Source organism: Xyrauchen texanus, chromosome 25 (assembly GCF_025860055.1).
Source record: "Xyrauchen texanus isolate HMW12.3.18 chromosome 25, RBS_HiC_50CHRs, whole genome shotgun sequence".
Lineage (NCBI taxonomy): Eukaryota > Metazoa > Chordata > Actinopteri > Cypriniformes > Catostomidae > Xyrauchen > Xyrauchen texanus.
This window is the reverse complement of record NC_068300.1, coordinates 11,948,015-12,019,833: the sequence shown is the minus strand read 5'-3', so window position 1 is coordinate 12,019,833 and position 71,819 is coordinate 11,948,015. Positions and strand designations below refer to the sequence as shown.

General features: G+C 37.9%; 5 protein-coding genes across 10 annotated transcripts; 2 read left to right on the top strand and 3 right to left on the bottom strand.

The window, feature by feature from the left end:
* Positions 1-452: 452 nt before the first annotated feature.
* On the top strand, positions 453-15,155 carry LOC127618864 (testis development-related protein-like). The gene is made up of 4 exons (XM_052091523.1): positions 453-774; positions 7,741-7,788; positions 11,856-11,971; positions 14,668-15,155. The coding sequence occupies exons 1-4, from the start codon at positions 688-690 to the stop codon at positions 15,098-15,100; spliced, it is 684 nt and encodes a 227-aa protein (XP_051947483.1). The 5' UTR covers positions 453-687; the 3' UTR covers positions 15,101-15,155.
* A 3,311-nt stretch (positions 15,156-18,466) lies between these two features.
* Positions 18,467-30,860, bottom strand: LOC127618871 (F-box only protein 25-like). 3 transcript variants are annotated; one of them, XM_052091536.1, is made up of 11 exons: positions 30,767-30,860; positions 30,224-30,374; positions 27,959-28,062; positions 27,633-27,682; positions 26,148-26,240; positions 25,937-26,030; positions 25,570-25,754; positions 24,515-24,697; positions 23,080-23,223; positions 22,684-22,710; positions 18,467-19,548 (listed from the first exon to the last, which is right to left on the bottom strand). In XM_052091536.1, the coding sequence occupies exons 2-11, from the start codon at positions 30,349-30,351 to the stop codon at positions 19,459-19,461; spliced, it is 1,098 nt and encodes a 365-aa protein (XP_051947496.1). In that variant the 5' UTR covers positions 30,352-30,374; positions 30,767-30,860; the 3' UTR covers positions 18,467-19,458. The 3 variants fall into 3 exon arrangements, with proteins under 3 accessions (XP_051947496.1, XP_051947497.1, XP_051947498.1); XM_052091537.1 differs by having other exon boundaries at positions 30,224-30,361; positions 30,767-30,818; XM_052091538.1 differs by lacking the exon at positions 22,684-22,710.
* Positions 30,861-34,578: 3,718 nt separating this feature from the next.
* Positions 34,579-37,456, bottom strand: fam110c (family with sequence similarity 110 member C). Its single transcript, XM_052091950.1, has one exon. The coding sequence runs from the start codon at positions 37,334-37,336 to the stop codon at positions 36,290-36,292; it is 1,047 nt and encodes a 348-aa protein (XP_051947910.1). The 5' UTR covers positions 37,337-37,456; the 3' UTR covers positions 34,579-36,289.
* A 6,073-nt stretch (positions 37,457-43,529) lies between these two features.
* Positions 43,530-63,255, top strand: acp1 (acid phosphatase 1). Of its 2 annotated transcripts, none has more exons than XM_052091661.1 (6): positions 43,530-43,588; positions 44,170-44,243; positions 46,246-46,359; positions 49,429-49,490; positions 58,799-58,904; positions 62,836-63,255. In XM_052091661.1, the coding sequence occupies exons 1-6, from the start codon at positions 43,546-43,548 to the stop codon at positions 62,911-62,913; spliced, it is 477 nt and encodes a 158-aa protein (XP_051947621.1). In that variant the 5' UTR covers positions 43,530-43,545; the 3' UTR covers positions 62,914-63,255. The 2 variants fall into 2 exon arrangements, with proteins under 2 accessions (XP_051947621.1, XP_051947619.1); XM_052091659.1 differs by lacking the exon at positions 46,246-46,359 and adding an exon at positions 46,064-46,177.
* A 68-nt stretch (positions 63,256-63,323) lies between these two features.
* On the bottom strand, positions 63,324-70,743 carry LOC127619278 (ALK and LTK ligand 2a-like). Of its 3 annotated transcripts, none has more exons than XM_052092135.1 (6): positions 70,013-70,743; positions 68,962-69,279; positions 66,244-66,297; positions 65,927-66,007; positions 65,615-65,688; positions 63,324-64,463 (listed from the first exon to the last, which is right to left on the bottom strand). In XM_052092135.1, exons 2-5 carry the CDS (start codon positions 69,215-69,217, stop codon positions 65,624-65,626), a joined length of 456 nt encoding a protein of 151 aa, XP_051948095.1. In that variant the 5' UTR covers positions 69,218-69,279; positions 70,013-70,743; the 3' UTR covers positions 63,324-64,463; positions 65,615-65,623. The 3 variants fall into 3 exon arrangements, with proteins under 3 accessions (XP_051948095.1, XP_051948096.1, XP_051948097.1); XM_052092136.1 differs by having other exon boundaries at positions 63,324-64,460; XM_052092137.1 differs by lacking the exons at positions 63,324-64,463; positions 65,615-65,688 and adding an exon at positions 65,695-65,802.
* Between the last annotated feature and the right edge of the window lie 1,076 nt (positions 70,744-71,819).

Below are 71,819 nucleotides of genomic sequence, written 5' to 3'. Positions count from 1 at the left end.
TAAACATGTTGGGGGCCACTCCCTGCTGGAAAAACAAAACAAAACAAACAAAAATAAACTCTCATGATCATGTTCCCATCTACTCTTCTCCTTCCATACTGTCATCATGCGGTCTAGTTCTCATTTTGAACTTTATATACTTTTATATTCTCATTATCACATACGGGTCGTAGCTGGTTTAAGCTGATTTCTCACCCTGGTCAAGTTGGTGCTGGCTTTTGCTGGGAGGCTAGCTGGACCAGCTAAAAACATAATAAAAACTGATGCTGATAAATGAAAACTACTTAGTAACGAATTGACTACTTTCCTGATAAGACCTCTTTCCCAGGTGGGAGGGACTGAAAAGGAGATCGCCCCGCCCACATTGCCATGACAGCCAACTGATCAGCAGCAATCTGATCCGTGATGGGAGGAGCGGCGGTTCAGGTGCTCCAGCCAACCGTGTGCTCAGACGTTCAGAGGAAAAAGAAGATAGTGGGCCTGAGGAAAGAGTGCGTGTGGGGTATCGTGATTCCCCGGGAGTGCAGGGCAGGGCGCGCGAGCACAGTGAGTTTATTGTTCCAATCCGGTAATTTGGCATTTAACCGGTGTCTTTCCGCGATTTCTCCACAAAGAGACTTGATCCGCATCACATGGGATTGGAAATATAGTGCATTTGAAATACACTTGTAACTATCTGCGTTTATAATGTTCAAGAAGAGCAAGAGTAAATTTCTGGTGGATGAAGCGGCAGAGGAGGACGACGTGTCGTGGCATCAGGAGCACGCGAGAAAGGTGAGGAGGGGGATGTTGCCCGTGGAATTCAAACCGGTTTACTGAGTCTTACAGTGTCACATCTGCTTTTACAACAACTGCGTTGTTAGAAAAATTTACAGAGATGCTACACAAATGGAATAAGAGTTACCAAAGTATGCGAGTATGAGAGCAGGGGGAAATGTCTATACACTCATGCCTTGTGAGTCCAACCACTTTTTAATGTTTTTTCTTAAACGATTACACTTGGTCATCCCACTCCTAATAAGAGTTCAGACATTGTCAATAGACCATGAAAGTATATGGAAGTGTGAGATAAAAGGAATGAGATTTTGGGACATTAAAAAAAACATCCACAGTTTTTCTAATCAACCACAGGGCGGCACCATCATGTTTTCTTGTTCCGGTCTTCATTAAGGATGTGTAAAACTACCAATTTTCATAAAGGACTGAATCGACCCATCGTTGGTTGGTTGTTTGAACAACTAGTCGACTATTCGTTGTTAAGGTCAATGTATAATTAGGCTCCATTATATACTCATGACCCCAATCAGATACATTTCAGAGGGATATACGGATGCTAAGCGCAGCATTCCAACAAGGTAATGATCAGCAAATAAATAGGCTAAATAAATATAACATCATATTGCACAATATTATACAATAAGAGGCTCCAATACAAGCGACCAAAGTGATTTATGTTGCTCCTTGTTGCACATTCAAAAGCGCAAAACTGCAAGATATTATTGCGGGTACACGATTAGTTCATGACATTAAGTTTAAACCTTTTTACTGCAACTATGTACTGAAGCAGCGTCAGACAGAATCAGCAAAATACTTTAATGTGTCCATATCGCCTCACAAAGACAGTAACAATACTCACAGCAGAGGATTTAACATCCAACAGTGATCATCTTGAAATGTATTGTTGATTCAGCGCCTAGATTGCTGTAAGAACAGTGCATAAAAAGACTAAACCTGAAGCATTAAAGAGACAACTTCTTGCGAAAGGTTTTACTGTGCTGACTGTTATTCACTTTTAAGGACAGGAAGTTGTCATGGAAAATAAAATAGAAATAAGGATAGAAATAAAATCAACTTGGGTTGTCTTTTTAAATGTAATTTCAGAATGGCATTGCATAAAATATATATCCATATGCTCTCACTTTAACACATTGTAGGCATGTTTTATATAACAATGCGCCCTCATGAATAGCAGATTACATTTCAGATTTCTATATTTCACTGTGCTCTTTGTTCTTCTGCACATAACGTAGAGGGTTCAGGACATGAGGAATAAAATTTGCCTTGATCTTTTGTCATATAAGAGGTCATCATACTATTAAAAACATACTGTAAGTTTCAGAACTGAAAACGTCCTCCTTAATAGAAAAAGAGCATTTATTTAAACCAAGCTACAAAAATGGCTCGTTTGGAATTATTGGAACTTGTGACGTCATAAGGACCAAATACATCTGCATATGCAACGCCTATTTTTCCATCATTGCACGCTTGGCCCCGCCCACTGGTGCTCAGTCAGTCACACTGTTGAAGTGGAGAGAGATGGGCCTGTCATGGGAGATTCATCCAAAGTTGATTTATACCAGACACCTTCATGTGCCTGTCTGAATTTAACTGTTTTTCTACATAAACATGCACTAGACGAACGGCTTTGACCGTTATCATACATCTTGCGCCACTTTTAAAAAGGACTCTAAACCCTAAAAAGGATCCCCCACTGTGTTTCTTTCAGCTACACCGTCTTGCTGTTGTGCTGTTTGGAAGGCGTCCTGGACCTTTTTGAAATCTTTTGTAAACCTGTAAACAACTTTGATCATTTTAAGTGTGTCCGGTAATGTGCACTGCATATTAAGAGCGGTACAATTGCAACTTTCAAAAACGCATCTTATTCTGCTGCCGCCAATGACTAGGAGAAACATTTACATTTACATTTATGCATTTGGCAGACGCTTTTATCCAAAGCGACTTACAGTGCACTTATTACAGGGACAATCCCCCCGGAGCAACCTGGAGTTAAGTGCCTTGCTCAAGGACACAATGGTGGTGGGTGTGGGGATCGAACCAGCAACCTTCTGATTTCCAGTTCATTGCTTTAGCCCACTACACCACCACCACACCACCACTCCGAAACACATTCAGTCCTGTGTAAACAAACCTGTATTGGAAGGGCAGCATGATGTCAGCCAATCACAACAGTTGGCATTTACATTGAAGTCTTAAAGGGCCAGTCAGCTATTGCCGTGATTAATTGGTAAAACCTATATAATCAGTCGACCTATAATCCAGATGAAGAACAATAACCATTTTAACTGTTAGTTTGAGGAAAACTGAGTTCCGGCTCAACTTTTACAGCTGTTGGCTATCATAACTATGAAATCAATGTAAATAACAAAGGAAAATAGCTTAATATCATCTACCCACTCCTTAAACTTTGACAGGTGAGTCACTGCAAAAAGAAAGTCATTACGTCCTGTAAATTATCAGCACTGCGAAAAGACGGTCATTGAGACTCTGTAAAGTATCGGCACTATGGAGCTACATGCTGTTTTGGCAATTTTTACAAATGAAATATGCGAAATGTCCCATTATCATCAAGAACATACACTGAATTCCCGTTCAACACACATGTGAGTAAAAACACTGAAGTCCGGGAAATGAAAACCGGTTTCCGGTAAAAATTCAGTGTTCAGTAATAAGGTGGACGGGAGAGTGAGTGAGTGAGTGAGTGAGTGTGTGTGTGTGTGTGTGTGTGTGTGTGTGTGTGTGTGTGTGTGTGTGTGTGTGTGTGTGTGTGTGTGTGTGTGTGTGTGTGTGGTGGTCTAAACCACAGTACTGGTAAACTGATAATCAGAAGGTTGTTGGTTCGAACCCCACAGCCACCACCATTGTGTCCCTGAGCAAGGCACTTAACTCCAGGTTGCTCTGGAGTTGCTCTTGTCCCTGTAATAAGTGCACTGTAAGTCGCTTTGGATAAAAGCGTCTGCCAAATGCATAAATGTAAATGTGTGTGACTATTTTTCTTTACTGTTCAGATCGGTCATGAGCAGCCATAAGCACATATCCTTCTTCATCTAGCAAATGTGATATGTTCAGTATTTGCACTCTCTCCTGCTGTTGGGAGCTCAAGCTCTCTTTTTCTCCCCCTCCTCCTTTTTTATGGTTTATTTAGAAGCTTATTTAGAAAAGTGAAAAATGTCCTTCGAGTTCATTGGTGAATGTGACATTGTGTCACATAGACGGCCTTGACTAGGTCACAGTTACATTCTTCCCAATACAGTGTGTTCTACAAACATGTTTTTGGTCTTTTGAGATGGCTGGGACAGAGCATAGTCAAAACTCTGATATAACCAAGTTGGTAGACCAAAATGTTGGACTAATTTGTGACCAGTTGGTCTATTTCCTATACATTTAAAGGTTGCCTTTCTCTGATTTTGTCTTTTGGTGTTTTATTTCCTCACTACAGTCACCTTTGGCTTGCTCATTGGGGGAATTATGTTACAATGTTCTGTAAAGCTGCATTGCAACAATATGTAGGATTAGTAAGAACAACCAAATATGACCTAGCTGCTGGTTATAATATTAAACTGAGAATGGTTTTGCTATATGTTTATTTGACAATCCATACAATTTTGAATAATTATCACACTGTATTCATGGTGTCCAAACAAGCATGCCATGGCAAGTCCATGGCACCATGTCCAAAAAACTTCAAAGAATACCATGTTACTACCATGGTACATGTCCAAAAACATGGTATTATCATGGAACGTGTCCAAAAACGTAGAAATACCATGGTACTGAATCTTTATCATTGGTATTTCAAAGGCACTTCAAAGAACACCGTGGCACATGTCCAAAAAACTCTGTATTACCATGGTAAACTTCCCCAAAATGTATTTTATTGCCATAAAACCTTTGTAAAGTTTTTGTTTGTAAAGCTTTCTGCTCTTTTTAAAAAGATATTCTTATCCAAGCCTTTCCTGTGGTGATACTGAGACTGCATTGTGAGAAGCTCATTGGTCACTTGATGAGTGTAAGAGTGACTGAACGATTTTTTTCGGACAAGTTTGATCTGATTTTCCAGTTCTCCGAGCCATTAACTCGGCAGTGAGTCCAGACGGTCAAGGTATTAACGACCTCCCGCTGGCAGGCGCTCATTCTGAGCTCTGTCGCTTACCTACTGGCCGGCGTTTATGTAAATGAAGGTTACGCCTGAAAAATCGGCAAGTGTGACGCAGGCTTAATTGGTATTGGGGAGGAAAGAATGTTCTTATGTTGTTCAGTCTACAAAGGGATACTACCTCCTTCAAATGCTAAGGTTGTTCACCCAGAACTTGGTATGCAGAGCAGGAAGCCAACAGTTGAGGGACAGTGAACCCTGAATTTACTTACAGCTCCAAACCTCTTTAGATCCTGTCAGTTGAGGACTTCATGTTTGGTCGAGAGTTCAATTTCAGATAAATTGGCTTTCTTCAAAAAGAATGTCCTCTATGTCCAAACATTAGTTCCTGTGGTTTATAACACACTATTTTATGAGCATTGAGATTATTTTAAACCCCATCTTGTTGCCAGTAGGTAAATATAATTTTTTTTGAGGTACAGTCTTGTTGACACTGTGGTCAGTTTTCCACCATAAATCAAATAAAGGCGAACTGCAGAGTGAATAGCCTTCTACAACTCTTTCATCCCAACCTGTTTTTGGAAAACCAGGCCTGAGCTGTCCCTGATATGCCATAATGATAAGATATGACAGAGTCCAGATGGTACAGCACTTAAAATATCCAGAATATTTCTCTTGCCTTCTGAGCTTTACTCCTTCATTTTAAAATGAGCCCTCGAAAGAGTATGCGTAGTGTAATCAGGCCAAGTTGTTCGGTAAGATGGGGCGGAGGTGCGTGTCCGTGATAGAAGAAGTGAGAGGGAGGGTGATGGATGGAGGACATTGAAGAACAAAGGTCTCTCACTTTCTCTGAGTCATAGTGCAGGTAAGGCAGAAAGGAAGGGGAATAGGTCAGGCACTCGACAGGATGTTGAATGTCAGATTCATAGTGGGTTGAATCTAACTACGAAATATTCAAATGATATTTCAGCCAAAAGTAAAATTTGTAAGAAAATAAATCCTATTTTTAGGACCATTACACTTTTTTTTCCCTCACTGTGACGTTATTTTCATGACAATTGTTCTTTCACCCCTGGTTTGTGTATTTCTATAACTGCTGATCTTCTGGGATTTTCACACAACAATCTCTAGAGTTTACTCAGAATGGTCAGAGGTGGGTAGAGTAGCCAAAAACATTACTCAAGTAAAAGTACAATTACTTTAAAAATAAGTACTCATGTAGAAGTAAAAGTAATAATTTTAAAACCTTTCTTGAGTAAGAGTAAGAAAGTATCCAATAAAAAGTATACTCAAGTAGTGAGTAACTAATTTCACATATAACATAATGGATGTTTACTCCGCTATATTCCAGTGCATGATACACATTTAACATGCATTACAGAATGATTATTAATAATAATACTATTATTTATATCGTTGTTAATTATGGAAATTGTCATCATTCACCACCATGTTGTTCCAAACCCATATGCATTCTTTCTTCCATGCATAAATTAAAGGGAATGTTCACCAAAAAAATGTAATGCTCTCATTTTCTCACTCTCATGCCATCTGTTACGAGCCAAGGTAACATTGAGGTTGCGATGAACTTGCTGTGAGTAAAATGGCAAGAGACAACACGTAACGAAATAATGCGAAAGAAAAAAATATTTATTATACATAAGTGAATTAACATATACCAAAAATATGACTAATGTTAATAATAATAATAATTTGAATATAAACAAAGAAAATAATAAGCAAAATAATTAACCCAAGAGAATAAAGGGACGTAATTAGTGAAGCCAAATGAATAAAAAGAACAAAACACAACTCAGTCTGACTTGTAAATCAAACCTCTAATCTAACTAATAAACAAAAGAAAAGTAAAGACAAACCTCTTCAGCGTCAAACGCCCTCTCTAAATTACACTGACTAACAAACACAAAAACATACAAGGGTGGCATTCACTTGCTTACCTGATGTGTATATACATAGTTTTCCTAGGTGTTGTTTTGTGTAAGTCACGTGACATTTTTACCTGTCCACATTACTCTAGGTGAGCTCAAACCACACCATCAAAAGGGCAAAAGTAAGAACATAAAAGGGAACGTGTCACAATAATATTCAAAACGAGATGGCAAAGAAAATAACAGAACATAACGAACGTACAGGGCAACAAAGCAGAGCGACAAGAAAACAAGCTGTTCACGCGTTCTTGGCCGCTTCCCTTTAACTGCTCGCGGGAAACTTGAATGGCTGCAGGGGGAGGAGGTGACGTCACATCATAGATGGAAATTGACAGCTCTTCCAGCCAACAGCAGACCGGGGAGAGAGAGACAGACAGACAGACAGACAGACAGATATATCCACAGGGACGTAACACCATCCCAGATGTTTATTTCTTTCTTCTGTAAATTAAGATTTTTAAAAGAATATATCAGCTCAGTTGGTCTATACAATGCAAGTGAATGGTGACCAGATCTTTCAAGCTCCAGTAATAAATAGAAATCTTAATGAGCTAACAAATAGTCTTTATTTTCTTTGGTTACCAAACTCATAGCAGTTTGGAGTATTGATTATAAACTTTGATGACAGTTTTAATCAGGACTGATGGATAAAAATATTCATATGTGACATCTGGTACATCTTTCCATAGCTGTATTAGTATAGAATGAAACGGTCATACTACGACATTTTGTTTTACTGAAACGAAGACTATGTGACCATTTTCAAGACCTTGTTTACATTGTTGAGCTAAAAATATTCCTCACATTTTTGTGCATGTGTGTTCGTATGCATTAGTATGTGTTTAAGTGTGAGTGCATGTTCTCATTGTTTTGTACTCCTTGGCCTTTCCTTTTCAGGATGAAGACTCCGAGGGAACAAAGGAAGTTCTGAGCCCCTCAACAAAGGTAAACACATGCGCGCACACACACGCGCACACACACACTGCATTTTAGCTTCTAAACAGAATGGCTAAAAATTGTTGATCAAGTCCCAAACAATACCATAGCAACATCAATGGGATGTGATGCAATGTATTTTTGCAAATTCTTTGTGGATGGATGCAATGAAAGGCAAGATTAATAGTTTGGATAATCAATGTTGTCAGATGGATGTGTGTGCGTTGTGCTTAAGCTGTTTGACAGGAGAGAGGATCTAGTGAATTCTTTCAGAATAATCGGGACACAAAAAGAGAATTGCAAACATTCAGTGGTGTACTTTCCTTACACTGACTACTGTTAAATTCATATCATACTTTTATTATATTGTTATTTTTTTTACCCTGAGGTCCAGTTATAATGTTAGTAAAGTGCCAAAAACGGTCATAAAACGGTCCATAGTTGTCATGAAAATTTTTCAACATTGTCACAAGGGGCGCTATAGTGGAAATTTGGGTTAGTTTTTTCTTTCAAGACAGCTACTGTCTTGGCGGAGCAACAGTTGGAAGAGAATACTGCTGAGCGTGTAAGGTAAAGAGTCAATATATTTATAGCAGCCTGAAATATAACACCCACTTTAATGGCATAGACTTTTAAAAGTAACTCTATTGCCCCCTAGAGTACTCCGCTTTGGTACCGCCACCAGGGGCAGACTGGGAAGAGAAATCGGCCCTGGATTTTACATACAAACCGACCCAAAAGTTGTTGAAAGGGTTGTTTGTCCTTTTCTGCATATCGCGGACCCCTACGATATATCACGGCACCATTTTGTGGCCCTCTTTAGGCAGTCACGGCCCATTCGGCATAACGCGGTGGCCCATTACAGCTTATCGCCGCTTATTCAGCCCTGTTTCACAGCCGGCCCACCGGGAATAGCCCCGGTTCTCCCTATGGCCAGTCCGCCCCTGACCGCCACAGTAATGCTAGAATGCCTGGTAAGAATGTTCATTTGGACCATGCCTCGGCAATGTGTTGGCCACGTGCTTTCATCTGCGTACATGTTATTGTGTTAATATGTTTATTAGACCCTTCTTAGACCATAGACCCTTACAATGAAATGACCCATTTTTTGCTGCTGTGCCTTTAAGGTTTCTTTGTAAATGGCCTCTCATTACCGCATGTGAAATCCTGCACAGTTTGTGCTACGAAAGTAAATCGTACCTCAAATCATGCTGCTTTTTGAGGAGAGGTGCTGTTCCTTTAAGTGATCAGACTTATGATTTTCGTTTGGCGGACTATAAAACTGGAAATCCCATAGATTTACATTGAAGAAAGGGACCAGAATATTATATAGCAACTGTTTAGCAACGGCTTGGCTGCCAACCAGAACAAACCAAGCATTGTGGCAGTGTGTTTTGCTTGTGCAAGCACCTCCTATTTTTAGAACATTTTTAAATCTGGTTTCTCATGATATGACCCCTTTAAAGAGGCTAACAGAAAGAGAATATCACTGTTTGTCTTCCAGAGAATTCTGCTGTATCATCCAGCCATGGCAAGAGCCTCAATTTATAATGACAGTTGTTTATTTCTACTGCATGTTATACATAACTAAGCAGAGAGAGGGAGGACAGAAAGATGAAACAGAAGACCGAAGCTAAAATAGAGCACTCTATTGTGTTGTGCACCATTTTGGTCTTTACATGGGGTCAAAGAGTTCAATCCTAACATCTTTTTATCAAGAGAATGATTAATGTGCCCTAATACTCGTAATGCTCATAAATACTCATAATGTGCTGGATCTCGTAATAAGAACCCACCACAACATAACAAGCTTTTATGTTTGAGTGTGCATAATCAGATTATAGTTTTTAGCAATGCAGAGTGATAGAGCACAAAAGTCTTTGGTTTGAAACAAGGCAGGGAGGGCTTTTACCTTTTTAGTGTTTGGAACATTTGTGGTGAGTGTAATTACTCCAAACATGCAGCAACAGCTACTGAGCCATGTGAAAATCATTTCTATGAACATCTGTACAACACACAAATTAAAGGGATAGCCTAGTTAACCCAAAAATGAAAATTCTCTCATCATTTACTCACCCTCATGCCATCTCAGATGTGTACGACTTTCTTTCTACTGCTGAACACAAGTTATTTTAGAAAATATCTAGGCTCTATGGGTCCTTGCAATTCAAAGTTAATGGTGCCCAGAACTTTGAAGGCCCAAAAAGCACATAAATGCAGCATAAAATTAATCCATTAGACACCAGTTGTTTAATATATGTCTTCTGAAGCGGTGCAATCACTTAGGGTGAGAAACAGATACATATTTAAGTCCTTTTTTCCATAAATCTCCACTTTCACTTTGAGAATGTGGAAGTAAAAGTGGAGAATTATAGTAAAAAAAAAAAAAAAAAAAGGACTTAAATATTGATCTGTTTCACACCCACACCTATTATATCACATCTGAAGATATACATTTAATCCCTGGAGTCATATGGATTACTTTTTATACGGCTTTGATGTGATTTTTGGAGCTTGAAAGGTCTGTTCACCATTCGCTAGCATTGTATGGACCCACTGAGATAAAATATTTTTATATTATCATTTTTCTTTTCTAAAATACTTTATAGTGTTCTGCAGAATAAAGAAAGTCATACACATCTGGGATGGCATGAGGGTAAGTAAATGAACAGATATATATTTATTTGTTTTGTAGTGAATTATCCCTTTAATGCAGCATAACTTGTAGATTCACATATTGAAGAGAATGATTTGGGGTATTTTTGGGTCATATTTCACCCCTCAAAAAAAAAAACTGAAGAAAATAGGAAGTTATATTTTTCATGGGGAAGATTAATTTTATTTTAGGACTTTTCAGATTTTTTACATTGTGACAGTATATTCATAGACCATTATGCAAACTCCCATTTGTATTACTGTAATCTAATTCTCATTACATCCTGTATGGGCACATTCATTTATTTATATGTTTTTAAAAATGGCGTAAATGAAAAGCCACACAACAATTACTACCATAATGTAAATTTGCAAAAGTACTTAAGAATTTAAATCATGGGCTATATTTTATAATGATTATATTATGTTATATGTTTTATAATAATTGTTATTATAGTATTTATTAAAATGTTTTTAATTTGTAATTAATATATATATAATATTAATAATAATAATAATAATAATAATAATTAAACAAAAAATGTTACGTAATGAGAATTTAGATAATGAGTTTTTTCTTGAATTACTTGAGCCTACTGAGAATTTTTTGTTGAATTATTTCATTTTTATTAAAATCAGCATAAATTAAAAACATTACAACAAATACTACCATGATGTATACTTGCAAACAGTAACAGGCTATACGGTATATTTTAATAAATATTAATAAATTGAATATGTATTATAAGAATATGTGTATTTTTTTTTTAATAATAATGAATAATGAAAATTATGCACAATGCATAAAGTTTGAATTGTTCTAAAAATATGCTTCATTTTCTATTATACAAAATATAATTTGTTGTTCTTTTGAGGTAGTTGAAATATGACTCGATCATTTTTCGATTGTTTACAAAGAGATTAACCCCTTTTCTTTGTCAATCAAGCAAAGAATTGAGGGAAGGATATTCTGGTCAAGGCAGGTCAAAAGGGAAAGAACAGCTTATGAAAGGGTGCAAGAAATTGTGCTAATGGTTTCTTTCCTATATAATAAGATGCAAAGGCAGGCCGGTATTTTCAGTCCCGAGGGTCATACTGAACGCAGGCAGGAGGGAGTCTAAAGGAATGTGTCTCTGCAGCCCACTTTAAAAACCATAGACCTTTTCTGTTTTTACTGTGTGATGCCCTCTGTCTGTCAGATACAGCTCTTAGCTTTTGGATTCATGATTATTTGTTACTTTGTGATTAGTTCATTGTGCCAGGCCTAAACCTGCTATCATACATTACCATCTGTATTTCCATCTCACTGAGAAACCAAAGCTGAGCTTTTGTCGCATAAGATATTAGCATTAGTCATTGTTGTACACTGATAAATGTAAACTGTATTACTGTGGTTTGACTCTGTTTTTGACCTTTTGTAGGATTCTAAGTTAAAGAAGGTTAAATCAAAGAGAGAAAAGGGAAGCAAGAAGTTGTTTTCTTCTCAAGATGATGAACATATCTTGCTAACAGGGGTCACTGTCTCTCCCAGAAGAGGGTAAGTTGGGGTTTGTTTACTTGATCACTGAAAGCTAGTGAATGTTTCGCATACTAAAGTATTTCTATGTCTCCGTTTAAGGTGATTATAATAAGACATTACCCACAAGCACACGTGTGTTGCCAAGATGTCATTCTAATTATTGTATACAGACCTGATCTGATACAGATCTGATAAACATTTTTAAAAAGTGTGTGTTCACATACATATTAAATGTATGTTATATAAGTGTTGCGGAAATATCTTATAAATATCAAGCATTATAGCAAGTGAACAAGCCTGCAGTTTCGCGCCAAATCCGACCCGACAGCTCAAAATATGAATCGCCAATGTGGATTTACAGTAGTGAATCAGGGTAAAGCAATACAAGGTTTTCAACACTGATTTTTTTTTTCTTAATCAATGTCTCTGCAACGGATGCATATGCTCCTACAGGGAAAGTTTGCAATGACCAAGAAATACTTTTGGTCCTAAAATATTAAAAAATAATCAAAGGTAAAGTGTGTAATTTCTGCAAGATTAGCAATGGCAAATGGAATTTGGTCAAAAACAAAAATTCCATTTGGCATCAAAGCAGGTTTCCTAAACATCATTGTTCTAACTAACCCTTTGGTTGAGGCAAATGCTGACATGTCGGATGGCTCAAACAAAAAGAGCCACAGTGCTTACACCCTTTCGTGAAATGAACTTATGAATCTTTTCCTTGCAGTTGTGTCGGCACATTAAACTGGGATAGGAGAAAGTATTTTAACATCATTTAGATTTTACAGGCTTACATTTAAAATTACAGGCTTCACCTCAGAGTGCTTAGAAATGGAGATATCCATACTACATGGAACTGAGTGTGTGAGAGCAAAAGTGATAAGCATAAATGGTTTTGCATATAAACAAAATGTAACTCTAAATAAGGCACCCAACCATCAAGTGAGTTACAGAAATGGAAACCGCACCCTGTGCCCCAGCTTCTGCCCTTCCTGCTTAAGTTTGTATGGCTGCCTTGTGCCATTATGGCTTCATGCCCAACATCTTACAGACAGCAAAATGCATTTAAGGTCAAGCTGGTACTCTTTGGAAAATGCAAAATCTGAGAAAACGAAAAGAGAATAACCATCATTCCAAAAAGTATTTATTTATATTCTATTTGAGATATTTTTAAATAAGGATAAAACTTGTTTTAATATTAATAAAGTAAAATTGATAATTGTAATATAAATATTATTATAATATTACTTAAAATAACCTCCTGAGACCTGAGCGTGACTGCTGTGTGCATTTTCCATTTCCCTTTTTGATTTGTAACTAGTAGCACTTAATATACGTCAAAAAAAGAAAAAGAAAAAATGTCCACGTATGTGGACGGCAGAACTAAATTGTGAATTTTTCAATAATACTATAGAATGTTTTTTTTTAATGTTTCCAGAAGTGCTGGTTATTTATGTTTTTGATACGTTTCAGACATTGAATCAGAATGAATTATGCTAATTTCTGATGTAAAGTAATGGCCAGCATCATCCAATCACTGCCAGCCATGTTAAAATAAAATTATACATTATAAATTCTGAATCTATGTTCTGATTACCATTGTCCCATGTCTGCCAACCATGTTGATTGGTCCAAACATCATCTGCAGCCTGATACTAAAACTAAACTAAACTTTGGATTTTATTAGTGAATGCACTTAGTTGCAGAGGAAAGCTATAGGATGCTCCCTTGCTCCCTGTTTAGTGAATGACTTAACCACCAGTGTGCTGTCTGACTGCACTGGTCTCAGAAAAGTTCGAAATGCACCATAGTTTCATCGTAACTCCAAATAAAGCCTCAAAGTAAAAATGTTCAGCTTTTGGATGCATCTATTGATTCTCAATACACAGTCAAAATGCGCTAAATCATTAGTTTACACTGTGTTAGCATGACGTTTTGCGATAAATCGCTCAAATTTCAAAAATGGCATATCGGATGAAACTAGGCACTCAGACAGGTTTCAATGTAAAAACATAACAAGGTTTCTTACCAGATGCAGTTTTGTTGGTGTTTCACCGTAAGACAAACTCTGCTGTGATCGGCACCAAGTTGTTTTGTCACATGACTCGTGTGTCAAAAGTTTAACCCTTTACTGACAGCACAGAGTCTCCTGAACTGAGATCAGTCAGTTTAAATTCATTTAAATTATGCATTGTGTATAGCGAAGCCAAAATACTATGTCCACACATGTGTGCACGGGGGTCGCATGAGGATAATTATAAAAAGGATATATAATTTTTTTTTTAAATATATACTTTTATTATTTTTCTCCTTTCTCCTATTTTTAGCCTACTGTTATTATATTTTCTCCTATCTCATCTTAACATACAGAGGCGACTATAAAGATATAGGTGGTTAGGTTTGTTAGGCCATTCGTAGGTTAATTTTCCAAATAAGTGTAAGCACTATAGCCATGTTGCAAAAACAAAAGTTTCTTTGAGAATCCCAGCCGGCCTGAAACAGCAATGTTGGTGTAACCAATGGCATGAGTTTGGGGCGGGGCTGTCTGTTTTCAACCAATGGACGACATGTGAAAGTTCAGAAAACCTGTTTGACAGTCATTATTATTCCAGTTCCTTTTGTTGACGCTAGTGGCGCCAAAATTACACCCTTTAATTAGCTGCCACCTTGCCAAGAAATTGGCTTATGAATCATTCCCACTGTTTCTCTCTCAGGTCTGCTAAAAAAGGCTGGGATGACGAAAAGACTAAACCGCACTCAGAAAAAGACAAAGCGCACTGTCTGTGGGACAGCATCACCATGACGATGAAGCAAATCACACCGACGAGGAAGATCGATAAGATGGAGGGCTGGGAACCTCCCCAGCTAAACGACAGAACGGAGGAAGAAAAGAGTGAGTCGGAGAGGAAAAAGAGCAACTCCTCGCCTCTTTCCTCCCCTCTGTCTCTGTCTTTACCACATTCTCTGGCTTTGCCATCCTGGGTTGGGTTGGGTATGGAGGAGGACTTATCTCGCTATGCTAGTCTGACTGAGTCACAGACGGGGGGCCCCGCCCAGTGGGCGACTCGTGCCCGTGACAAATTGGCTGCTGTTCGTCGTCGAAATCCGGCCAACCTATCAGAGAGTTCATGGGAGGGACTTAAATGATTTGATTATGGAGCACCTCTCATTAGAAGGAAAAAGAAAGTGTTTGTGAAGATAACCCCCCATATGATAACTCTTTAATTGGACAGCCCACCTTTATGAAAAAGATGAAGAGTGGGAACCTCAGACCAAAAGTGCCTGCTTATTGATTGATTAATTTAGATTTTTACATTTGAAAGAAGCTTCTTCAGCGAAATCACTGGATGTACCACCGCCTTTGTAACATTAATGCGCAATTGCACCCTGTTGGTGACCATTGATATTGACCAGTGACCAATGTTCTTTTATAGATAATTTTTAAAGGTCACCTCTGGCCTTTGGACACATAAATCCTTATTTTATTCCAGCTGTCAATTAGCCTGATCACTGCAGTAAAATGTGATTGTTAGTGCCATTATTTTAGGCCGCACTATCCACAGACAGAGGTCACATTGTGTCTCAATCTCCCTTATCACTCCCATATGGCAAGCCGAATTGACATTTAGTCTTTCACAGGATATGAATTGTTGATGTCAACAATTCAGTTTTCACTTGTTAAAATGCTATTTGTTGATATCAGGAATGTAATTACTACAAGTGAAAATGCTAATTTTTGATATCAGTATTTACATTTGAACTAGTAAAGACGTTAAAGGTGCTGTAAGCGATTTAGCCACGCCCCTCTTTCCAAAACCCTGCACTCCAAAGATACCATATTAGATTAATTGATGCCGACATCATGCAGAAATTTTTTTTTTTTTTAAAAACAGCAGTAAAATAGAGCCCTCATCTGAACATTTTTATGAGCAACATGGTATAAAAATTGCATTAAGCCTCAATAATTCACAGCAACTACAATACTATGAAAATGTGCAAAATGATTGAAAGGTCAAAAGTGTCAGAGTCCGTGGACCACAGACACATTTTTGTTTGAGTCTATAGCTGTCACAAAGACCTGTGATATATCTCAGGATACTTATTTCATTCATATCTTTCAGGGAGTAGGAACAGTTTTTGAATACCTTTCCATGAAAAAATTGCTTACAGCACCTTTAATTCTTGATATCACAAATGACGTCATCGCTCGCAGAAATACACATTCTAATCAAAAGGTAGCATTTACACTAGTTGTAATTCAATTGTTGATATCACGAATGGATATTTGCACTAGTAACAATGTAACTATTGATATAAAAATATGAGCATTTGTACTATTAAGAAGTACATAGCTGATATGTGTATTTGGAATTTCAACTAGTAATAAATTCATTTTAGATATCTTAAATTGCATTACAGTGGATGACAGATCATTGTCAAATTTTACTTGTGAAAATGCAGTTATGGATATCAAGAATTACAGTTTGTTTTAGTAAAAATGTGTTTTCAGTGTATTCCTGTGAGCGGTAATTTTTATTTATTTAAAGAATTAACATGTTTACTAGTTCAAATGTAATTACTGATATAAAAAATGTGCATTTTCACTAGTAGTAATTATATTCCTGATTTCAAGCATTAACATTTTAACTAGTGAAAATTGAATTGTTGATATGAATGATTTAAAAGTCAGTTTGGCTTGCCATACTCCGGATGCAATATCTTTAGTTTATATGTAAAGGTTATCAGTCTGAGATTCAGTGAGGGTAATTTTTTGATGTAGTTAGTGAATGTGAAATTAGGTAGAAATGCTTCCACTATTTTAAAGGAATATACCGGGTTGAATACAAGTTAAGCACAATCAACAGCATTTGTAGCATAATGTTGAATACCACAAAAAATATATAATTTCGACTTGTCCCTCGTTTATTAAAAAAATAATTTAAATTATAGTAAGCCGCTTATAGTGGATGTGAAGTACATGCAAATACATGAAAATAGCAATAAAATACATGCTATTTTCAAAGTATAGCCACTAGACGTAAACATTACACATGTTAACATGATTATAGTGTGATCAAATACTAACAGGGTTTACCAGTGTTCCGTTGTCATGGCAATGAATTTGTAATATTGGATATAACGTTACATGGATTAGCTAAGCGAGTTTAACAATAAAATCATGTACAATATTTGAATTTTGTGACTATACTTTTGAGACAGTGTGTATTTCAGTGCTTATTGACTAGCCCCCATTCATTTTCATTGTAAACGACTTAATGTTTTTTTTTTTTGTTTTGTTTTTATATAAAAAAAGTATTTTCTTTGATTATCAACATTATGCCACAAATGCAGTCGATTGAGCTCAACTTGTATTAAACCCAGAACATTCCATTAAATGTGATCAGAGTATATCTGTGCAGTCTCTACTGCCAAGTACAATCATAATGCACTGTTATTATTATATGCAATAGTCTCCTTGCTGTAATCTCAAATGCTATATTGATTGTGCCAACAAAATAGTGATGCTTCTTTGCCACAAGGAAGATCTTATATAAAGAGGGCCATAAATAGCCTTCTGTTGATTTTAAATGCTTGAATTCAATTTCTTGCAGAGTTACAGCTTTAATCAATCATACCCGAAGCAGTTAATCATGCTTTTTGGATACATTTGTAAAGACACTTCTTTGTTGGATACATTTTGGAACTAAATTAAGGTAGATCTTTAGGGAACAAGACCCAGTTTTACCCTTTAAGCCTTCCAAAGACCAAAAGAGCTGTGCTGTTTTATCACAAATATATTTCTTTGCTGTGCCTCAATTTAGAAAATGTCTTAAATCAACCAGGAACATGTGATCATGGGGAAACTGTTGACCTAAGTCTTAATGATCAATTCTCTCAAAACACTTGCAACATAAGAAGTAAAAAATGACAATCACCATTTACAGATATTGAAATATATTGTGTAAATAAATCTTTGGCCAAATGTTATTAAAATGCATGTTGAATATTTGGTTTCATAGAAGAACATGTCTAAGTGTCTTATTGCTGATTTTAAAAGATTATTTATAATCAGATTTTGATAGAGCAACTGGGTTTGCTTATTTGTTGTTTTAGCATTATGAGTTCTTGTCCGCAAATATGTTTGATTTACACATTGTTAGTTTAGGATATTTGCTCTTTCTATTTTGGGCATTTGCGAGAGTGTTTATCGTATGTTTTGATTATATTATTGTACTACTGTTTGATTTTTCACTGTATTGAGATTTTTAGGGGTTGCAGAATAGATCCCCTTGTGAATCAGAATAAAAAGCTACACCTTATAATAAGGCCTTGATGTTCTATTCCTCCCTGCATAAATTCCACCAGACTTAAATTAAACTGAATTAGAAAGGGAGTAGGGACATTACAGGAAGCTTGAAAACAACGGACTAGTAGGGGCAAGTTGTAGGGACTCGTTTATAATACAAGAGAACAACAGAACTTAGAAAGATATTTAACAACAGTATGCTTCAGGGCAAGTTCCCTTTAAAAAAAGATTTATTGTAATAAATAACAGCTGTCATAGACAAAATGAACTCCCACAGCAATGCTTTGGCTCCTTCAAGCTATCCCTTATCCTAAAGCCATGATCTGTGCCTGCCTTTTACCAAGCCACTGAAGCATTTTACATTATTTACAAAGACACAACTTTTTTCGAAAAGTTTTAATTACTTTGGTACTCTCAAAAATTTGCAAGAATCATGATTACCTAAACACATCCAACACATCAGACATTTCAATGACATTTACATTACTGAAATAGTAAAGGAATACTATATAAAGTTCAGAAAAAGGATATAAAATACATTTGTTCATAAATAGCAAAGCTTACATTAGATTTGTCATCTGCCCTCGCAGCAGATTTGACAAGTGTATCATAAAAAGTCACATTTGTGCAGCAAATGCAATGCAAATGTAAACTTTAGTGTTATACGCACAGCACAACACAATAACACGAGGACCCAAGTAAACATTGATCTACAACAAATTTGAACATGCTTTCCATTGCTACAGAAACAAAATACATATATAAAGACAGCCTCCACTTAGGATCCCCCATACTTTTTCATTTCAACCGATCTCTCCTGAAATCAAGTTTGTTTTGGATTTTGGTCTTTTATAGATGAACAATCCTTCTTATCTCCTGGCTCTTTTGCACTTCCCATCAACTTGTGCTTGAAGAACAGTTTTATTCTTGAAGAAAACAACACCGAAACAAAAAAACTAAACAAAAAAATAGGACAACACGGGGGAAAAAAACCCCACTAACATCATGACATCTTTTCTATGAGCCCTTCATTCATTATAATGTCAAAAGTTCAAACTCTAATGCTTGGCAGAAAAGAGAGGAGATGATAGGCTTGTCTGGAGCACAGAGTGGAAGTTAGGAAAATGTATAATCAGGCTCAGTCTTGGTTAAAGGTGTTGTTTGCAGGTGTTCCCGAGATCAGAAGTTGAACTGAATTTCAGAACTTGAAGAGGTCTATAAAATGCTGTGGTGAGACCGGAGTGAGGCAGCTGTCAGGATCATTTGCTGTGCAAGGATGTCCCGAGTCCTGTGATAAAGAGAGAGAGGGAGGTCAAAACTAGATTTTTATATATTATGAACAAATTTGAGTTTCAGTGCAAAACTCGCCAATATGTTGCTACGGGATGCTCCGTTCCGTGACATTGACCCCATTCTGACAAGTTACTTACAAGTGTTATCTCCCATCATACATCTTTGCATCGATTCAGATGCATTTATATTTTCCTGCAGCAGCCACAGAGACATGGGTTCTAGTCATGTGGAAACCAGCAAGTAATCGCATTCGCATTTTCGCTCTAATATTCAATTTTTTACTCTGAAAGTTAGGTTTAAAGTTTGGGTCCCAGCATAGGATTAACAAACGAGCATTCACGTCATGTCGGAATTACTTTAATTACGAGATTCCTAGTTGCGAAAAGCATTTGCATCTTCACAGAACTCGTAAATACAAGTTGTAAACTATAAATTCTATGAGAGCTCTGACTAGACAGTCATGCGTTCCATTCAAAGTGGGATATGGGATATTCCGATTTTGATATCTCCAATCTCAGACCATAAAAGGTGTTCCAAACAAACCTGCAATGCTCCCGTTAGCTTAGCAGGTATTCAGGTGTCACCAGATGTCTCCTAGCAACCAAATTGCGATGCGTTTCAATGCTAGCATTTGTTCTACGAGTATCCTATTGTCAAAAGAGAGTATAATTTACTGTTTTACACGCCTGTCTCTGTAAACGTTGGATAAACAAGTTGTATGATCATGTTATGTAGGAACTTGGACAAACTGATGCTTTTTATTTGCTTAAAAGTGACATGATTTTGTGACATCATCGTCATGCACCCGCATCTCTGTGAAATCGGAGTAGAGGATTTCCGCACGAGTTTAAGTTGGAAGTCCAACTTCAAGTGGTGTTCAATTGCACTTTTCCAAGTAGGAAATTAGAAATTCAAACTAACAGAGTTGAATGGAACGTAGCATTAAATAAAAAAGTACCTATATGACAGCTTTGCAGCAGCCTCAACAGTTTAAGGTAGTGAACACATCTTTTTGTTTGATACGTATGCCAATTTTTTCTGCCATTGTTACCTTTTCCTTAAACATTTTGCAAGAACATATAGAGGTGCATTAATGTAGTAATACATATTTTGCAGTTATCAATAACAAAGCCACTTTGATGTTAGGAGTGTTGCCACAGAAACTATTAACTTCCGAGGTTTAAAAAGGTGAACAGCTCTAGGTAGAATCTCATAAGTACAATAAATCAGACGTGCTGTGAACGCAGCAAAAATATGAATTCCTTTTGACTGTATTACATCATTTACAATTAAAAACAACTCTCTTTTGGCGCCACTCTGTGGACATTTCACCCAGTTAATCCAGCTTCAGCAACCGGTGGCAGAAGTTTGAATTTCAGTAAGCACCGACCCATTTAAGCAGAAGAACTTTCGACATACTGTCGCAAAATTCAAAGGGAGGTCACTTTAAGGTGATTGCCAGGATGTTCTGGATGATTGCTAGGGCATTATTAGGTCATAAAGAGCACACACTGAAGTGTCTATGATATTCTGGCCCCAAGATATGGCTTGGGTTTTAACGTCTAAAAGGCGGAAATCATAAATTCGATTTCTTCGAAAAGTAATAGCACACCTATACTCAATAAGTCGATTTGAGGCATCACCACTGGCCATAGTACAAACATTGCAGCACAAATGTAATACTTAGGGTTACAGATTTGAACAAACCCCTAAACCTAAATATGAGCAACAATAATGCTTGACTTTGCAAGCAACACTAATCGTATATATGTACACAAATGTGAGAATGAGTTAAAGCAGTGTGTGGAACATTAGTTTAAGATGTAGGACAGTGGTTTCCAAACTTTTTACAGTGGTGTACCCCTTCAAACATTCAACATTCTTTCGCGTACCCCCTCTCTAACGCATAGATCAAATTCACACAAGGTCATTTGAAAATATGTCTGTTTAACACTTATCCATGTAAAACAACTCTCTTATATTAAACATGTTATATCAATCATATACATACTGAATAAATGACTTACCGATTCAGATGGAAATGCTAGATATGATTTAACTGCATAACTTGAAAACTCCCCCCTCATCACGCGTCGTGGTATGCAAGAATAGCGTTCGGTTCTGTGCCTGGAATTGCGCATAATTGCAGGTACAGCATTGCCGGCCGAAATCGAGCATTGAGGGTAAGTATCTGTGCAATTGTGCGGTCAGCTCAAGGTGCTTTTTTATGTCACATTTGACGCTGTTTAGCAAGGTTGAGCTCATTTGCTGAAAAAACATGCAACAATGTAAAAAAAGGTCTATACCGTGCGAGCAAATGTGATTAAAACATACTGCGTGTGAATATGGAAAATGATTTGGTGCTGCTGAATGTCTGGCACATGTCATCAAAGCTTATGAATTTATACCATCAGAATCAAAACTCGCTACGCATCTAACCTTCAATACAAATTGCGTTTTAACTGCGAAGAGAAACAATAAATAAAAACGTGGACGACTGACATGTGCGAACAGTGAAGTATTTTACATGCGATCACTAAGCTACATCACCAAGTACTGGGCAGGGCTGACGAAAAAAGATACTTGTGTGACGCAGGACGAATGACGCGTGAATAAATGCATTTTTTAACCACAAAATATTGGGTTATTTCATTGCATATTTTTCTGACCTTTTATGACACAACCATTTAGGTGTTTCTACACTAGAGGGCACACAAAATATTTTTTTCCAGTGAGAAATACATGAACTGGGTTTGAATGTTATTTTAGACAGTGATGAAATTGAAACAACGGTAAATCTCAGAATGTCATTCGCGTACCCCGATTGTCACTTCACGTACCCACAAGGGTATGCATACCCCAGTTTGGGAAACACTGATGTAGGAGATTATGATGTGGAACACACTGAAGACATACAATAAAGAAGGCTGATAGATACAATCAAATAATAGTACTTCAAAAATATGTGATCAAATACAAACGATTTGAGCAGACTGAATTGCAAGACATAATGAAGACAGGAACAATAGAGGAAGAGAAAAGGAAGATAAACATAGCTGATGAAATAAAACAAATGACACTATACAGAAACTAATTTAGATGGCAAGTTGATTAAAGATTTAACTTGTACCGTAAAGAGCAAAGCCAGGTGTCTATCCTTTAGGAGATAAGGGACCAGGAGGAGAACAGGAAAGGGAATCAGCAACAGAGTAAAAGGGCAAAGGTTAAAGTTAAAGGGTGCAGAGGTGGGCTGATATTACAGAGGACTCAGTCACTCAAGCAGATACAACCTTAAACTGTTGGAAATCATTTTTTAGAAGTGAATGTGTTAATGAACGTTAAGATTGAGCCTTCATAAAGATAAAGATTTAATATATGGAAGCAATAATCTAATTGGAGTGCTACATCAGAGGGCATTTTCCTCACAAAAGGCTATTTTATGGCTACAAAATACTATGAATATAGCGTACAAGTCATTAGAAATCAAGGCGAAAATGTTTGAGATCAGAAATGGAGGGTTCCATACATTCCAGAAGAGGATGCTACAGTGCTTGCAGAACTGCAGAGTGTCTCCATACTGTTCTTTCTGAGGGTAGTATTTCTGAAGTGTGAAGAACATCAGCTTCCAGTCCACATGGCCCTTCTCTGACAAACTCAAGTGCCTGCAGAACTGAATACAAACAAACAAACACAAAGGCCTTTGTGAGAGTTGCTGAGGAACAGAGGCTTCCCTCACACTCCCTGTTAACACTGTTTGGAGTCTGGCTCAGTTTATAGATCTAGAACCTCCTAAGACCTGTGCTGCCATCTTGTGATCAAATTAAGCCAATGATTCTTTGCTTTCCTAAAGATGACAAAATATTCAGCACAATTTTTCTCTAAGAAGGTTTTACATTTTCATTATGATGAGCTCATAAACGATTAAGAATCTCAAACATGGGCTTATGCACACATTCATACCTATGTCCATTTATGTGTTATTTACTTAATAAATACTTATTTCAAACTGTGCAATAAATATGTAACAATGCAATGTTGCCCTTTAGGTTGGACTTGTAAACACAGTGCTTGGGTTGAATGTCGCAACAATGATAATGTTATTTCAATTACATCCAGCAGTATGAGACAAATTCACTTTGCAACTCAAATTTAACCAGTTTGTGTTGATTGTTCGTTATTCCATCCATCCATCCATCCATCTTCAACCGCTTATCCGAAGTCGGGTCGCGGGGGCAGCTGCTCCAGCAGGGGGCCCCAAACTTCCCTATCCCTAGCCACATTAACCAACTCTGACTGGGGGACCCCGAGGCGTTCCCAGGCCAGTGTGGAGATGTAATCTCTCCACCTAGTCCTGGGTCTTCCCCAAGGCCTCCTCCCAGCTGGACGTGCCTGAAACACCTCCCTAGGGAGGCGGCCAGGGGGCATCCTTACCAGATGCCCAAACCACCTCAACTGACTCCTTTCAACGCAAAGGAGCAGCGGCTCTACTCCGAGCTCCTCACGGATGACTGAGCTCCTCACCCTATCTCTAAGGGAGAAGCCCGCCACCCTTCTGAGGAAGCCCTTTTCGGCCGCTTGTACTCGCGACCTAGTTCTTTCGGTCATGACCCAACCTTCATGACCATAGGTGAGGGTAGGAACAAAAATTGACCGGTAGATCGAGAGCATTGCCTTTCGGCTCAGCTCTCTTTTCGTGACAACGGTGCGATAGAGCGAGTGCAATACCGCCCCCGCTGCCCCGATTCTCCGGCCAACCTCCCGCTCCATTGTCCCCTCACTCGTGAACAAAAGACCCCGAGGTACTTGAACTCCTTCACTTGGGGCAAAACCTCATTCCCTACCTGGAGTACGCACTCCATCGGTTTCCTGCTGAGAACCATGGCCTCAGATTTAGAGGTGCTAATCCTCATCCCTGTTCGTTATTCATCTAAAGCAATTAAAAATTCTTGTGTCTCTCTCACCTGTTTCTCAGCAAAGTGAAACTGGCACAGTTTCTTCCACAGTTGCCGGTCCTCGCTGAGCATGTGCAATGTTGGTGTGGCTTGTCCCAGGTTAATGATATCACAGGCATCAGTAAACTTAAACAGGATGTTGCTTTGCATGTGCAGAGGGAGGTCGCTCAGTGTCATCCCATTTGAAACTTGCTGCAAAGAGACGTTTGACAGAATGATCTGGATTTAAGTTAAGCTTAATCGACAGTATTTGTGACAATGTCAATTTCCACAAAACAATAATTGACTCGTCCTCCTTTATTTTAAAGGAATATATCAGGTTGAGTATAAATTAAGCTCAAGTGACAGCATTTGTGGCTTAATGTTGTTTACCACAAGTTTTAACAGAAGAATTAATGCAAATGCTTTTATAAAATTATGAGCTTCACATTTCTGCCTTAAACCCTCCAAAAATGGTACCCATTCACTTCCATTGTAAGTACCTCAATGTAACCTCGATTTTTGCTTCTTTTTTTTTTTTTTAAAGAAAAGGAGGGACGAGTAGAAATTATTTCTGTGATTGCGGTAATAAACATTATGCCACAAATGCTGTAGATTGAGTTTATTTCGTATTGAACACAGAATATACCTTTTAATAAATCAAAAATTATAGTTACAGTAAGGCATTTATAATGGAAGTGAACGGGGCCAGCTCATAAATGTTAAAATACACACAGTTTAAAAAGTATAGCCATAAAACTTAAACATCATTCATGTTAAAATGATTTTAGTCTGATAAAATTGCCTACTAAGCTTATCTATTTAAAGTTACATCCCTTATTACAATTTTGTTGCCATAACAACAAAACTGTAATCAGTAACTTTACACAGATAAGATTAGAAAGTGATTGTATCACACTGTATTCATGTTAACATGCATAATGTTTGCATCTTGGGGCTATACTTTTGAAACGGTGTGTATTTTAGCATTCATGAGCTGGCCCTGTTCACTTCCATTATAAGTACCTTACTAAATCACCCAAAGACAAACACAAAAACCTATATAAACACACTGAAAAGGCTACCTTTGGAATGTGTAAATTGTTGAGCTGCTGCTGCCAGTTTAGGATAGTTTCTAAACGGCAAACCCAAATGTTGATGTTGCCAACCAGCACAGACTTCCCGACCTCTCGCATGAGGATGTAAAGGGTGGAGCTAAGATCGTGCAGCAAGGCCTTGATCAATCGCGGGTTCTGATGGTCATCCAAAACTGGACAATGTAAAGAAACAAACACCCAGAAAAACAAAACACTTATTAAGTGAAGCATATATATCATTACTGAAATATACAAAAATATGGCATTTTTTCTACATAGAAAACTGAAAAAATCATCCAATCAAATAGCAGAATGTTAATCTGTGAATAATGTAGAAAGATCAGCACTCGCTCACCTTTCCTCACGATCTTCTCCAGGACATTAAAATAGTTTTTCTGAGCAGCTCCACTTAAAGACGTCAACTGGGACTTGGCAATTAACTGCAGAAGCTAAGAGGGATAGAAAGAGAGGGACAAAGAGAGAGTTTGAGTCAGAGAAAGAGAAACGGGCTCCAGTATTCCTTGTGACAATAACAGTGAAGGTTCACCAAAGTTGGAACATCTTACTTTGACCACATAGTTGAATCTGCGCACATCCTGAATGGCACTGGAAAAGTCCAGTCGATTAAAGGCCTCACCCAGCGTACAGTACCCATGTCTCTACAACATCAAACACAAATTTTGTATTAGAAAACACTCTCTAAATGACAGGCCATGGAGGGGAGGGGTTGAATAACTAAGAGCGATTTGTGACATCAGTCAAAAAGGAAAGTTGGGTAACACTTTACAATAAGGTTGTATTCGTTAACATTAGTTAATTAAATCAGTTAACATTTACAATAATTTTACAGCATTGATTAATCTTGGTTACTGTTAATATCAACGTATACTAGTATATTTCGGGAATCGCTTTGTTAAAGGGATAGTTTCTTTCTTCTGCAAAACACTTTTGAAGAGTTGTAGAAAAAGATCCAGGCTCAGCAGGTCCATAGAATGGGAAAGGATGGTGATTAGATATTTGTAGGTCCAAAAAGCACAGATAGTCAGTTTAAAAGTAATCCATCCTGTCTCCAGCAGTGACATTAATGTCTTCTAAAGTGAATCGATCACTTTGTGTGCGAAAAAGAACTATGTTTAAGCACTTTTTAATTAGTCCAGTCAGCCATACACGAATGGCCGAATTTACTCAAGTGCTCCCGTGAGGCAAGCGCGTTGGCACATGAACATGCTTTTTGGACCTACAAATATCTAATCACATCCACTCCCATTCTAAGGACCTGCTGAGCTTGTATCTTTTTCTACAAATCTTCAAAAGTGTTTTGCAGAACAAAGAAAGTCATACACATCTCAGATGGAATGAGGGTGAGTAAATGATCAGATTTTAAATTTTATGGGTTAACTATCCCTTTAATGTAATATGACCTCACAATGAACAATTGTATTTTTATAAACTAACCTGCAGTTTTATCTTGCAGTTTTGCACTTTTGAATGTGCAGCAAGGATTGCCCTGAAGCACTTTGTTTACATTGAAGCACATCATTCTGCGTTCAGAATGTGCATAAGTGGTTTTGTGAGGCTTTTTGGGAGCCTTTCTAATTTCTTACTTAAATAGTTTTGTGCAATATTATGTTATAGTTATTGAGCCTATTTTTTAGCAGAATATCTGTTGGTCACCATGTTGAAATCCTGCACTTAGCGTCCGTATATCCGTCCAAAAGCCGTGTGATCACTGTCACGTTAACATAACGGAGCCTAATTATATATTATCCTTAACACCGACTAGTCGATGAATCGTTCAAACAACTGACTGACTAGTTGTGATTATGAAAACAGGTTGTTTGCACATCCCTATTTTCAAATGTTATCAAGTAGATCCTTATTGTAAAGTGTTACCGAAAGTTGTTTCAGAGGCAGACAAAATTACAATGTTTTGATGAAAATAGGGTCAGTTTTCATTTCATACTGACTTTAAGTATAATATTATATGACTGTTTTGTTACTGGCTACTCCATAAGCATATTACATTTTGATTAATATAATCCATCTCCCACCTCTCTAGTGCTCTCCTTCTGAACGTAGATCCATTTCTCCTGAAACAAAACTAAGGGGAAAAAGTAAAAAAAAAAGTTAGAGCAGTGATCACTTGTTTTATATCTTATAATTATTGGGTAATTCTCTTTAAATTAAGCACAGACACTTATTTGATAATCAGCATCATTTATCAAGCATTACTTATCAGTTAGTAACTACTGCACTGGTCTACATATATTTAGTCCATCGCTATTCAAATTTATCTGAGAAACAGTACAAGTGCTAACATGCAGCTCTAGTCCATTAATAAATCTTTGTTGTGATAATTAAGAATGGTAATTTTTACACTCTGATTTTGTGTTGTTGTTGAAAAGGTCCTTTTTTCTCTTCTTGGCAGCTAGTTCACAGACATCTCCCACATACACATTCTCCTTGTTGTCATTATCCAACCTGAAGAGAAAATAATGTAAAATTAGTTACCACTGCCCAAAAGCTTATAGGCTTTAGACAATTGACCTGTAGTTCAGCAGAAGACACACAGGTCGAGTGTTGTATATATGTTTTTCTAGTCTAAAACTATCCAGACACCTACATGCATCCTCAAAAAGCCAAAACCAGACTGCTTTGTATTTTCACATTTCCTTGTAGTCACAGCAAACCCTGACCTTAGGTCGCTTTCCATGACAGCACGGTCAGATTCGGGTGTTTTTAGCTCAGTCAGTATTTAGCATCTGAATACATAGCAAACCAGTTTGCTGTCATCTGTTCTATGCTGCTCCAGACAATAACAACCGAGGTCGACAGTGACATACACAGTTCTAAAAACAGATACCTGACTTCCCACATGCCACATACACACTTCCTTATTGTTTCTACCTCCACTGAATGCAGTATTGTTACTAGCAAAACAATATAACCAGTACTGGATAAGCTACTCTAAAAAAAGTAACTAATCACTAACTACTAATTACATCTTCTACAGTTCAATTAGATTAATGTACTAATTACTGTCTGAGAAGTAATTTCATTACTTATTACTGATTACTTAATAAAACTCTCAACCTCAACCAGATGAAAAATACAAGGATAGACATGAAATTGCTCTTTTAATTCTTTCAAATAAATCATCTAAAATCAAATAAATTATTCATGAACTAGCCAAATAATTTAAGGGGGCTTCATTAAATTAGAAAACATACATTTTAATATTAGATGTTAAATTTTGATCTTAAATTCACTTGTTTTATATAGAATTGTTTTATAGTCTATAACAAGGGTCGGCAACCTTTTTGACACGGAGTGCAATTTATTATTTTCCTGGTCAATGGCTGTGCCGACGCCCATCTTGTGAAATTGCTTTAATGAAAGAAAACCTGTCCTTTTGCACAAAACGAGTGCACACAAAATTTGATTACTGATCACAAAATTGTGTGGAATCTTACATATTTCTTATATTATGTCATATATTCTCATATGTCATAGAGGTAATCACTAGTACTCAAGCAACAGCGAGAGAGGAGAAGGCTATATTATTTATATGAAGTTTTTAGCACCTGCATTCCAATCGACATCTTGATGTAATCCTTTCTCATGATCATGCAGCGCGTTTTCATCAGCTGATATCAAGATTAAACACCATTAAAGTGTGTCGAGACTCGCACTAAGCATGAAAGCTATTCGCGCATCACAAGCCGTCAACTATTTAGCTTGTAAAATACTGAAAATGTATATCCAGGTTTAATTTATATTTTTATAGATTTTTGAACCCCACGATGTGGGTTAATATTTTCTCTTTTAATCATTTAATGTAATTTTGAGAGTGACCATGGCTTAAGGAGGGTGTGCCTGTATGCTGAGTTGAAAATCTCAAAGATTAATAGTGGTGATTTCCTTATTACATATAAGTGTTGTTCTGAAAGCAAATCGAAACACGGAATGTAGGCTGTCATCCGCGAAGTCTGACCAAAGCAAATAGAGCACATTTACACGCGTGAACAACCGAACGCGAAACGCTGCCGGCTCATGATGCACGAATGGTTTGCACGTGCTGCACGAGTCTGTTGTGTATACGGCAGTCTCGTCACATTGTAACTTTTTGTTTAGCCTCCCATTCAGCACATGAAAGCATGCTGCATGATCATGAGGAAGAATTACATCAAGATGTCGATTGGAATGCATGTGTGGCATTTCGTGTCAATAAAAAAAGGTCTACTCCTCTCTCGCCGTTGCAGGCATGCCAGCGATTACCCCTCCATGTTATTGCCATTGGTTGCTGACCCCTGGTCTATACTTTGTAAATTAAAAAGTAATTTAATTACAGTAATTAATTACTTAGTAATGCATTACACCCAACACTGCATATAACCCATGGCTGGTGTATATAGTGTAGTCTAGTGGTTAAATATCTAAGCTGGTAAACAAAAGATTGTAGGTTCGAACACCAAAAGGGTTGATCTCCTTCACTATTGTCCCCTTGATCAAGGAGCTTAAACTCGGTTACTCCAAGAGCTAGTTTAGATTAATGACTTAATAAATGACCATAAAGGTAGAATGAAGGGGACTTTCCTTAATAATATGCAACTATATTGTCATATTTAAGAGCGATTCTTACTCTTCCAGGCCAAGTTCATTGATGTTATCTCCCAAGTTGAGGCCGAAGTAGTCAAAGCGCTTCCATCCATCTTCAGTTTTGATCCAACTCCAGCCTGGTGATCTCCAGTCTTGGCCCAAGAACGGCATCTTCTTCCACCTGTTCCAGAGATCTGAATATAAGAGACTCTTATCTTATAAAAAACATTATGACACATCAAAGGCTTAACATACCTAAAACAATATCTCTATAATCAGATTAAATAACAATAATTACAGGTTTAAAATACTTCTTTAACTATTTACATTTAACATTTGATCTGTTTCAAAAACAAAAAGTGATGTATTTTTTTTCTTTGTATATTATAGATAAGCTCCATTGTAATTTGGCTTGCAAAGCAACTATAGCCAATACATTTGCTCAAAAGCAATGCCTGCTAAAAGCCTTCTCTAGCCAAACGACGGCAAAACCCTAATGACAGCATATCCCTCTACGTCTGTCTTTGATATAAAAGCATATCCATGTATTTGTACAGATAAAATACGTATATTTAACTTAACTTACAGCAGTTCCTTTGTTATGTTGATAATATTCTGCTTTTCTTAGAATATTGACGGAAGTAAACAGTCAGAATAGCGGAATGCGAGACACGCCCCCCAGTCGTTAGTGATTGGTCCTCGTGTTCATATTTATTTTGTTGCTACCCGGAATTCCATAGCTGATTGGTTCACTGACCCGTCGATCACACTCTGTTTTCTCCAGCGTTCCCTGCCGCGGCAGCTTGTTACTAGGGCTGTTCGATTCCAGAATTTTAGGAATCGACTCTGATTCAGAGTTTTGGACTCATTTTTTCGATTCTCTTTCGATTCCGAAAAAGATTACGATTTAAAAGTTAAATCTCATAATAAACAGCTTACTACTAAGCATAGTTTGCACTATTTATAATAGTATGAATTACTTTACTATTAATAGATCCATTCTAAATTTAAATCAGGGCCTATGCACATACCAAAACATTATGCTTTAATCTCATGAGATACATTTGAGACAAGATTGAGTAGATAGTTAAAAGAACTACCGCAAATAATATTGAAAGCACCATTGAAAATGTCTATTACTACTCACAAGTTCTTGTTTAGAAAGAGGTTTACATTAGAATGCCCTGGTTGCTATACTGGTTAATCTAATCAAATTATATATATATATATATATATATATATATATATATATATATATATATATATATATTATATATTATTATTATTATTATTATTATTATTATTATTATTATTATGTGTATTTCAAATTTTTGTTTTTGAATTTGTTTTTATAAAATAATTTTAACGGAATATTGTGTAAAGGGTAGGTATATATATATATATATATATATGCTAAAGGTTTTTAAACACTGTTTAAATGGCGAGTAGAGAAACTTTATATTCTCACTTTTATAAGTGCTGCTCGTTGATCATTTAAACTTCAATGTACCGATTTGTTGATGTGAGGAATCTAACTCAACTCTGCCATTTCCTTGTTGCAGGCTTGTGTTGTAACATCGGGGAAGTTGTTATTGTATGCCAATTTACTGTCACAAATTTGGCATGTTACTTGTGTAATCCAAAGGAAAATACCGGCAGACTATACAGGTCTAGAAAACCGATGTGTTGAAGGGCTTGTGTGATTGCTTCATACAGATGAACAAACGGACTCCAGCTTTGGAGTCGATTTCAACGTTTCGAGACGATTCTCGATTCCCAACGCATCTGAATCGATTCCCAGCCCTACTTGTTACACCTGACTCCGACCTTTGCGCATGTTTTCATGTGCAAAGTAGACCTAATATAGGCTTATTTATAGTCCTTTTTGTCAGTTGGTATCAGAGGCAGTGTTTAAAAAGCATGATTAAAACTCATTAAAAAAAGACTAATTCATATTATTAAAACACAAAAACAAAGAAACACTTGAAGGGATAGTTCACTCAAAAATGTAAATTCTCTCACCATTTGCTCACTTTCATGCCATCCCAGATGTGTATACAGAACACAAATGGAAATTGTTAGAAGAATATTTCAGCTCTGTAGGTCCTTTAAATGCAAGTGAATGGTGGCTAGACCTTTGAAGCTCCAATCACCACATAAAGAACTTTCAGAAGTGAAAGTGGAGATTTATAGTATAGATTTATAGTAACCACTGGGGTCATATGGATTACTTTTATGCTGCCTTTATGTGATTTTTGGAGTTTGAAAGGTCTGGTCACCATTCATTTGCATTGTCTATTTTCCTAAAAAAAAATCTTAATTTGTGTTCTGCAGAAAATAGAAAGTCATACACATCTAGGATATCATAAAATGATGAGAGAATTTTCATATTTGGGTGAACTATCCCTTTAAAACAGTGGACAGAGGCAAGAACTAAACAAAACAAATTGGAATACTAACTCTGTCCCATTATATGTCATCCAAGACAAAGTACATACTCAGTAAATATATTCTTCCTATCGAGACAAAATATGACTGTGACCCAACTGTACAAAGTTAAGTTGGGATAGGCTAGTTGACACTTTTTTTTTTACTTCAGTCAGGGAAAAAGATACAGTTACTTTAACAAATCTTTTGAGCAGAAGTGTAGTTAATACTAAATGGGGAACGTTGTCACAATAGAAAACTTCTGTTTTGACCCAGATGTGAGAAGAATAATTATTGATTGACTTACGGTATAATATCTAAAGTTAAAAATAGCATCTTCCAAAAAAGCAACACACAAAAGTATCAAACCATTATTTTAGTCAACAATTATTAATTAATTATTCAATGACATGAATAAATTACAAAATCTAAAACATGTTACAACTTATCCGATATCAATACTCTGACCTGATATTTATGAAAATTACTGTTGTCCTGAAATCCACTAGAGGAAAAAAGCATTTATTTAATTCTACTTTAGACACAAAACTCTTCCTGAGAAATTGCCCTTGTGACAACTTCCTTATGTAATAACTAACCCCAAACTCATATCTAGGTTAAACCTCACCTACAGTAGGTGAGAGGTGCAACCAAGCTGCTAGGTACAGTCAGGGATGTATTATAACTTGCAAAGGCCCTGGGGCCAATTATCTCCAAGGCCCAACTTCAAAAGATGTTTGGTGGTTGGGGGGTGGTGTGTTTTCACTTTCATGCCCAAAAGTTGTTGGGGTGGTTTTCGGTTTCATTGTTGATGGGTATTTGAGTGGGGGATCACCAAACTAGATCGCTGGGGGGGCTGGTTTCATGCACCAAAGTTGTTGAACGGGGGGTTTCGCTTTCATGCCCAAAAGTTGTTGGGGTGGGGTGGTTTTCATTTTCATTGTTGATGTGTTTTTCGAGCGGGGGATCTCTAAACTAGATTGCGCAACCATAAAATCCCAGGGCCCCACAGGCAGTCAAGGGCCCCTTGTAATCAAGGGCCCCTGGGCACTGGCCCCATTGGCCCAGTCGGTAATCCATCCTTGGTACAGTATTTGAAAATTCACAAGGAAAGGGCAACCAGTGGGACACAAACACCAAACTAGAAGACAAGTTGACACTAGTCTTAAGCACTTATTAGGTAACTTATTGCATAACTTTAATATTATTTGTATATGTGTAATTATGAAATTTCTATTTCTGCCTTGACAAACTAAATCCCTCATATAACCAATGAATTAAGAATCAGGACTTTTTTTTTTAAAGGCTTCTTGAATCGTGAATTCCTCGAAAGAGAGATTTTTTACAAGGACTTTGCTCAGAATAGCAGCTACAGTGTAACACCTTTGAACTGCATACACACATTATAATTTGTTTAATGTAGACAAAAATTCAAAAAATGCATCCATTACTTATACAGTTCTTTTGGTTTCAGGGAGGTTTTGGAAAAAAACAGTCAGTTTGAATCACCGTTTTGACTTGACAATGATATGAGGATTATTCTGACATACGCCTAATGCAGGAAAACAAATGTGCTAGAGGTACCAAATTCATTCAAAGTAGTTTAAAGGCCAGCAACCCTTTACTGCAAGATCAAACCTGCCTGACAGTCTGCAAATAGGGGCCAGAGGGGTAACTTTTTCTGTATATGTGAAACTACTGTATATGCAAGCATGCTCAAATCTGCCCATTGCCAAATCTTTAATTAAGTGCAAAATTAAGAAGCCAAATTGAAGACTGCTACCTTGGCTTAAAAAGGTTTCAAAAATAAATTATTGATAACATACAATGATGGCATGAAGCACTGGACTCTATGCACTCTGCACTGTCAATGTCAAAATGACAAAAAACTGTTTAAAAAGGATACTTTTAATTCCTTGTTAACATAAATAATCATGCATTATGGTAATTAAAGTACTGATGGACATCTGGTTTTAGAACAGTTGAGTTTTGATTATGTTTAAGAGCTGTACACACTTTACAAGAGCTATTAAAATTTACAAACCATACAACAAATACACACACACACACTTAAGTAACAGTAACAGTTTATCCAGCGCTAGAAAGGTAAGGACATATTTTTATTGACTGATATAAAAGCATTTTCATACAAAAAATTGCATCATAACATGTTACTTCAAACACCACTTGATTGTTTGAATTTGCATGGCATGAGTAGGTAGGATATGACTAGACAGCCAGTAATCAATCAGGATACAGCCACCTAATCTTTTAACTTGTGACAGTGGCACATATTATACACCCCCACACTGGGTGTGAATTTACAATGCTTTTTCTTCAACATTTCCTCTATTACGCAACAATTGACTAAACTGTTTGTTTGAGACATTGTCTTTCCCTAGCTCAAGTCCAGGTGTTATCTTCTGCATTCCATAGCTGATAGGAAAATATTATATGGGTTGAATAAACTTTAAATGTCTCTTTAAACTATCATTTATGCAGAAATTCATGTGCAAAGCCAGTTTTCACATAACACAATGGAAACGCAATGCAGTAGAAATAAAACCTGGACTTTTAATATAAAATAGTTACATCATGGAAAGCCGAATTGACTTTTAATCATTCGCTGGATAGGGTTTGTTGATATCAACAATTCAATTTTCACTAGTTAAAATGCTTATTCTTGATGTCAGGAATGTAAATACTACTTAGTAATTAGTAATTACATTTGCACTAGTAAAAACATTAATTCTTGATATAATAAATGACACGATCACTCGCTGGAATATATGTTCTATTATACATATTTTTATATCAATAATTGCATTGTTACTAGTTCAAACGTCCATTCTTGATATAAAAAAACGAATTACAGCCAGTGACAAAGCTTATTTTTATCTCAAATGTCTTTAAACACGTTAGATATCTGGAAATGAATTTTGATATAAATATATCGGAGAGCAATTAAAGATGTCTAAAAAGTTTTTTTTTTTTTTTTTTACTAGTTAAAATCACATTACAGATACCACAAATTAACATTACCACTAGTGAAAAACAAATAACTGATACATTTTTTTATTTTTAATAGTTGCAATTCAGTTGATATCAGGAATGGACATTTGAGCTGCTAACAATGTAATTATTGATATAAAAAATGTTCACCTTACTTGTAAGAAGTGCATTGCTTTTATGTGAAATTTCAAATAGTAAGAAATTAGTTTTGCATAACCGTAATTGCGTTTTGAATAGAAGTGGATGACAGATCATTGTGAAATACTAGTAGTGAAAATACAGTTACAGAAATTAAGAATTAAATTTTTTTACTAGATGAAATTCAATTGTTGATATCAAGAACGTCTATTCATGTGGGTAAGGACATCTCACTAGTGAAAATGCAATTGTTGATATTAACAATGTATATATCCTGCAAATCATTCAAACTCAATTTGGCTTGCCATACTCAGGATGTTAGAAATCCTAAACCTGCAAACTGATTTATTAACAAAGAGCGTTTCTGATTGGCTAAAAATGTGCTGGACGAATACCTCACTTTTTTTTTTTTTTCTGAGAAAGTTGAGGTCTCAGGACAACTATTTTAATGATATATATCAGGTAGTAGGCCTATGGAGCTTTTTGTGCGTGACAAATCGCTTACAACACTTTTAAAACGACTCAAGACAAGTTAATCCAGATCTCGAAGAGTCTTTCCTGACTCCGCTGCATTTCTGCAGGTGTAAAGCCACTTGATAATCCGAGCGTTGCGCTCAACAACTGACGACCCTTGACGGACCACCTCCTGCAGTTCTTCCTCCAGAAGGCCGTAGCTACCGCCGCTGCTCCTCGATAATCCATCATCTGACGTCGAAACGCTGACGCTTCGAATTTTCAAGCTGAGGTCGTCTGAGCGCGCGCAGAAGTTCTCTTTGCCCAGGGAGTCTATGACATCACCATCGAGGCCGCAGTATTTGAAGAACGCCTCGAAGTTCGCAAAGTTTTTCGAGTAGCGCGAACTGATGTCAGAGCTCGAGCGCGCAACTCCCCTACGACTCTTACTCTCATGCTCCCGCGTTTCATCGACTCTTTTGGGTTGAGGTGTTATCGTCGTCACATCTTCTGTCTCACCTGGCTGGTAAAACTTTGCTGACCCATTTGAGACAGGTAAAATGACCCGAGAGGTCTCTTTTACGCAATCTTTACGTGTGGCGCCAAGCGCGCTGTCTTTATCATTTACCTTAGAATCGAATTTGCCACCCTGCGCCTCAGAAAACGCGTTTGTCTTGTCTTTTGAGGAGAATAACACCCTTTTAATCAATTTCCTGCTTCCGACAGGCGACCCTCTCGTGAGTTCGCACTTCTGTCTGTATAATAAAATCGAGTCAGGTCGTTTTTTCGAGCTGGTCCGTCTCACTACATTTGGATCTTCTTGATGCGGCAGTTTATCATCCTCAACATCAACACTAATGGCTTTCTTAATGAAACTGTATCCTTTTGAGGACCCTTGACTGCTCACGGAGGCAGACCCGACGCTAATGACGGGCTCTTGAGAGGAACCGACCACATGTTGGCTTTTTACATATTGAGGTTTAGTGGCCGCCAACCTCTCCACGGCACTGGCGCGTCCTTTATTGGCCTCGCTCTCCCGCTCCAACTGTCTCCTCAAGAACTCGGGCCCCTTCACAAGAATGCGCGACGCGTCCACGTCGGCCGAGCCTTGCGTTTTCTTAAGCATTTATCCAGTCAAGTGTCAAACAGATCAGTATTCCGTGTTAACTCCAGTTGCAACACTTTAAATAGTGTGGAAGGTCTGACGCCTTAGATCTGATAGTGAGAACACTAACACCTTACCTGTTCATACTACTCCTGCTCCACCCACTAACAGGTCAAGGCAACACCAGCTCTACAAAGAGAGATGTAAGGCAAAGGGTGAAGAAGAAGAACAATTCTATAACTTATATATTTATGAGGACAGTGGCTCAAAAAAGTATTTGGACACTTCAGCCACACTTAAAAATGTATGAATGTAATTTCCATTAGACAAGAAAATATCAAACAAAGCCGATTTTATGTTAAATAAAGATAGTACAAGCATACTTTACAAGCTAAATATTTCACAGAAAGAAGTTGATCGGTATAAAGACTTAAAAGCATTAGGAGACTTTCAAGTTTATGGAACGTCATCAGAAGTTGTCAGAACTTGTAGAAGTACAGTTACTCTGACAGCACTCCTGTGTGAACTTGAGGGAAATTGACTTTATACATCCACTGAAATCACCTTGAGATGTATGAACAGTGACGTTAGTTCTGAGAAAAGATCTGGAATTGTTTTTGGAGATGGCCCCTTCTATTTTACAGTTTTTTTTGCATGGAAATTGATACACTTTAAGTGTGGTTTAAGAGTCCAAGCACAGATTGAGGCCATTTGAACGCCTGAGATGCTAAACATGTCAACACGGTGAAGTTACTTTTAAGTAATTGATATTCTTGGAAATATGCATTTTAAAATTGTCTCATCATTTTCTCACCCTTATGCAGGGCTGGAAATGGGGAGACAGGGGCATAGATTCCAGGGGGGATGGGGGAGAGGTAACCCCCCCAATAATCAAAATAAGCAAGTACAACACCCCATTATTTATATCACGATCAATGAAAAAATGTAAATGCTTCACGCTTCAACACCCCCAATGTTCTAACCAAATCTCCGCCCTTGCGTGAGGAATGGCATGCTAATTCAAATGGGCTTCATTTGTTAGGAGAATAAAGAGTATCTTTTCTCCACTAAATAACCCATGAAAGCTATACGGGTTGCATCTGTGGTTGTACAGTGTTGACCATTGTGAATGACTGAATACATTCATGCAACAGATCAACAGATGCGTGTTATAGACACGGGAATCCACGGGCAACAGATCCACACGCGATCAATTTGCAAATCCATGCACTGGAAGAATGCAAAAATTATTATTTTTTTGCTCAGAATAACATCCAGATGTAGATAAGTGTGTATGTAATTTAATGAACAAGTAAATGCTGAACTGTCTGCATTGGTATTCGTCTTCGAGAATGTCTGTTCTGCAGTCTTGACATACACACACACGCAATGCTGCAAATGCCCATTCATCAAAATCCAGTAGATTAGGCAATTTCTTAAAAAAAAAAAACATTTGTTCCGAATGTTCTGTTTTGACCAAGTATTTTCATTTCTCATGTGTAATGTGGTTAAAGATTACAGAGATATAATCTCTATAATCTGAAATAAGTGTTTTATATTTTTATTTAAAATTAAATACAAATTTATCCATGATGGCAAAGCCCCATTTTCAGCTGCCATTACTCCAGCCTACTAAGAAAATAATGTGTCACATAGTCCTTAAGAAATCACTTAACATGTTAACTTAGTACTAAAGTAACATTTCTTTTTGTTAGAACAGAAATTGTTGTGCTTCTTAATGAAGTGTTGAAATCACAATATAGCGTATTTCTAAGATGAGGTATTCAATTTTTTTAGTTACTTTACACTTGCAAGACAAATTTCAGTTTTAAAAATAAACAAAAAGAAACATATTTCTCCTCAAATTCATCAATCTATGGTTCTTTTGAGAGAAGAAGGCTATTCCATCCATGCACTTCTGTTTTGAAAGAATAAAACAAACTTGATCTAACCGGGACAGAGAGAGCTGCCTTTATATGTTTTTTGACTTGCATTGTATGGGCCTACAGAGCTGAAATATTCTTCTAATAAGAAAGTCATATACACATCTTGGATGGAATGAGTGTGAGTAAATGATGAGAGATTTTCCATTTTTGGATAAACTATCCCTTTAAGTAAAAGGCCAATTAAAATGCACTCATCAGAAATGTCAAAGAAAGTGCACTGTTTCTGTAATTATGACTAAATTTCTAAATGTTTAATTGTCTGGGTGTGTCTTTAAAATGTATAATTGTCTTCACTATGTGAAGATCAACACAACAAAATACATTTTGTATGGTGGATTTCAGCACTTTGAAATTGGATTTGAACAGATTTTCTTTTTCTTGACATCTGTTTATACATTGCTTATCCTGATTCAATCTTATATCTCCTCCTCTGAGCATTAATGTGTGTAAAGTATACTTTGTTGTCAGGCAAAAATAATTTAGAATATACATACATATATATATATATATATATGGTCAAATATAACCATTGCTGAACTTCTGATTCTTGGACACTTGTGCTTATGAGACTATCATAAGAGTTAATATTAGAAGTGTTGTTATGTGTCAGTGCTTTCTGAAAGGAAGCAACATAGATGTACTACTACACATGAAATGTAATTGTCTTACATTCTCACTGAACATACCACAGATTTATGGAAGAAAGACACTGGGGGGAGATCTAGATAAATGCAGGATCTGATGAAACCAGAAGATGGCACTGTGACAGTGGGTTTTGCACAGACAAATACCACTCACATTTTCTTGAGAAATAAAAACGAATATTCTCTATGCTCATAACTTTGTTGTACTATAATTTTATAATTTCTTTTATAAGACTTTTGCTACTCTGGATCTCTGCGTCTTCGCATTGCACTGACTTCAGAGACCAACTGTCCACTTACTGAAGCACAGAAATCATGTCTTCTCTCAAACCAGATTCAGAACCATAGAAATGTATTCAGATATAATTTATGTGTTATAAGAGGCCTGCTGCTGTTCAAAATACCTAAAGCCTCCACTCCGTTATCTGGCAAGCACCCAAGGCAATAGCAGTAAACTAAAACCAATATATGGCTATTCTGACCTACAGCTTCCACTAAAGTGGATCCAGATGAGATGGGGTGAGACTCATTATCATGTCAGTCTGGTACCAGAGAAATACAGTGACACACACACACACACACACACACACACACACACACACACAGATGTAAAGATCCCACTCTGCATGGTAACACTTTATTACTATAATTACATAAAGACTGTATCAATGCACTGATATTGAATAGTGGATTGTTTGATTCAAATCCTGCAGGCCACAATGAGCACTTCTCTCAAATTTGGAGTTTTAGTTTCCACATAAAAACCACAACATGTGGAACCACAAAATGACGAAACAACCAAAACCATGACCTTCTATTAACCTCATTTACACATCCCTACAAAATTAAAGGATGTGTAATAACCATTCCATACCTTAGAATCATCACTTAGGGTCTTTCTAAAAGGATATCTGAAAGATCACATGATTTCTGATAAGAAACAGTATACCCAGTGCATTGTTCCCACTGCATAACCATCAAAATCTCCAGGAAAACAATTATATTGTTTGACTTCCCAGGTTTATCATTTGGGTCTAGAATGAGTTTTATGTCAGACCCTCAACAAACAACATTACGTGATTGGCAACACTCATAATTCTATGTGTTTTTCCCTTTCTGTCCAGTGTTGGCAACCATTAAAGAGCATATGAACAAATTATTCTGATTCGATCAGAATTGTACAACTTTTTAAAAGATCTAGTTACAGTCCGTTGACCATTTTAGAGGATGGCAGACACTGAAAATGCAGATCTATCGTTAGCACATTATTGAAACTATGTCACTTGTTCTAGCATGGGTATTTAAAAAATGAGACCAATTTGAACCCCAAAACCATTTCAACTGGTGTCATACAGTGAATTTTACTTTTGAATAATAGCAGAATCCTAAATGATCATCAACAGTAGGTCTACTAGTTCAGTAGTTAGTGATATCCTTAGAAAAAATATCAATATTTGTAGGCAAATAATTTTACCCTTGAGAAAATAAAAGTTTTATCAGCTTTCTTCTTTTGGCTTTTATTCATAAAGGTCAAAGAGAACGGACCAGTGAGAATATAATGAAAACCACATTCCAGAGTCACTGACATACACATTGCCAAACTTCAAAGGAGGTGATGTGTAAATCCAACTTACAGAGATCCAACACTGCTTCTCTATACAACAATAAAACTGATATCCATTGGCATAGTCATTTTCTTGGCCTTAACTAAGAGGAAAAGATTTTAGGAGTTTTGTGAAGCACCATTTTCTATTGTGCATGTACAATATAATTCAGTTTTATAGTATATAGTAGCATTGTATAGTCCATCACCTTTATCATATTGTACTTAGTTGCTTTGCTTAAAAGCATCTGACAAATGAATAAATGTTCATGTAATAAATTCGTCATATGCTTACAACAACATCATTGATGTATGTTGGATTTTCCCTGGCCTAACTACTTTAGATGCCTGTGTCAGAAATTGTGTATGAGTGTGCACAAATGTGTGGTGTGTAGTAAATTCACTTATCTGTTGGTGACTGCACGATCAATACACTGAAATCTAATCTGCTTTCATAACAAAGAAAGCATGGCTAAGCAGACTGGGCATCCGAGTGAAAAATAGTACATTCTAAACTTGTTCTAAATATGGTCTGGAAAACAGGACTTTCCCACAAACTTGAGCACCTCTGTATACACACTATTTCTCTTTTAAAGGCGATAGTGCTACCAATTATAGTTTCAGGATTAGGTGTATAAAAACCAGAGAGGACACCAGGAAAAAGATTCTGAATTATTATTTTGCAACTTGCTGGCAGAAGATGGAAGTGCACTATTTTGTAGACATTACCTCGGGACATAGGGAGAGCCATTGCTTGAATTCACAGGGCCTGGGTTCAGGCCTGAGGAGTAGACAATAGCACAAACCCAAACACACAATGTTTTACACAACTTATTTTCAGTGGTATCAACACTGCTGAGTTAAAGAGAAAGTTCTTCCAAATATGAATATTCTCTCATTATTTACTCATCCTCATGCCATCTCAGATGTGCATGACTTTCTGTCTTCTAAAGGGGTAAAACTGGACCTTTTATCCCAGGGCTGGGCCTATAGGCAGGGTTGGGAGGGATACTTTTGAAATGTATTCCCCTACAGATTACAGAATACATGCCGTAAAATGTAATTTTTAAAGTATTCCGTTAGATTACTCAAGGTCAATAATGTAATCTAAATACTTTGGATTACTTCTTCAGCACTGGTAGATTTGTTCACTTGTTTTGACAATAAAAACTCTGCCAGTACAGTAAGACAAAATACATGTTAAATATATATATTCTCTGAAAAACCTAAATATCTCATGTGTTGTTTCTAAAACAAGATTAATCAAATTGATCTTGTTTTAAGGATTTTTAGTTATTTTTACAGGAAAACAATAAAAAAAAATATTATCAAGAATATGATTTTTGCCCTAATATCAAAGGTCTTACTAGATAAAAAGAAATTGTGATCCAACTTGAATTTTCTTGATAAAAAATATGATCGTGTCTGGTAACATGTGCATGTAAAATGGATAGAAATAGCATTTTAGCTTAGTGTAAAGCTGACAATTTACACAAGGTTTATTTCTATTTCTTCTGCTCCAAACTTCAAACATACTTCTTTGTCTGCTCGTATGAATGCAACACATCATAATAATTAAATTTAACAAATTAAAATAAAATGCAAAGTAATCTCTTCAGTAATCAAAATACTTTTTGAATGTAACTGTATTCTAATTACCAATGATTTAAATTGTAACTGTGTTGGAATTTAGTTACTTTTATTTTGTATTTTAAATACGTATTCCGTTACTACCCAACCCTGCCTATAGGTATTAATAAAAGGTATGAGTCTGTGGTACAAGACAACTGTACAATGTTAAATTGAAGTTATACATTGAAGTAGCTGCAGGAACACTGCCCTTTAATTTGACACATATTTTTAACCACACAAAAAATAAAATAAAATAATAGAATGTAACTTAAAAAAAAAAAAATCAATGTATGCCTTAAAAACATTATCAACCCTTTAATGAAAGTTGTGATTTTACGGTGAATTTGAATCAGGCGGAAAGGTGGGTAGTCCGCAGGGTGACGCGGGGACTTTGGACAGACAAATATGGCGGCTCCCAATGGAAGATCAGTTTTATTCGTGTGCTTGGGTAAGATACGTTTCTAATTTACCAAAAGACAATCTTTAACTTTAATCAGATTTTTAAAAGTGCGATGCAAATAGCATAATAAACATCAGGCGAAAACAGCCAAACTATTACCATTATTCACTGTTTCACTGGATTCATTCAGTGGCCCTTTCATGCGTTTATATACCCACCGCCTATTTAATGCATTTACACATGAATAAACACTTATTACTTATGATTACTTAAATGTCTCATTTGTAGATTTTGAAAGAGTAGTGAATTCTAACTATTGGCATTTTATTGCATTGATCACCCATCCATTTTTCCATTAGTTTGGCATTAGATGAATCATAATGCCCAGCACATCAGCCTAAATGTCACCATTTAGTGAGCATTGATATTTAAAATGCTAAGATTGTTTGTGATATTCGTATTGCAATCCACATAGGAGAGATTACCTTGTAGTTTAGTTGGTCCTCCTGATGATATCAGTAAGGAATTTAACTTTGATGCAAAATAGCAGTAGTAATGTTCCTAACACTCTGGAACTTGCAGAAATTAGTGTATTATATTCATTTCTAATCTATTCCACCATAACACAGGGAATATCTGCAGATCCCCAATCGCTGAGGCTGTTTTCAGGAAGATTGCCACAGACGGCGGGGTGGTGGACAAGGCAAGTCACCACATGTAGTATTTTGTGTATGGAATGCTAAATATATTTTGTCAGATTTATGTAACCTACTTTGCATGAACTGAAACACTTTATAAAGAGAAACTGTTTTGAAGTATCAGCACCTTGGCCTTTGGATGAGCCTATCATTATCAGTTTTATAGGACAGGTAAGATTGTTCTTAAAAAGTTGGTATAGCTGACACTGCAAAAAAGTCAAACATTAAATAGGTACATGTTTCTTGTTGATCAAAAATACAAAATAAAAAAAAAAAGAGTAGAGAACAAGCAATTTCTGTATTTTTATATTAAAGGCACTTTAGCCTTGCCAGCCAAAGTACAAAGTAATGGTGTCAAATGCAGAAACAGGCCAGAAACATATTCTATGCAAGTTTGTAAACACAGATACGAATTATTGGCTGATGCAGTGCAAGCGCAGAGTCCCGTTGTACACAATGTACATTCTTGTTTTACTGTGGCAGTACAAAACTGTACTCTAAGAGTTACCTTAAAGGTGATGTAATTATCTGTGCTACTACTGGCACCAAACAATTAAACCAGATTTTTATTGCTGGCTATCTGAATAACGGCCCTGTCTCAAAACCCACACTTGAGATCGCTTGCATGCGACGCTGAATAAATCTAAGACTTCCCCACATCTAGAACATGCCAAAGCTCAGTTCACTTAACCCTCACTTAACTCACACTAGCCCAAATACTGATTCTGAGAGTGTTGTGTATCCCAGAATTCATCGCGTTTTCGAGTGAAGTAGTGTATTTTTGCCAAGATGACGTCATTGTGCGAGTAGTATGTTAACACTGAAAATGCAACAAAAATAAGTGTTCTACGAGTACCTGGATGATCGACAACTTCAACAATCAAAACAGACTGGAATGTTGGACACTTCATGCACCCAGTGAATGTGGCTTGCCATATGTAGCGAAAAGTGCGAAGTTACCTGGCTGTAATGCTGGTCTGACAAAAACATTGTGCATAATGGAGAATGTAGCATCTAGTGAAACTTCAGTTAAGACGGCACCTTACAAATGTAAGTTGAATGCTATGCATGACCCTACGTTGTGTATGTACGTTGTTTGAGATTTAAGTATTGAAGTGAGTTTGGCTAAGCCGCTAAACCTAGCAGCAACACATCGCATGTTTTGAAACGTCGTGTTTGAAACGTCACTTCTGTCAGCTGTTAAACAGCGAATGCTTCTGTTTTGTAAAAAATGTTAAGTGTCCCATTTGGGACGGACTATACTACACTTTAAACTTTAATACACTACATGGCTGAGTGCATAGTGTATAGTGCGTCATTTGGGATACAGCTGCTGTCTTAACGTCTACTTGCACACTGGCCAAACACCAGAAGTAGTTAAGACAAGAGGGTAAGTTGGCAAGTTCAAAGACCACAAGTGCGTGTATTGAGACATGGGCCAATAACACATCAACCATTTAACTAACTTGCTCATCAAGATTCTTTTCAAACTGTTGCTCCACCATGACAGTAATTGACCTAACAAAAGACGTTGACGCCAGTGCCGCACATGCATACATTTAGTTTCGATTTGGGTTCTGGCACATTTCGGAAAGCAGTGACACATGAAATCAAGCTTGTATAGCTAGAAGCGTTTGTGTTCACATACTTTCTTAGACTATATTTTACACTTAATTCTGAATTTAGAAGCTGCAAGCACTTCACAACTTGGTTACTAAATTTTATGATATGCTTCAATGTGCTTTGTGTGTGTTTGTGTATTTAATCTGCCATGTACACTTGAGCTTCCATCATCAATGCTGTGTTTATGTATATGTGTCTTCAGTGGAGAATAGACAGTGCGGCCACATCCACCTATGAAATCGGAAACCCCCCGGATTACCGCGGCCAGACCTGCATGAAGAGACACGACGTGTCCATGAGGCATGTGGCGCGGCAGGTACGGTGGGGTCATGATTAGCATTAGCACTTAACGCTAGAATTGTGTTCTCTTTGTGTGTATTACAGTGGGTTATAGATTCTGGTGCCACCTCTGATTGGAATACTGGCAGCTCTCCTGATGCCCGTGGTCTGGCCTGCCTCAGGAAACATGGCATAGAGACAGATCACAGGGCACGACAGGTATTGAAGATGTGAGATTTTGTGGGCTTGTTACAGATGAAGAGGAATGAGATAAAGAACCTGTCATATCACTGACATATCAGTGCAAACACACATTTATCATCTCCTCATTACAAGAATGGTACTCCCAAAAAGGAAAGTTCTGTCATCATTTACTCACTCTCATGGTTTGTTTCAAACCTGTATGACTTTCTTTCCTACTTGGAACACAAAATGAGATGTTAGGGAGAATGTTAGCCTCAGTCATCAACTTTCATTGAAAATGGAGAAAAAGATGCATAGAAAGTGAATAGTGACCGAGACTAACATTCTGTCTAACATCATCTTTAGTATTCCACTGAAGAGTGAAAGTGGGTTTGGAACAACATTAGGGCCAGTGAATGATGACATAATTTGCTTTATTGGGTGGACTATCTCTTTTAAAACCTGAAGAACCGAATTTAAAAAATGGTAACTTCAATCACGATCGCTGCGTGAGTGGTCATGCGGGCATTATCCAATCATAATTTTTCAGCCAAAAGAGATTTATCTTTGTCATACCCTTCATAATCTATGCATGCGATTAAAAAAAAAGATACCAGCAAACCCCAAATCAGATAGAGCACCTATAAGCTTCCTCTTCTCGACCGTCTAATTCGGATGAGGAGCAGTTAGCACATTTATTATGCCCTTTGGAGCACATGCATATGGAGCACACTAGCCAGTTTAGACTGTCAGATCAGCACTTTGTTTGTTATGGAGGACACACAAAAGGCATGTCTGTCTCCAAACAAAGGATCGCACTGGATCGTTAATGCGATCGCCCTTGCTTATGAATCACAGGGTGTGATTTCATGCCCTTTTGGCGTGAAAGTGCATTCAAATAAAGGCATGGCCTCTTCATGGGCATGGACAAATTGTATATCCCTACAGGAGATATATGCTTTGCTGCAGGATGGTCTTTGCAAAACACGTTCGCGATGATTTATAACCTAGATGTGGCATCCATCGCTTCACGAGTCCTCTCTGTCTAGAGAATTACTATTCTAACACCCGGTGGAGCCCGAACCCTTATCATAGGTGGGCTACCTATTATATTTGAATACAGTCGCCTGTGTAGGCTGCTACCCAATTTATTCCCACTAGAAGTCACAAGCACTTCCTATAAAAATAATAACACCTCCCTCCCTACCTCTGGTACAAAGGGGTTAAATTATACGATGTGTATTATATGGCTCATACGATTAATTTCTCATCTGTTATCTCCATGTGGGATTATTCATTTAAAGAGATATTTTACTACGTCACTGCCCGACGGGCCTGTTTGCTTTATACAATGGTGCATCCAAGGGTATTTTGTTACGTATTGCAGCATAATGGAACTCCAAAACGTTCAGCAATGTCTTGTGAACTGAATCGATAGGAAACGTCTCCGGTTACTTTTGTAACCTTGGTTCCCTGAGATGAAGGGAACGAGACATTGCAATCTTGGCCGCACTACAACTACAGAGTTTCGAGGTACGAGTGATGCGTTCTTGTCCTCAGTCAGAAACTTCTGAAAAATGGTGTGCGAGCGCCTGCTTATATAAGGCAAATGGCCTAAAAGGGCAGGGCTCAAACACCATTGCCAATAATTAGATTGCCATTATGATACAAAGGCTTCAACTAAGTTGTGAAAAAGGAATTCCCCAAAGCATTGAGCAATGTCTCATTCCCTACATCTCAGGGAACCGAGGTTACAAGAGTAACCGGAGAGTGTTGTTTACAGTTGTTCAAACTGTCAGATAGTTCCACCCCCAGCTCACGCCATTGGTTGAGTAAGTTGTTGGGGTCGCTCTAGGCAAAAACAGGAAGTTCCTCAGATAAATAGTTTTCAGTTTTCAAGAAAATTAACACGAATAGCTTACTTATAGTTGTCTCTGCATATTAAGTGGGGATAAAAGAAAGTATTTTAAAACTGAATAAGTTACATACTTCAGCTTTAAGTTTTTGTCGTTTTAAAAACTGAATTTGGTGAGAACATTATCTGACCCTATGGCATTTTAATGGGCCAAAGATGATTTTTCTGGCACTGAACATTTTCTTTGGTGAAAAAAACGCCTAGAATGGGGCCAGATTCATCATCGGTTCTGACTTTGTGAGGTTAAAATAGGTAAGAGAAACCGCAAACAAATCCCAACTGATTTGGTGCCTACAAGAATATTGAAACATGCAAAATGTGTATGTGGCTGCTTCATCATCATTTTGCAGTGTATTGACATTCTCAGATTCAGTGAATATCCTAGTGTTTCTTCCTCCCACTTAGTCAAGCTGTCGGTAAAATATTCCTGTCATGTGGGCAGGCTTTAGCTTGGCCTTTAGAGGTCAGGTTCAAATGAGGAAATACAGAGCTGAGCCTCATGCTAAAGCCATGCTTGTCCTCTTGATCTCTAACAAACCAGCAGACCACGATTATACAAGAAAACAAATTCACCAATATTTTCATGATTGACAGTGGTCCAAATTGAGCCAAACAGGCATTGTGTAATTCACAATTTCCAGTACTTAATTATTGTTCTTTGGATGTTAAAATGAAAGTTCACCCAAACAACATTCTTGTATTGTTCCAAACCCATATGACTTTAATATTGAACACACAAGATTTTAGCAAGAATCTTAGCCATCTCAGAATATTGTGAATATCCTTTTAAGTTCTTTGTTGTTGTTTTAATTTGAAAGGATGTACTTCTATTCCTATGATTTTGTGCAATGCCGTCCCAGAAGAATCATGCCTGTTGTTACTCAACATATGGCCACACACATCCACAGTTATGCTTTGATACATTTCTGCATCTTGAACGAGGGGAGTGAATGTTTGAACATAGGAGCATGTTGATTTGTAATTCAACCCTTTAAGTTTACTGGAGCTTGTCCAAGCCAGCAGTGTGCTCTTAATGCTGCCGAATATCCATTATCTGTAAAAGACACGAAGAATAAGAGAAAAATAAAAGGGAGAAGTTGATTCAGGCTAAACCAATGGGTTACAGCATGACATTCAGAATGATGTGTATTTTTGTGTTTTTTTTCTCATGCAGTCTCTTTCTATCTTAGGTCACCAAAGACGACTTCATGACATTTGATCACATCCTCTGCATGGATGAAAGCAACTTGAGGTACGTGCACCCATTTGGCTTGACTGTATTTTTGAAAGTAGCTTTTTTTTTTTTTTTAAATATGTTTTATTTTTAATCCATCTTCAAGGGAACATTTGGACTAGAGTTTCCTTGTGACTTCTTGAGTTGAGAAGCAACAAAGTGATGGGAAATAATTAATCCCTTGGTGGGGATGTGGGGTCATTGCTCTTAATGATTACTTCTGACAAATGTGGGAGCAGATGCAAACTACCACCTCACAACCTTACTTTGCCTCAAAGCTAATTGATGTTGAGCGAAGGAAATCTATCATGGATCTGTTTAAGAGCAGAATAAATATAAAAGCAAAGGATGGATTTTAAACAGCAGTTAACTTTTGAAAAGCATCTCAAGATTCTATTCCATTCTTTGAAGTTCGTATCTCTTTTTATAATGCAAGAACATGTTCAATCTTAAAGGTCCTTAAGGAAACATTCATATACTCATCCCCACTGTTTTTCAATTGTTTTTCTATGTAAATGTTCTCGACGCCTCTGACTGTTGTGGCGCATCTCACTTTGTTTTTCAGCGTCTCATCCATGAGCGCTGCATTGTTTTTATTTGTTTTTCATAATTTTTATATTCTCCCCCTTTCTCCCCAATTTGGCATGCCCAATTCCCTATGCGCTCTTGTTCCTCGTGGTGGCGCAGTGACTCGCCTCAGTCCAGGTGGCAGAGGACGAATCTCAGTTGCCTCTGCTTCTGAGACAGTCAGTCTGTGCATCTTATCATGTGGTCAATGGGCTGAGAGTATGTCATATTCAGCACCATCGGTTGATCCAAGATGGCGGCGCGGTAGCAAGCAGCGGCCACTCCAGATCCAAAATGGTGCTATTTTTGTCACTTAGCCTGACTTTTACGGCACATGGACATCGGAGCAACCGGTGTTCGTGTCTACCATCGCCAGACACTGTTAAAATATAAGATTCATACAACAACCAAGCTGCATGATGATCTGCAGGAGTTGCTACATGAACTCCAGTCCTCGGCGTCAACTGATGGCGGTGCCCGGGGGAGGGAACGATGTAAGCGGTGTGCGAGGAAGCGAAAGCGCGGCAAGAGGGCGGGGGTCCATGCTAGGCTAAAAACAAACCCTAGCCGGCCGGCTCTCCTGTCTATCCTGCTCTCAAATGTTTGCTCCCTGGTCAATAAACTGGACTATATCTGACTCCAAAAGACTGTGCAGCATGAGCTTAGAGACTGCTGCGTCTTTGTTTTCACAGAGACGTGGCTCAGCGACACAGTTCCGGATGCCACCATTCAGCTAGATGGCTCGCCTCGTTTCGTGCCGAAATAAATGCAGCTCTGTGTGTTAAGACTCGCGGTGGTGGCTTGTGTGTTTACATCAACACAGAATGGTGCAATAACTCTATGCTAGTCTCTAGTTACTGCTCATCGCTGGTGGAGCTTGTGACTGTTAGATGCAGACCTTTTTATTTACCACGGGAATTCACCACTGTTATTATAACTGGAGTTTACATTCCTCCTAGTGCTAACGCTAAGGAAGCACTCTGTGAACTGTATGGGGCTATGAGCGAACTGCAGAACAATCACCCTGACGGACTGTTTATTGTCACCAGAGATTTCAACCATGCAAATCTCAAGACAGTGCTCCCAAAAATCAGACTGGAACAATATATGCCAGCTCTTATCATTGTTTGTGCAATATGCATCAAATGGTCTGAACAGTATTGAAGGAGATTTCAACCATGCGAATCTCAAGACAGTGCTCCCTAAATTCCATCAGTATGTGGACTTTGCAACGAGAGGGGTGAACACGCTTGATCTTGTTTACACAAACATCCCAGGCGCGTACCGGGCAGAGCCCCGCCCCCACCTCGGCTACTCAGACCTCATCTGTTATGCTAATTCCAGCATACCAGACCGCTCGTCAGATGCACAAAACCGCTCCAGAAGCAGGTGAAAACCTGGCCAGCAGGAGCCATCTCTGCTCTTCAGGACTGTTTTGAGTGTACTGACTGGCACATGTTCAGGAAGGTTGCAACATATGGCGACTCTTCCAACTTAGAGGAATACACAGCATCAGTGACCAGCTACATCAGCAAGTGCATTGATGATGTCACCTTCTCCAAGACCATCACCACACGCTCCAACCAGAAGCCGTGGATGACTGCGGAGGTGCGTGCACTGCTGAGGACCCGGGACTCCGCCTTCAGAGCAGGCGACAAGGCTGCCCTAAGAACAGCAAGGGCCAAACTGTCCCGAGCCATCAGAGGGGCAAAGCGCGCACACGCCCAGAGAATCCACAGTCACTTTCAGGACAGTGGCAACATGCGGCACATGTGGCAGGGCATCCAGGCCATCGCCTACTATAGGACAACATCAGTTGCCTGTGACAAAGATGCCTCCCTTCCAGATGCGCTGAACGACTTCTACGCTAGGTTTGGAGCACAGAACGACGTGGTGGCGAGGAAGATCACCCCTCCTCCCAACGACCAGGTGCTCTGTCTTACCACGTCTGATGTGAGGAAAACTCTACGTAGAGTCAACCCACGGAAGGCTGCTGGACCAGACAACATTCCTGGCAGAGTGCTCAGAGGATGTGCAGACCAGCTGGCAGATGTTCTTACCGACTGTGCCTATTGTCCTGTTAATTTTTAGTAATTTATTGTACTGTCCCGTACTTTTTGCACATGTGTAGTCTCATGTGGTTCTGTGTTTTTTCCTATGTTGTTTTATGTAGCACCATGGTCCTGGAGGAACGCAGCATTTCACTGTGTACTGTACTAACTGAATATGGTTGAACGACAATAAAAACCACTTGACTTGACAAAGAGCGGTGGCTGTTAGTTGCTAACATTTGTGAAAGTGGGAAGAAAAGCAGAGGGGGAAAGTGAAATATATAGAGCATGCGAAGTAGATGGAGCAGGAGGGTCACTTTTCTGTTTGGAGGGGTGTGAGGGGATAGTGTCTGAGTCACATGTTCCTGCTAGATCCAGCTCTTATTAAGAAGATTACTGAGTTCTTTAGATTCCAAATCTTTGCTCTGTCCCCCTTGGTCTTTGTTTTTCTCTTCTCCTGAGGCTCAGCACAATGAACTGACAATTAACCATTTCACAATTACAACATCAATAGGCTATTGAGTTAAGCGATGTACAGATGAAGTCAGAAGTTTACATACACCTTAACCAAATACATTTAAACTCAAGTTTTTTCACAATTCCTGTCTTAGGTCAGTTAGGATCACCACCTAATTTTAAGAATGTGAAATGTCAGTCGCGTGGCGCCATGTGAGGATTGGACGTGTAAACAGCGAGCTCTGCACACTTTGCTAGTTTTTAATACTTTCTCACAAATCTCACATGTCATGAGATTCGATACATCGTGTTTCATAACTGTTCTATGAAGACAATATGTCAAAGAATTCAAAATCCTCGGGCTCTATAGACATTAAAAGACTTACATGCTCAAACTAATATCCTTGACAGGGTCACAGACCAGGGACTCAGTTTGGATGGTGCGTTGGGAGAGATTCAGCATCAACTGTCGAGCATGTCAGCAATGCTGGCGAAGATCATTGCTGACTTGGGGGATCTTGCTGTAATACGTCGATCGATCACTGCCATAGAGACAAAGATCTCTGAGTAGGTTACAAGAGTGGGGGATGTCGAGGATGGATAGATTATATGGAGTCTTCAGAGAGGGAATTAGCTGCTAACCCGCTAGTGACCAAGACAGACATGGAGCGCGCTTGGGAAAAGTTGGAAGACTTAGAGAATCGTAATCGGTGAAACAACGTCCGAATTGTTGGAATTCCTGATAACGAAGAAGGCCGAGATATGGTGAAATTTCTAGATAAGCTCTTCCCGATTCTGCTTGATATAAGCTGTAAATCGAGCAAGCTCACAGAGTTCCGGCTCGGAGATGTGTGTTATGTGAGTTGAGGAGCAAATGAAGTCTTTCTTGGAAGAACCACAGTATTTTTTTGTTACCCACCTTTGCTAATTTGACGAGAGATATGTGATCGATTCGAGGAATGCAAGAAACTCTTACATCAACGGAAGGTCGCTTTTGCACTGATGTTCCGACAAATTGAGAATAGATACTAAGGATGGCTGCAAAATATTTACAAGTCCACAGCAAGCGATGTCCATCATTAAGTCAATGGAATGAGTAAGCCATTGTGTGATGCTCTCGATGCAGCCGAGTGGACTTGAATCACTGAACATTCATTTGACCCTACGAGGAATCTGGGTGCCACCTTTGTTTCTTTTTGTGTTGGTTCTGCCTAGTGGCTGGAGTTTGTTTTGTTGAATAACACTCCTTCAGGGCAGTTTGTGTATGTATCTGTATGTTTTTTGTTTTCTCTGCATGTTCTTTGCTCATGTGCTTATGCCTCTTATTGGATGGAGTTTGTTTTGTGGAATATTTCTTGCAAAAATTGGAGTGATTAGGGCATTTGTTGCTCTCATGTGACAGCCAAGTGGGCCTGACTCACTGAACATTCACTAGACCTTCAGAGGAAACTACCTGGCTTTTTTGTTTCTTTTTGTGCTGGTTATGCTTAGCGGCTTGAGTTTGTTTTGTGGAATAACACTCCTTTGGGACAGTATGTGGATGAATCTGCATTAAGTTAATTAAGTTAAAAATATACCATTTGAGGTGATCAGTTGTCAGTTTTTCCTTCCCTATGGTTTTGTCTGTATTAGGACTTTGTGTATAGGGGTGGATTGGCTTAATGGTTAAAGTCCTGAGCTGGTAATCCAAAGGTCATATGTTCAGACCAGGAAGGGGTGATAATGAGACACCCCCATTGAATGTGCCCTTGAGTGAGACTCTTAACCCCTTGTTACGGCTCTGTTGTACCACAAGTCTCTTTGGATAAGGAAGCATGTGATAAAAGCAAGAGGTGAACCTGCCATACTAACCGATGAAAGACTGCAGATGTAGCCCTATGACAAATCCATTGAAATACAAAATACATTGACCATGTTTATATGGAGACCAGAAAGCGGCTTAATGCGAGAAAGTGCTGTATTGCGAGTGTTACCATTTACATGCACTGTATAAGTGGCACACCCTTTTACTCCCATATACATACGGCTCTGTCAGTAAGCACTTAATTTCCCTGTGACGCTTGAGTAAATAACAAACAGCATATCCGAGGAAGACTTCACTATTTTATTTCCCATTGCTTTGCATTATTTCCAGATTTTCCAGAGTTATTTTCGTTTCCTTAACTTTTCATCGCGACCTGCAGTGGAATGGCACCCCAATTATGTGGTTTCCCTCTTACCTAAAACTCTGAGATTTCCCCAATATAGAAGCGCATATACGTGAATCTGAGGGTCTGTCAATATTTTGGTGTGTATAATTTATAATGTATGGGTTTTTCCCACTGTACTCCAAGAAATGTTTAATTCTTTACACTTTGTTTACTTACATTTATGCATTTGGTGGACGCTTTTATCCAAAGCGACTTACAGTGCACTTATTACAGGGACAATCCCCCCCCAAAGCAACCTGGAGTTAAGAGCTTGCCCAAGGACACGATGGTGGTGGCTGTGGAGATCGAACCGGCAACCTTCTGCTTACCAGTTCGGTGCTTTAGCCCACTACACCACCACCACTCATCGTGTTGTTGGGATCCATCCTATGATGTTTGTTCATGCACATGCGCACTCCTCAAAAACGTTTTAGAACGCCGCTTATGTGTTTACATGGCCACATTAAGCCGTATTCTCCGGTAGAAACCTGGATATGTTAAAGAGCTTTCTCTTTATCCATTAAGCAGTGTAAGGAAATCAGCATTTTTGTTTACTTGACGTTTCAGAACACCATTTGTTGCGAAAACTTTGGAATAATCTGTTTTCTTAAGTGCATGTGAATGTGGTCCTTGTGAACCAGGCTTAATTTGGGCATAGTGATACAAATTTTTAAATGGTATTCGCACCATCTCTTCTCTGCAGGTGTGCACCTGCAAAGTCCACTTGAAATGGTGATGGATCCAATTACATTCCAATTTATTTGGGTATATTTTAGAAATAATGTTCATTTTGCCTTCATATTCTTTTCCAGCGGCCCCCTTATACAGGGGACATTCTAATTCTGCAAAAATGCAAGAAAGGCCTAAAACGGTATAGTTTCTTCAAGAATAGCTGCATCTCAGAGAAGTGTTTTGGTTGAATGCTTATTTGAATTACTTCTTTAAACGCCTCTGTGCTATATGTGACTATAATTAAATGTTTCTATTTTTGTTGTTTTTGAGCCACAGCTGACTGTAAAGAACAGAAAGAGACATTATTCAAATGGATTGCATGGACCTCTTCTTTGGACACACATTACATGGAACAAGTCAAACCAAACTTTTACTCTTGAAACACTGAAAATGCATTGAAAAACTGTGAAAAACTTTTTCACCACTACTCAATCACTAGTGAGTGAAATCTGAACATTTACCAGCCATTGAGTAAAAGTTATCTACAACCCCAATTCCAAAAAAGTTGGGACAGTATGAAAAATGCTAAAAACAAAGAGAGATTGTCAAATTCTGGTTCTCTTATCTGTCTGGGCTAGTCTCTTATTGTCTATAAAGGTTTGTTTAGATTTCTCTCCTCCTACATTCAAACATCCACGTTTTCAGCAACAATAGGCAACTTTACTCAAACATAAGTTACTTTTATATACAACCCCAATTCTGAAAAAGTTGGGACAGTAAGAAAATGCTAATAAAAACAAAGAGGGGGGATTTGTAAATTATTTTCACCCTTTGCTATATCGAAAGCACTGCAACTAAACATTATATGATGTTTTTCCTTGTGAATTTATTGTTTTATTAATGTACATTAATTTCAAATCAGATGATTGCAATACACAAAAACAGTTAAGATGGGCAGTTTAAGACTAATAGCAATTTGACGAGTTAAAATAAGGCAATGCGAAACAGGAGTGTAAAGGGATAAAAGGTAAAGGAGGAGGCATGAGCCAGACGATGCAACAAAGTAATATTTAATTAAACAAAAAGACAAACACTAACGCATACAGGGCAGCTGTCTGTATCTCACTCTCTCCCGAACTGCCGCCTCCGGCCGCCTTTATCCTTCTCGTCAGCTTGATTAACCTGATTAGGGGCTGGGCGTGCATCATCATGGCCCGGTCCTGCCACCCTCCTTGCCACAAGGAGATGTTAAACAGGTGAGGCAATCATGCCATAGTATATAAGGAGCCTCCAAAAACAGTGTAGTCCTTCAAGAGCAAGGATCGTTCAAGACTTGTCAATTTAACAACAGATGCTTCAGCAAAGAATCCAGCAATTTGAGAACAATGTTCCCCAAAGACACATTGGAAGGATTCTGGACATTTCACACACTACAGTGCACAACATAGTTAAAAGATTCAAGGAATCTGGTAAAATCTTGGTGTGTAAATTGGAAGACGAAAACCACTTCTGAATGTGCATGATCTCTGTTCCCTCAGACATCACGGTCTTAAAAACATCATTCAGCTGTAATGGATATTATGAACATGGGATTGGGATTACTTTAGTAAACCTTTGTTAGTCAACACCATTCGACGCTGCATCCACAGATGCAAGTTAACACTTTACTGTGCTGCCAACTTCTCTGGGCTCAGTCTCATCTTAGATGGAAAGTAGAACAGTGGAACCATATTTTTTGGTCCGATGAGTCCACATTTCAAATAGTTTTTGAAAAACACAGCCGTTGTTTTCTCTGGGCCAAAGAGGAAAAGGACCATCCAAGCTGTTATCAGCGTCGGGTCGAAAATCCAGTGTCTGTAAGGGCCAGAGGTGTGTCAGTGCCCATGGCATGGGTATCTTGCACATCTGTGAGGGCACCATTAAGGCAGACGGATATGTACAAATTTTGGAGCAGCATAAACTGCCATCCAGCACAGTCTTTTCTACGGACGTCCCAGAATTTTCAGCAGGACAATTTCAAACCACATACCCTGCTAGATTGGCCTGCCTGCAGTCCTGACCATCTCAATTGAGAATGTGTTTCATTATGAAGCGCACAGTATGACAACGAAGACCTCGTACAATTGTGCAGCTGAAGACCTGCATAATGGATGAATGGGGGAAAATTAGACTTTTTAAACTTGTGTCTTCAGTGCCTAAATTCTTTTTTTATATATATATATATATATATATATATAATGTATGTCTCATTTGCCTTTGCTTCTGAGACAGTCAGTCCGCGCGTCTTATCACGTGGCTCACTGTGCATGACACCGCAGAGACTCCCAGCATGTGGAGGCCATGCACAACTTACCACGTGCCCCATTGAGAACAAGAACCCTTAATCGCGACCACGAGGAGGTTACCCCATGTGACTCTACCCTCACTAGCAACCGGGCCAATTTGGTTGAAATCACGACTCCAGGGGTAGTAGTCAGCGTCAATACTCGCTGAGCTACCCAGACCCCCAGAGCTTAAATTCTTAATAAGTGTTATTAGCAGAAATGGTGATGTTTCACAGTGGTAAACACTCGACTCTCCCAACTTTTTTATAGTGTTGCAATCATCTGATTTGAAATTACAGTACATTTTCAAAAAAAACAATGGTAAAACATATAGTTTAGTTGTAGTGCTTTCAATATAGCAAAGGGTGAATATCATTTACAAATCACTCCTTTTTGTTTTTATTAGCATTTTTCATACTGTATCTAAAATGTTTACCCTGACCTAGTTCTGTGCATGTAAAGTTTTGGTGGTAAGAGGTGTAAAACTCAGGTTGAACCAAGCAACTGAGTGTAAAAGCACCCCAAAATGTTAACAAAAATAATTCCTTAAGTTATGTCTGCGTCATTATTTAGCATCAAGTGGGATTTACACTAATTGTGAATGAACAGTGTAAAAGAACCCCTCAATTTACTGTACATCTGGTAAGATCAGGGTTTTCCATAAAATAAAGTGTAGTGGTATTCCCGTGCAGGCCTCCATATACTGGAAACCCCAATGGAAAAGGACTGCAGTACATCGTACCATTTGTAGTTATTAGCTGCAAAATGTTGTAGTCATGTAGGATTGAGCCCCAACAGCTGTCGGACCTCTGGGGTTGATGTGTTGCTATTTGTTTTTGATAATTTTTAACTGTGTATCCATAGGAATGTGTGTCTTGGTCTCGGAGGGCTTTTAGAGAAAGAACAGACAGACCCTGTCAGCTTGCATTGGCGCTTAAATTTATCGCATTCTTGAATTAGTCTGAAATAACTGCAGTGATGTGCAGAAGGCCTTCCATTGATATGATTATGCATTATTCCACTAGCTGCACAAGATCTGATGTATGTGTATATTTTTTTTTTTGCAGAGATCTGAACAAGAAGGCAAGCAGCGTGAAAAACTGTAAAGCCAAGATTGAGCTGCTCGGCTCCTACGACCCTGAAAAACAGCTCATTATCCAAGACCCATACTATGTAAGTATACACACACACGCACAGCAGGATCAGCCTCAAACACTACTCATTTATTGCCAAATGTAAAAAAATGTTTTAATTGCACACAGTATGTTGTAGATACTCCAAACTTAAGTGTTTTGTAAATTTAGAATCGCACGTGCCAATTAAAAAGATCGTTCACCCCAAAAAAGGAAAATTCGTTCCGACACATTAGCTGTTAATAATGGACATTTTTCTTTTTATTCTGAATGAAATCATTCCAATTGATGATTCCGAATGTACTGTTTACATAAAGGTGAAATAAAGTGATCGGGTTGATGTGCGCATTTGTGACGCAAGCATCAAATCGGAATCGATCTTTTTACATCTTACACTGCAAGATTAATCAGCATATCTCATCCATAATATTGTAGATCTGAAAATTTGCCACACTTGTTATTCTTAGATTTCACTTGTAGTGTTTGCTCTTTAGCCCTTTCCAGCAATTTGTTTATTTTATCTATTGACCTGTTCATTCCTGCTTCTTACAGTTTTTGGAACACTTGCTTGAACAAATTGGTATTACGTGATTTGCGGCTGTCTAGTCTTTCGACTATTTTTTTTATTTTTAAAAAAATGTTTAGCAAGAACATAGTATTGTCGACGGACCAATTTTCTATTCCGAACGCCATGTTTCTTCAACTAGAGCTAATTTGGCATGCGTGAAACATCATTACTTCATTTCCACATCTGTAATGAACATGCTCAAAAGTTTCCAATTGCAGAAGCTATCCAATCAAGTGTTTACATGGCCGAATCTGTATCTTGCCGATACGACAACTAAGGTGGTAGAAAAGGCTGATAACTGATTCATCGGCCAATAGTTTTTTAAAACAGATTAATAGAATGTCGCAAGACTTTCTTAGTTGGCACAAACCAGAAAAAAGAAAAAAGAAGATTGGGTGCATAATATGGGACTTTTAACACTAAACAAGGCTGAAACACACCGGGGACTCTTATTTTGAACCTTGGCTCCATTATAATGTTCTATTTTTAATATATACCAAATTAAGCTTTTTATTGCCTGTTTATTATGATTACTATTATTCACAATATAGAAGTTGGAGACACGATGTATGTGCATACGAGAGGGATGTTTCCATATAGTCAAATGTTTTTTGCATGCCCTTGCTTCAATTTAAAGTGTAATTATCGATGGACCACAGAAGAATAAAACATTTGATTTTTTTTTCAGATAACCAAAAAGTAACTATTGGCCCCGACTAATCGGTAAAAACGATATACAACTATTTGTAATACTATAGTTGTTGTTATGGGTATTTAAGGGTATTATTAAACTTTTAACAATGTTTAAACCACAAAAGTGTTTAGTGTCAAAAGTACACAGATAATGTTACATCTGACTCACAGGTTCCACTTGATTAGCCAACAGATACAACCACTTAGCTCATGTTTGGAAGGAAGCAATGGACAACAGACAATGAGAGATGATAGAGAGGGAATGGTTTTATTTCTTAAGAGAAACAGAAATGGGAAAGAACCTAATGGGCCACCCTTACTGAGGTCATTAGAATTCCTCCTCCAGACAACTGTCGGGGTCATCCATCACACCATTTGTGCAGGTCAACAAACTCAGTTTTGGGGACATGTGGAAGTCTTTAAGGACACATTTTGAAGATGTCGCAATAGGGGTACAGCTTCCTCAACATCATGCTGTGTTTTGAGAAAATAATAATACTTCACATGCTGCAAGATGTAACACCAAAGTTGGATGTTTCCTCTCTCTTCCTAAGGTATTTCTTCCTTTCATTGGCTAATTGAGCGGTCGAGAGCCAGTTGGCTGATAGGGGAAGGTTATTCTTCCATTGCAGAATAGCAGGAAACTGGTCTTTACACTGAACAGCAACTTTACAAGTGCCATGGCATGCGTTCAAACCCCATACAGCTCATGCCAGCCACACACTCACACAACGATCTTCATGCTCCAGACAGCTGAAATTTCCTGTTTCTTCCCCCAGGATTACAATCTGAAAGGAAGTGCAGTGCTCTTGAGTGCTGTATCTGGTAATGATGATAGAGTTGTTGGTCTTCAGCTATGAGATCCATGGCCATTTTTAATTATTTGAACTGTTGAAACTGAGCTAATAGAACCTGTTCTTGGGCTCAAGAGTGGAAAATGCAAAACCCCTTTCAACCATTAAGAGAACTGTGGTGAACAAACCGCAGCAAAAGAGCTCTGCGTTGACCGCCAACTTCCATGATGTGCTGTAAAAGATAAAATTGAGTCTGTCTCCCTACATTCTCAGACTACTTATTTATTATTATTATTATTATATATCTGAATATTTTGCAGTAAACTTAATGTATTGTTGCTATACTTAAAGTAAAGGCTTCAAATAAACAGTTCTATTTTTTGCCATTGTTTTCATTTGCGGTGTTCATTAAAGATGTTAAAGGGGTCATGACATGGTTTTTTTTATTGTATTATTATGTTCCCTTAGGTGCAATTATAGTATTAATATATTTTTTTAAGAAAAACTTTTAAAATCTACTGATTTATGACCTTTTCCCACCCTGTTTCTCATCCTCTGATTCAAACAGTCTGTTTTGGAGGCGTTTCCATTTAAGACTTCAGTGTTAACGCCCACTGTTATGATTGGCTAACGTCAGTGCCTATGTATCAATTATTGACGCCCCAGCCAGAACAATATGCAAGTAAACTAAGTAAAAACACTGTGATTATTCATAATGAATGAAATTGCGCTTTAAAAAGTAGTTTAAAGTTTAAAATAGATTACTTACAGTTTGCGTCGTCGTTGTTCCCAGAATAGTCGGCACGGACTTATCTTTGAGCAACAGTTTTCTGGCAAAGCCAGCATCATATTGAGATTTGTTCTCAAAACAGTCATCCTTAAAATGTACAGAACAAACGCTTAAGTTAACACTGCCGTGACTGGAACGTCCGCAAAAAATAAACTGCATCCATTTTTCCCTGACGTCTGGATCTTTCGGCAGCTTATTCAGAGGTTTTGTTTGACCACAGCCAGGAACAGCACATCTGTGTGGCATCGTAATTTTCCTGTGCACAAGTAGTCTCTGTCAGAGCTCGCTGTCCATCGACTGAACACTTGTGAAGCGCACGGCGATACGAAATGAGCGTAGCTGTCTTGCGCTTAAATCGTAGTTATCTTGTGCTGGAGGCGGTCATATGCAAACGCTGGTACGTCACTTCTAACCGCCACGTCACTTCTAACCATGAATCCAGAACGAGCTGTATTTTGAGCTTGATTAAATAAATGATTCGTTCAGAATGGGGAGGACGTCTTAAAATATTAAACTTGCAGGACGTTTTAATGATACAAAGACCTCTTATATACCAAAAGATCAAGGCAAATTTGGTTTCTCATGTCATGACCCCTTTAAGTATATAGTCTTTTTGTCTGATTTTCAATTGCTTTTTTGCTTTAAATCAATGTATGTAATGCTTTGATTTACCTCAGAGCTGGATGGTTTAGGTCAAGGCTTAGAACTCTTTTATTAAGTACTTTATGAAATCCCTGTGAAAATACTTAAGAAACCCAGACGGCTGAAAAAGTGCCACCATTGCACTCTATTGTTTAGTGCTATTATTCTTATATGCGAGTCCACAGTGGCACATTGAATAGTATGGTAAAAATGTTTGAAATTTGACTCTTATAGGGGCGAGTCTCAACTTTTACCATGCCAAATTTGAAATCTCTATCTCAAGCCTTCTAGCGACACCAACAGTTGAAAATGTCACTTATTTGGGGAACAAAGTTGAAAATTAGGGTTACATTTGTATTTGTATTTAATTGTGTTGTTGTTGAATATCCTGTTGCTCTCGGAGTGAACTCACAATTGCTTCTTGCATCTATATTTTAATTTTATAATTTTAAAAGTAGTTTGTTTTTTGTTTTGTTTTTTACAGGGGAGTGATAAAGACTTTGAGACCGTGTATGAACAGTGTGTGAGGTGCTGCAAAGCCTTCCTGGAACAGTACTCATAACACACGCATTTATCGACCCTCTTCTGGAACCTCCAACACCAATCACACCTCATCATAAAATACTTGATGTCTAGTTCAGTTTGTCACAAATGGAAAAATAAACCCAATGATCCAAGCTTCTCCATAAGCAAAAATACACCATATTATAGCAGTCTATAGAGAAGCCATTTGTCTTGGTTGTAAAACAAGTTATTAGGATGCTTGCTTAAGCAGATATAAATAGATTTTTGAATGTATCTGTTGAATTGAGGAGAGTAAATTCACCAAAATAAACCATGCTCAAACTTGCCTGAATGTGAAAATTACTGTGCTTCCTTCTCTACACTAATAAACTGTAATTTTTCCTGATTTTCTTGAATATGATTGTGGTTATGCCAGTGATACACTGACGAGACACTTCCTTCTGTGCCATTGTCTTATTTCCTCAACTTTTCCTTCTCTCTCGCTCCATATCTTTATCTATCCTCTTCAAGAGTTTGATAATGTTTTACTACCATCACTAAGATACTAGCAACAAAATTGTACTGTTATCTTTGGTGTAGCTAAAGACAAAAAATGTATAACTCACAAACATTCAAAGCATCTAACATCAGCGATAAGATGACCTGAACTCCCTCCCTGAAAAAATATATCTTCTGATGCCAAGATAAACTGAGCGACACTATGATATATTGTTTCAGAAGATGGGGGTATTATTTCAATATTGATGAAGGACCTAAAATGTTTAAACAATAATAATTTATTTAAATATATATTTTTTTAAATATACATATCCCAACAATCCAATCGTACGTCAGACGCTTATATGATTGCCAAAGGGATTTTAGGTCTCATTTATACAATATTTACATATTGACTATGTTCGTCACTATACATCATGTACGTCAAAATATACTGAATATATTCCACAGTCATACACTCGTAGTCTCGGACATAAAACTAAAAGCTTTTGGTCACAGATTACCGCAAAGATCCACCTCATAAATGTCTGCTGGCAAACAGAAGCAAAAAGAAACGTTCATGCATTTAATGGGTTTTCAGTGCTAGCACAGAGAAAAGGAAAGCTCATATGAGCGCCATAGTGAACTAAATAATTTCTCGCCATAACTCTGTAGTGTAAACCCCATTGAGGCATGTTGCACGAAAACATCAGTATTGATTTACAAGTCTCATTATCTGATGAAAACAAAATGCAAAACCAAGGCAATCCCTTTTTTTCATAGTGAAATGACTGGAAAACTGTTTTTCTGTTTAGAACACAATGAGCCAGATGTTTTTGGTTTTCATTCTCTGATGTCCTCAATATGCATTTTAAGGTTGGCTCTGAGCAGAGTCCATCAGTCTGTCCTTGAGCAAGTGCATCCCATTATTCTTGGTCCATAACCACTGTCAATTCCATATTCTCTGAACAGCCAGTGTTCTAGACGCGATGTGTTGATAAAGTGGAATGTTGGTTTTTATTTTATTATTCTTATTCTCTTCTCTTGTCTTGTCCAAAAGGCACTTTGCTTTTTTTCTTCTCTGGGTCACTCTGGTTTGGCTTCAACCTGCTTAATAAAGGAAGTGAAATTAAGTGCTGTTTCAGACTTCAGGCTGTGTTGTATACATGTGTGCACTTGGATGCATCTGAAAATTCTTTGCCTTCCAAAATGCCAGAAACAGGATTTGTCACATAGTACTCCCTCCACAGTGGTCTTAGAAGAAAGCACTGAAGACAAGTTCAGACTTAAGTGCTCTCTGTCATCATATACCTGCTTAAATCACATCCATACTCTAAAATACACAGGTGTATCTTTAGTCCCCTTTAACATCTAATCTTGGAAATGTGTTCCCAGTCATAAAAACTTCTACAATGTATCCTCTCTGAATGTGTAGAATAAATCATTTTTGTTGTACTTTTGTAACTGACCTACAGACACCTATGATCTATGACAACTGACCTACTATCATTCTATGCTTTATGCACCAAAACAGGATAGTTCACCCAAACATGAAAATTCTGCTGTCTGAAATCAACCTTCTTCAGTGGAACACAAAAGGATACGTTTGGCATAATGACCAAGTCACCATTCACTTTCATTGTATGGAAAAATTATGCATTGCAAGTGAATGGTGACAAATGAATGGTTGGGTAATAAATATATATATATAGAAGGAACAAGTCAACAAAATGTTGTGGTGATAAACATTATGCCAAAAATTCTGTTGATTGACCTTAACTTGAATTGAACCTGGAATATTTCTTTTAAGATTTTTCATCTGTTTAACCTGAACCTAACCATAAAGTCTAAACCTAACCATGATTTTAACAGAATAACTTTAGTGTACCACGTGAAGAAAAAAAACGTTCAGAACTAAAAAGAGAAGGTATGAGTAACACAGACATTTTCTTTCTCAAAACAAAGTGATGGATAAGAGGCTAGCTAAAACTTGATGCCTGTAATGTATCAATTTGAAATTATTTTGAGTATGTTGATTGGTTGGTCTTTATAGAAATAAAATTCATAACTTTCCTTACAAGCCAAGTCGTACGATATACGATTGTGCCATTTCATATGAAATATTACGTATTTTCATGAGACGATGTTGTCTGCGTCCTGTCCTAGCCCCAATCCCATTCTCCTTACTTAAATTTTCCTTACATACATTCAAAAGGTAAAAAGACCTTAAAAATATATTGAAATTTTTTTAAATGTCTTACCTGGTAAAGTTAACCCTCTTGACACCTCGGACTCCCTGCCAGTCGCGTCAGAAGCCTTGCGCACCTTTTGTAGTCTAAGGACAGGAGTAAAGCTGGATGAGTAGGATAGTCAGCTGGATGAGTCCTGAATGTATGGGCAATACTTTTTCTGTATTAAAAGTCCATGTGCACAGGTATATCTGGGGCACCTAGCCGACATGAGACTGTCATGAACATAAAGCCAGTTTATAGAGAGTCGTGGTGTATGCATTTGGGCAGAGATGTAACCTTGTTGTGAGATCTGAACAGATGGGCATGCTCGGCTGTACTCACATGCAGGGATTGTGCAGTCTCTTGTGTTGTGGTAAAGCCTGTAGACATGCTTTCTGCATTTTGGACTGAAATAAAGAGGACCTAAAAGAAAAGAAAATAGGTCAGAAATCTCTTGTCTTTTTGGTTTTCCTTTATATTTATTTATTTGGCAGACACTTTTATCCAAGGCAACTTAGTGCATTCAAGGTATACATTGTACAAGTATGTATGTGTTTCCTGGGATTCTATCCCTTGACCTTGACCGTTCCATGCTCTACCAGTTGAGCTACAGGAACAACATTATTTTTTTATTTTTGAGGTCACATGATATCTCTCACCTGTTAAGTGTTTTATGATCTTCTCTTTCTTTCGGAGGTCTCTGGGAAAGATTTCTGCAAAGAGAGATAGAAACAGTCGTTCAAAGGTCAAATCCTGGATATCAGTTGATCCTTAGGGAGAGATGATTCTGAAGCTCAGATCAACATTCCCCAGCAATGAAAGCGCTCTGACTGAAGTTTTCACACACCCCGGTACCCACCATGATTACCTCTTCATGCCACTACTATAGCATTTAATTCAACTCAACATGGCCAATACAAATATATCTGTAATTCTTTTTAACATCAGAAACTCTTGCACAAAGGTCTGGTGCTCTCTTTTTTCATAAAATTCTCATTTTACGTGTTTTTATGAACTTCCAAGGTGAAGCCTCTAGTCACTTATACTGTTTACAAGTGCAGCGTGCGTTCTATCCAAATTTACATTTACAAATAGTGTTGACTGGTCATTTGCAACACCAATGGTGAGATTCTGGTTCCTGGGTTGGTTATGTAGGCCATTCGGTGACTTATGAAATGGTAGTCGCAGACGACCAATACCACGTGTCTGACTCAGCACACAACAGGTGAAATGCAAAACTATTTCACATAATGCTTTGAAAGCTAAGACTTAGTGCTTTTTTTTGGGCAAGCCACATATCTTTAACCCTTATATAGGTTATCACAGGATATCTAATTATTTGTATTGTAGATATGAGTACTATATTCATACAAATAACTACACTATCACATTGATTTTCTGTACAACAATGGTGAATTATCAGTATCACATATATTACACATTCTGTTTCTGACTCATGCTGGCACTGATATTTCAGCAATTGACTTGATTTAGATTTGACATTGTTATTTGATGAAGAAACAACATGGATGTAAACTATAGCAAGTACAACACATGAAAAGTATGATATGACTATTGTCAGTTGGGTGTACTACTGAAATTATTTTGCAAGTTGTGCATCTATTTAGACTCAATAAGTGCCTGAAAAAATACTTTAGTGTAGCTTATGTGTGTTTGACAGCCAGTTGCGTCTCATGAAATTTCAGTCTCAAAATAATGAATCCTGTTCTAGGTTTGTCCTGATTTGTTGCATAATCTCTTTCATATATGAAAAATAAAACATCAAACTGACTTGAAAATATTTTGAAAATGTGACGTTATCTGGAAGTTTTGTCAATCCATTTGTGATAGATATACGTGCTGGGTCTCTAAAGACTCAAATATGTAATGGTGTTTGGTGAAATTCCCATGCATATAAAGGTTCAAATGTAGGTCAAAGAAAAAGAAGGCATATGAAGTGTTTCCAAACATTTTGGACACTTAGGCCACACTTAAAATGTATAAATGTTATTGCAGTAGATCAACATGAAAACAAAAAAAAATGCATCTGCAAACAAATGATGCTAGAACTTTTCAGAAATTAAAATTTTTCTTAGCCATTTTTGAATTTACTTTTAAACAACTGGTCCCAACTATATATCAACTTTGTTTGATATGAAGTCAGTTCCATTCAAGTTCACACGAGTGTCATTCATCACATTAACTGCACTGCCTGCCCAAAAAAATTCACATACTCTTAATATTTCGTTGGACCACCTTTAGCTTTTATTTCAGCACGCATTCGTTGTAGCATTGTTTTGACAACCTAATGCAACATCACAACATTTATTTCCATTTAGAGTTGCATTTATTTTTGGCCAAGATCTTGAATTGATGACGGGAGAGTCGAACTACTCCGTAAAGTCTTCTCCAGCACATCCCAAAGACTTTAAATGTGGCTAAATGGGAATAAGCCCATGCCATCAAGGAAGAAAAAAATCCATTGATTGGATAACCTGGTCATTCAGCTGACTTCATTGTATTGATGCTAAGCATTGCTGAGCCTAGACCTGACTAATTGAAGCAACCCAAGATCATAACACTGCCTCCAGAGGCTTGTACAGTGGGCACTATGCATGATGGGTGCATCACTTCATGTGCTTCCCTTCTTACCCTTTGCTTTGGAATAGGGTAAATCTGGACTTTACCACATGACCTTTTTCCATTGCTCCGCAGTCCAATCTTTATGCTCCCTAGCATATTTAAGTAGTTTTTTCCAGTTAGCCTCACCAACAAGTGGCTTTCTTGTGGCCACACCGCTGTTTAGTCCCAATCCTGTAAGATCTCGTTGCATTGAGCGTGTGGAAATGCTCTTACTTTCACTATTACACATAACCATGAGTTCTACTCTTGTGACCAAGAGTTTTAGTGATCTCTGATCATGATCATTCAAGATTTTTTTCCAACCACATTTCATCTGTGAAGCTGACAGTTCACCACTATCCTAGATTTTAATAATCCGTTGAACAGTTCTTAACCTAATTCCAGTGATTTCAGCAATCTCCTTAATTGTTTTCTTTGCTTGATGCAGGCCAATAATGTGCCCCTTCTGAAACATAGTAACATCTTTTCCACAGCCATGGGATATGACATGGTTGTTTAAGTAATGAGAAGCTACACACTGCATCAGTTTGGGTTAAACATGTTAATCACTGCAATAATTATCAAATCATAGACTCTTAAGTATCTTTTTATTTAAATCCAAACAGCAACTTGTGCTTGTGCTACCCTAAATGCCACTTTGGATTGATATTTTGTTAATAAGTGTTGCTGAAGTGCCTAAATACTTCACAAGCTACACAAACTGTGGACACTTACTGTCCTAGCCCCCCACTTACCTAGTATTGTTTCCCCATTCTTCGTTTTCAGATTATGCTTGAAGTCCTTTGGCTGAAGTGCGCGCTCTGTCTTTGAGGTTGTTTGCGCGCGCTCAACGCCAGCGCTGTTTTCCACCTGTCTCATGATGTCTAACATCCGTCTGAACCATGTTTTCTCGTCCTTGTCGACGTTGTTCGCGCTGGCATCGCTGTGTACGGTAGTGCAGATTAACAATATGAGCCCCATGACGACCACCGGAGCCCGCAAGGCGCGCATCGCTCCCGCAACCAGAGTGTGCAAAAGTACGGCACTGCCCAAGTCCTCAATCGTGGTATAGCCTGGTGAGAGGGTGACAATAGTCCACTTATGATGATTTTACGTTAAAAAAAAGTTGGTATGTTTAAACCTAGACTACAGTACCAGTCAAACAATTTGGACACACCTACGCGTTCTTAATTATTGGGCTTTATCCACATTTTAGAATAATAGTAAAGTCTTCAAAATGTGAAATATAGCACAAAAACAGAAAGATATCACAATAGAAATTCTTTGCCTAGATTAATAGGCTACATATGCACAAATTTATTCAACTGACTTCAGAGATGCTTTTAAAAGAGCATTTAAGGTGTTCCCATGTCCTACTCATATATTACAGATATTTTTTTTTTGTTTGTTTGTTTTACAAAAAAAGTTAGTATGTATTGAAACTCATATGTTACATTTCAGAATATAAAGCATTTAAGCATAGCTTTTAGATCAACCGACTTTTCAAGATCACGATAAACATAAATTCAGTCAAGTGTCTCCAAAATTTTGATTGGAAATTTATATCAAGACTTGTAACTCTATAACTAAGTTCTGTAAAGTTAACTGTGGGAATACTACACAATTCGGGGGGTGTTTGCATGCAGTCCATACAAGCGCGTGGATTGTCTCCTAATTTGCATTATTTTTGCATATATGAAGTTTTGATCCAGAGACATAAGTGGAAGCCAGCAAAATTGTGGTGATATGAATATATCTGAGAGAAAGAAACCCCGAAAGAATCACAAGTGGATCCAGTAAACCTACCTGTGGACGCTCGTATCGTGGAGTTACTTTTCCTTAATGCGTTTGGGTTTGGGACGATTGAGCGCGCGATGTATTTTGTTGAGTTTCGTTTGCTCAGTCACAAACACGTGAAGAGAAAAAGAGAGAGTGAGCTATCCTTTAAAGAGAATTGTCCTTTATTATACTCGAGCGTGGGAAGTGTGTGTGGTCGGTCTCTCTTGTGATGTTTCCGAGGCTTGAGGTGAAAACTCCTGAAAGCTCCTTGAGGGCATTGAGCGCGCGCCGCTCGTTCGTGAAATCTCGTAACATTCGCCGTCGATTCACGCCAATTTATTGAGGCTCGCAGACGGAAGGAGTTGTCCCTCCTGGGGTTACATGGCAGAGTCTTTAATTAGAAACGCGTTACACAAACGCCACATCTTCATATTCCCGTTTCTCACCCGCAGCATCACTTTGACTTTTTTTCTTGCCCACTCCATCTCATTAGAGCACTTAAAAAGCTGCGCAGGAAGAGATGTAGGCAATACCAGGAACTGTCCCACACCATTCCACAGACTGGAACTCCGAGAGTGACTGAAAGTCAGGTTTCCCCCTCACACACCACCAAATATCACCATTTCATCCACTCAGATCTCCAGAGGATTGATTCGAGTTACAGATCGATGCCCGGAAGTGGCCGCAGCTGATGTAATTATTGTGCGTAATGGTAATAATAGCAAGAGAGAAACATTCAGCCTTACAGGCCAGTGAAAACTGAGTAGCCTACTATACACCCGTTCGGATTAGTTTGTGTTTGCTTTCGTTCATACCACTCCCTCAAAGCAAAGGAGAACACAGAGCTATTGGCTTCATGTCACTGGCTTCCCGGTCACATTTGACAGTGATTTGTGCGCCCTTTTATACCAACATAGCATTGCCCGGTTAATACCTTTGTTAAACTTGTTCTCTTTGAGACTGTTTGGCATTGTTTACATGGAGACAGATTTACCTGTGTGGATATTATTAGTGAAGTGCACATAAAAGCAGCCGCGAAGGGTTTCAGCATGCCTCTGCACTTGATAAGGTGATTAGTCTTTAGATATCATAAAACCGGGCGTATAGCCAGGAAATTACTTTTGGGTTGGCCTCATTAAAAATGAATGGGCCAAGTTTTCACCCAATGTTTTTTTTATTTTATTTTGTTTACCAAATTTTCCTAAACAACAGAGAAGCGGCACATTCAAACAGTTCTTTCACTCTTTCAGAAATCAGAATTTATGCCTTTTTAAACTATTTTATAAATATATATTTGAAATGTCTGAGTGGGCCTGGGTCTAATTTGGGTGGGCCTAGGCCCACCCCGGCCCACCATTTGCTATGCCACCGACCATGTACAATGAGACCTAAAAGAATGTAAATCTTGGGCAAGGTGTAACCTAGTGGTCACAGATCTGGGCTGGTAACTAAAAATGTGTAGGTTCAAACCCAGTTAAAGGAATAGTCATCATTTACTCACCCTCATGTTGTTCCAATCGTATATTAATTTCTTTCTCCTGTGGAACACGAAAGGAGCTATTTTTCATAATGTCCTAGCTACTATTTTCCATACAATGAAAGTGAATGGGGACTGTATATGTCTTGTGTGCTATATTACAACCATATGAACGATTTTTGTAAGGAACGTATCAAAAATCAGAAAGTCTTGCTCTCCGTTGTAGCTCTCAAATCTCATTCACGCAATGTGTTTTCTAACTTGTCATGTCACTATCCATTACGAGCCATACAAGAACCACAGGCAGGCACTTAATATTATTAGCTATGTTTCCATCCAAGTTGCAAATGTAATTTA

Excerpts from the sequence above, each read along its gene's own strand:
- LOC127618864 (XM_052091523.1), top strand. The coding sequence starts at position 688 with ATGTTCAAGAAGAGCAAGAGTAAATTTCTGGTGGATGAAGCGGCAGAG. Across the intron at positions 7,789-11,855 it reads TTCTGAGCCCCTCAACAAAG|GATTCTAAGTTAAAGAAGGT; the intron begins GTAAACACATGC and ends GACCTTTTGTAG. Across the intron at positions 11,972-14,667 it reads ACTGTCTCTCCCAGAAGAGG|GTCTGCTAAAAAAGGCTGGG; the intron begins GTAAGTTGGGGT and ends TTTCTCTCTCAG.
- LOC127618871 (XM_052091536.1), bottom strand. The coding sequence starts at position 30,351 with ATGCCGTTCTTGGGCCAAGACTGGAGATCACCAGGCTGGAGTTGGATC. Across the intron at positions 26,031-26,147 it reads GATTCAACTATGTGGTCAAA|CTTCTGCAGTTAATTGCCAA; the intron begins GTAAGATGTTCC and ends TATCCCTCTTAG. Across the intron at positions 25,755-25,936 it reads GGAGAAGATCGTGAGGAAAG|TTTTGGATGACCATCAGAAC; the intron begins GTGAGCGAGTGC and ends TACATTGTCCAG.
- fam110c (XM_052091950.1), bottom strand. The coding sequence starts at position 37,336 with ATGCTTAAGAAAACGCAAGGCTCGGCCGACGTGGACGCGTCGCGCATT.
- acp1 (XM_052091661.1), top strand. The coding sequence starts at position 43,546 with ATGGCGGCTCCCAATGGAAGATCAGTTTTATTCGTGTGCTTGG. Across the intron at positions 43,589-44,169 it reads AGTTTTATTCGTGTGCTTGG|GGAATATCTGCAGATCCCCA; the intron begins GTAAGATACGTT and ends ACCATAACACAG. Across the intron at positions 58,905-62,835 it reads TTATCCAAGACCCATACTAT|GGGAGTGATAAAGACTTTGA; the intron begins GTAAGTATACAC and ends TGTTTTTTACAG.
- LOC127619278 (XM_052092135.1), bottom strand. The coding sequence starts at position 69,217 with ATGCGCGCCTTGCGGGCTCCGGTGGTCGTCATGGGGCTCATATTGTTA. Across the intron at positions 66,008-66,243 it reads GATCATAAAACACTTAACAG|GTCCTCTTTATTTCAGTCCA; the intron begins GTGAGAGATATC and ends CTTTTCTTTTAG. Across the intron at positions 65,689-65,926 it reads AGACTGCACAATCCCTGCAT|ACTACAAAAGGTGCGCAAGG; the intron begins GTGAGTACAGCC and ends TCCTGTCCTTAG.